Source organism: Scyliorhinus torazame, chromosome 17 (genome assembly GCF_047496885.1).
Source record: "Scyliorhinus torazame isolate Kashiwa2021f chromosome 17, sScyTor2.1, whole genome shotgun sequence".
Lineage (NCBI taxonomy): Eukaryota > Metazoa > Chordata > Chondrichthyes > Carcharhiniformes > Scyliorhinidae > Scyliorhinus > Scyliorhinus torazame.
Window position 1 is genome coordinate 84,276,168 of NC_092723.1, and position 72,089 is coordinate 84,348,256.

The 72,089-nt window shown below is 51.9% G+C and overlaps 1 long non-coding RNA gene across 1 annotated transcript; it reads left to right on the top strand.

Moving 5' to 3' along the window:
- Positions 1-12,189: 12,189 nt before the first annotated feature.
- On the top strand, positions 12,190-43,198 carry LOC140393549 (uncharacterized). The gene is made up of 3 exons (XR_011935657.1): positions 12,190-12,423; positions 12,802-12,925; positions 42,346-43,198. It is a non-coding gene; the product is annotated as an uncharacterized lncRNA (long non-coding RNA).
- Positions 43,199-72,089: the final 28,891 nt, after the last annotated feature.

A 72,089-nucleotide genomic window follows, 5' to 3' on the forward strand; every position in this document is an offset into this window, starting at 1 on the left:
GTGCTGCCCAAACATCCCCACTTCTGACGGCATCGTAGCACAGTGGTTAGCACAGTTACTTCACAGCTCCAGGGTCCCAGGCTCGATTCCCGGCTTAGGTCAATGTCTGTGTGGAGCCTGCACATCCTCCCGTGTCTGCGTGGGTGCCGTCCGGGTACTCCTCCCACAGTCCAAAGATGTGCAGGTTAGGTGGATTGGCCATGCTAAATTACCCTTAGTGTCCAAGAAGGTTAGGTGGGGTTACTGGGTTTTGAGGATAGGTTGGAGGTGTGTGTTTAAGTAGAGATCTCTTTCCAAGACCAGGTGCAGACTCGATTGGCCGAATGGCCTCCTTCTGCACTGTAAATTCCAAGATGGAAGGCAGGTCATTGATGAAGCAGCTGAAGATGGTTGGGCCGAGGACACTACCCTGAGGAACTCCTGCAGTGATATCCTGGAGCTGAGATGATTGACCTCCAACCACCACAACCATCTTCCTTTGTGCCAGGAAAGACTCCAACCAGCGGAGAGTTTCCCCCCTGATTCCAGTTTAGTTGGGACTCCTTAATGCTATACTTGGTCAAATTCTGCCGATGTCAAGGACAGCCACTCTCACCTCACCTCTGGCATTCAGCGCTTTTATCCATGTTTGAACCAAGGCTGCAATGTGGTCAGGAGCTGAGTGACTCTGGATGAACCCAAACTGACCGTCCGTGAGCAGGTTATTGCCGGTTAAGTGCCGCTTCAGGACATTCTGGGGGGAGAGGGTGATCAACGAGTGGTCGTGGTGCACATCGGTGCGAATGACATCGGTGAAAAAAGGGAAGAGGTGGTGAAAGCAGAAGTTAGGGGGCGCGATTCCCCCAGCCCCCCGCCAGGCCGGAGAATCGCTGCAACCGCGCCACGCCGCCCCGACGCCGGCGCGCGATTCTCCGAGGTGCGGACAATCGTCGCCATTTGCGCCTGCGGGTTTGGCGCGGCGTCGGTCGCGGGCCGCTGTACGAGGCCGGGCCGCAGAGTTCCACGGGCCCTGTCCACATCTGGTCGTTGCCGTCGGGAACTCTGCGCGAAGGGTCGGGTGCCGACCTGTGGGGAGGGGGGCTCCGATGGGATCTGGCTCATGATCGGGACCCACCGATTGGCGGGACGGCCTCTTTCCCCCCCCCTCCCCCCCGGGCCTACTTTGTTGCGCGTGCGGCCACTGCGCATGTGTGGATTGGCGCCGTCCCCTGTGCGCGCCAGGATGTGAGGCTGGAGCTGCGTCAATTGCTTCAGCGCCGTGCCGGCCCCCTGGGGGGGCCAAAATCGCTAGTACCCGCGCCTGTTTCGCACCGTCGTGAAACGCGGAGAATTGTGCCCAGGGAGTTAGGAAGAAAGGTAAGAAGTCGAACCTCAAAGATAGTGATCTCAGGATTACTACCAGTGCCACAAGCTAGTCAGAGTAGAAATAGGAGGGTGTATCGGATGAATACATGCCTGAAGAGATGGTGTGAGGGGGAGGGTTTCAGTTTCCGGTCTGGGGGAGGTACGATCTGTACAAACTTGATGGGTTACAGCTGGGCAGGACCGGGACTGACGCCCGGGACTGGGACTGGGACACTTGCTAGAGCAGTTGGGGAGGGTTGAAACTAATATGGAAGGGGGCTGACAACCTATGTACAGATTCAGAGCAGAGGGAATCAAGAACACAGGGAAAAAACAGAAAGGAGAAGAAGAAAAGAGATGGGCAGAGAAATCAAGGGCCTGTATCAGATAATCATAGAATCATCATAGAATTTACAGTGCAGAAGGAGGCCATTCGGCCCATCGAGTCTGCACCAGCTCTTGGAAAGAGCACCCCACCCAAGGTCCACACCTCCACCCTATCCCCACAACCCAGTAACCCCACCCAACACTAAGGGCAATTTTGGACACTATGGGCAATTTAGCATGGCCAATCCACCTAACCCACACATCTTTGGACTGTGGGAGGAAACCGGAGCACCCGGAGGAAACCCACGCACACACGGGGAGGATGTGCAGACTCCGCACAGACAGTGACCCAAGCCGGAATCGAACCTGGGACCCTGGAGCTGTGAAGCATTTGTGCTATCCACAATGCTACCATGCTGCCCCATAATGACACTGAAAAACATAGTAGGGACGGGACAAGGAATATTAAAAGGTCTAACCTTAAGGTTTTTGCCTGGACGTGTGGAGCATTCAAAATAAAAATGGATGAATTAGTTGTGCAGATAGATGGATCGGCATGTAATATAATTAGGATTATGGAGACCTGGCTCCAAGGTGATCAAGAATGGGAGCTAAACAGTCAGTATTTAGGAAGAACAGACAGAATGGAAAAGGTGGTGGAGTTGCATTTTTGATTAAAGAAGATATTGATACAATATTGAGGAAAGGTATGAATACAGATGATGTGGAATCTGTCTGGGTCGAGTTAGGAAACATCAAGGGGCAAAAAAAACATCCATAGGGGTGGTATACAGACCACCAAGCTGCAGTGGTAATGTTGGGAATAGCATTAGACAGGAAATCAGAGATGCTTATGATAAAGGAACATCTGTGATTCTGGGTTACTTTAATCTGCAGCTCGTTTAGGTGTCTCAAATTAGTCACAATACAATAGAGGAGGAATTTCTGGAGTGTATACAGGGTGATTTTCTGGACCAGGACAGTGAGGAACCAACAAGGGAATCGGCCATTTTGTACTGGGTGTCATGCAATGAGAAAGGATTAGTTGGCAATGTATTGTGTGAGAACGCTTGGGGTTGAGTGACCATAATATGGTCGAATTCTTATCAAGGTGAATAGTGAGGTAGTTGATTCTGAGACCAGGGTCCTGAACCTCAATAAAGGTAACTATGGTGGTATGAGGCATGAGCTGGCTACGGACGGGGAAACATTACTGAAAGGAAAGACAGTGGACAGGCAATGGCAGGTATTCAAGGAATGAATAGGTAAACTCTAAAAGTTGGTGATTCCTATTTGAATAGCAAGAGTAGAAAGGGAAATTAGAGATAATATTAGATTCAACGAAAAAACACACAAATTAGCAAGAAAAAGCAATAGACCTGAGGATTGGGGACAGTTTAAAATTCTGCAAAGGCAGACCAAGGGACTGATTAAGAAGGGGAAAATACAATTTGAAAGTAAACTAAAGGGGAACATAAAAAACCGACTGTAAACGTTTCAATTGTTATGTAATGACAAATAGTTGATCAAAAGCTAATGTAGGCCCTTTACAGTCAGAAACAGGGAAATTCATAACAGAGAACAAAGAAATGGCTGAGGAACTAAATTTGTACTTTTTTTCTGTCTTCACGAAGGAAGACATGAATAATGTCCCGGAAGTTATAAGAAAGACAAGTTTTAGTGAGGATTTGAAGGAAATTAGTATTTGTAAAGAAATGGGGCTGAATTCTCTATTCTGGAGACCCCGTCGTGAAAATGTTGGAGTTTCATGATGGCGTGATCGGGTCCACAGCTGTGGCGATTCAACCACTCCCAAGGGGCTAGGACGGACGGATCATGAAACTCAACACACTGTTAACGGACCGGCGTCCGATTGGCCGGTTCCTTGATTAACACGATGTCACAGTTGCACATAACCCATTCTCCCCCTCCCACACAGAAGAGTCGCAGCCAACATGGCCGCAAGGAGGGCGGGCGTCACATTTCCGGGACGCCGAACTGGAGACCCTCATTGACTCCGTGGAGGAGAGGAGGCTGGTGCTGTACCCCAGGCCGGGACGGAGATCATGAGGCGGGATCACTCGCCGTGCCTGGGCGGTGGTGGGGGCCGCCGTCGGCGCTGTCGCGGTGGTGGCCCGGACTGGAGACCAGTGCAGGAAGAAACTGCACGACCTCCTCAGGTTTGCGTTTTCCTCCCCCCCCAGGACATTGCCGCGCACAACCGCCGGGAGCGGGAGAAGACCGGAGGGGGACCACCAGATCTATAATCCCCACACCGTGCCTGAGCAGAGGGCACTAGACATTGTCGGTGGGTCGGAAAAAAGGGAAGTTGCCGACACGGAGGTCTGCGGTGCACCACAAAGTGAGAGTCCCTGTCTGGTTCCGGGTCCCCACGGCAAATGTGTGCCCACCCAACCCTCCTTACCCCACACCCCAAACCCCCACACCCCAAACCCCAACCCCCCTCACCCCACACCCCAACCCCCCTCACCCCACACCCCAAACCCCCTCACCCCACACCCCAACCCCCCTCACCCCAACCCCCCTCACCCCACACCCCAACCCCCCTCACCCCATACCCCAACCCCCCTCACCCCACACCCCAAACCCCCTCACCCCACACCCCAACCCCCCTCACCCCATACCCCAACCCCCCTCACCACACACCCCAAACCCCCACACCACACACCCCAAACCCCCTCACCCCACACCCCAATCCCCCTCACCCCACACCCCAACACCCCTCACCCCACACCCCAACCCCCCTCACCCCATACCCCAACCCCCCTCACCACACAGCCCAAACCTCCTCACCCCACACCGCAACCGCCCTTACCCCAGCCCTCACCAACTCACACCTCACACCCACCCCACTGTCTAACCATACATGCCGCTTTGCGTCTTGCAGGACCATCTGAGGCCTTCCGCCCTCAGCCAGTGCCAGAGCCGTTGCCCTCAGACAGCCGAGCACCGACGGGGAGAGCAGCCGGAACACCAGCCCTCTGCCCGAGGCGACCCAGGACACCAAGGAGTTCGGGTCCGAGGAGGTCACTGACTTTCCGTCACAGCCGTCTCCTACACTGTCCACCATCTCGGAGACTATCACCTTGGTTGGGCAAATTAGTAAAGAGGCTTCTGGGACACTCACTGGTGTGTACCACACAGTCGATCCGGGAAAGCAGGTGGAGGTAGGAGCAGCCGAGAGGCCGGACGGTCGGAGGGCAGTCCGGCCCCAGGAACCAGTTGGAAGATCCAGTCTCACCCATAGTACAGGTACCGTCAGAGACTGGAGGAGGGGATGACGGCAGCTTCCAGAACTGCTGCGGCAGGTGGAGGAGTCCATTTGTGTGCAGGAGCAGGGGGTAGTGCCAGTCATACTTGCCACCTAGGCCGAAACCGCACGGGTGGCATCCGCGGTGGAGGCAATGGGGGTGACAGTGTCGGACATGAAACAGCATGTGCAAGGCCTGGGGCATTCTGTGCAGGTGGGGGCCGAGGCCCAGGACAGGGCTACCCTCACACAGGCAGCCATGTGCCGGAGCCAGCTGGAGATTGCAGCAGCGCTCCTCAGGGTAGCCGAGTCACAGCGGGCCATTGCTGACAGCATTGGGCAGGTGATGGTCCAGTCAGAGCAGGCCATTGCTGAGAGCATCAGCGGCATTGCCCAGCTGCTGGCCGGCATTGCACAGGCACAGAGTGAGGTGATCCTGTCCCAGCGGGAGATGACCCACTCGCTGTGCTCCATGGCCGCGAACATTCAGACCCTTCTCTATACCAGAGCAGGCATCCAGGACTGGCAGCGCCAGGTGGCGGGGGGGCCTCGGGGGATGGCTCCGCTCGCACTCCTGTCCCATGGAGAAGCCCGGGGGCATTCGGGCACCCCAAGGCAGGAGGAGGTGCTGGGGCCTGTGCTGGTGACTCCTGCAAGGGAGGTCCCGAAACACCGCAGCACCCAGGACTCCCCCCTTCTGTCCCTGGTGGATCTGGTGGGCAAAGGGCAGAACAGGGCGGGAACACACCAGCCGGGATGTCCGAGGAGCAGCTGGGCCCATCCAGGTTGCCCAGGAGACTTGCGCCAACGGGGACCCTTGTCGCAGGGCAGGAGTCACAGCAGGCCACCTCCACTACTGCTGTACTGTCTGGGAAACCACAAAGGCGTAGCGGTAGGGCCCGTAAGGCCAGAAGGTTAGACACCAGTTAAGTTGGCACGGGTGCAGGGCACAGTTGAGCAATAGAGACTAGGGCACAGACTGTATATAATCAATTGTTTGGAATAAACACATGTTCGCACCGTTAAAACCAGCCTTGGTTCTCTCTTTGATGGGTGTGGGGTTGGGGCCACTAGGAATGAGGGGTGGTGGACGAGTGAGGCTCATTGGCTGGACCGTACAGCTGCCCCCCACCCCTCCCCCGACTGTCCCCAACACCCCCTCCCCAGCTATTCGACAGGACCATGTGATGGACTGGCTAGGTCATATGCAGTGACCAGCCAGGTGGAAGTTGCTACTGTGGCATGAGTCAGACATTGTCTAATGATGTTGAGCATGGAGCTCATCGCAGGCAGGCTGCCATCATCCTGTTGCCTGGGCATCCTGGTGGGCCCGGTCCACTGGATACTGGATGTACTGGTCCACAAGGACATGCAGGGCGTCCGTCATGGCATGGATGCACCTGTGCGCCGATGTTTGCGAGATGCTGGACATGTCCCCACTCGACGACCGGAAAGACCCCGTCATGTAGAAGTTGAAGGCCACCGTCACCTTGACAGCCACCGATAGTGGGTATCCTCCCCCATTCCCATGCGGTGCCAGGTGTGCCATCATGTGGCAGACGTGTCTCACTGTCTCTCTGCTCAACCGCAGGCTCCTCCTGCATGCCCGGTCCAGGAGGTCCTCAAAGGACATGCGGTCGCAGTCGACGCGTGGCTTCATCCGGCGCCTCCTTGGCACCACCTCCTCCTCCTCCTCGTCCTGTTGGGCGGCCGGCCCTCCAGCCTGAATGGCTGCCACCTGCCCCTCTGCAGGCTGCTGCTCTGCTGGAGCCTCCACCTCCTGTCTGAGCCGACCCCGCTCACGCTGCCATAGGGCTGCATGCAGGGCAGAAGTGGGCACCACCCACACGGCCGTTTTCTCTGGGATTAATGGGATTGAAAGTGGACAAATCTCCAGGGCCTGATAACCTTCATCCCAGAGTACTTAAGGAAGTAGCCTTGGAAATAGCAGATCATTTGGTGGTCATTTTCCAAAGTTCTTTGGACTCTGGAATGGTTCCCATAGGTTGGAAGGTCGTGAACTTAACCCCGCCATTCAAAAGGGAGGTAGAGAGAAAACAGGGAACGATAGACTATTGAGCCTAATGTCGGTAGTGGGGAAGTTGCTGGAGCCCATTATCCAGGATTTCATTGCACAGCGTTTGAAAGGCAGCAGTATAATCAGACAAAGTCAGTATGGATTTACAAAAGGAAAATCATGCTTGCCAAATCTACTCGACTTTTTTGAGGTTGTAATGAGTAGAGTTGACTAGGGAGAACCGGTGGATGTGATTTATTTTGACTTTCAGAAGGCTTTGGACTAGGACGCACGTAACAGATGAATATGTAAAGTTAAAGCGTATGAGATTACAGATAATGTCTTGAGATGGATGAAAGCTGATTAGCAGACAGAAAGCAAAATGGTGGATAAATGGGTCTTTTTCTGATTGGCAGGCAGTGACTAGTGGGGTACTGTAGGGATCTGTGACCACCAACTGTTCACATTCTACATCAATGATTTGGACGAGGGAACTAAATATAGCCGAAGGGCCTCCGACGGCCGGCGTGAGTTGGCTCATGTGCAGGAGCGCCAGCGCGTGCTGCCGTCATCCCAACGCATGTGCAGGAGCGCCAGCGTGTGCTGCCGTCATCCCAGCACATGTTCAGGAGCGCCAGCGTGTGCTGCCGTCATCCCAGCGCATGTGCAGGAGCGCCAGCGTGTGCTGCCGTCATCCCAGCGCATGTGCAGGAGCGCCAGCGTGTGCTGCGTCATCCCAGCGCATGTGCAGGGAGGTTCTTCTCCGCGCCGGCCATGGCGGATCGTTACAGTGGCAGGTGCGGAGGGAAAGAGTGCCCTCCATGGCACAGGCCCGCCCGCGGATCGGTGGGACTGATCGCGGGCCAGGCCACTGTGGGGGCCCCCCCCGGGGCCAGATCCCCCCGCGCCCCACCGAGGTCCCACGGTACGGACCTGGTGTAATTAACGCCAGCGAGACCCGCCGAAAACAGGCAGCCAGTCGGACAATCGCGGTCCGGAGAATCACCGGGAGGGGGGCCACCGGCGCGGCACAATTCCCGCCCCCGCCGAAAAATCGACGCCGGAGAATCCGGCAGCCGGCGCGGGGGTCGGAGAATCCCATCCTAAGTGTTGATGCTGGGGCAGGATTCGCAGAGTTCTACGACACCAATTCAATGATCGGCACCGGCGCCACGTGGAACACAATCAATTTAATGAGAAACGATGCGGGATTCGCGATTGACATTCAGGAGGCCGACAAGCCTCACTATCCACATTTCACTATCCACACACACCATCCCAGCCAACAAGGTGGCAGCGAGGAGACCAACACCCCATTTTATGGACGCTGAACTCGGGAACCTGCTGGAAGCTGTGGAGGAGAGGCGGGTGACTCGGTACCCCAGTGCGGGAAGGAGGCTGCCAGCTGCCGCCGTTCGCCTTGCCTGAGCACAGATGACAGAGGCTGACAGTGCCGTGAACAACAGCATCTGGACCGGCCAGCAGTGCCATAAGAAATTGCACAACTTCCTCGGGGTGGCCAGGGTGAGTAGGCAGCACTGTGCCCCTGGCACCAACCCCCATTCCACCCACCCGTTACCTCACCCCCACCCTCAGGACATCCGAACCCTCCCCTGCACCACTTACCAGCACCCATACCAGCCGCAATGGCTGGGTGCCCTGGCCACTGAAGCTAGCCCTCCCCTGGGCAGCATGCATCAGACTGTCTAACACTGCGTTTCCTGTCCCCCCCACCCCACCCCCAGGAGAAAGTCGCCCATAACCGCCGGGAGGGGGAAAAGATTGGAGGGGAACCACCGGACCACCGGACCTATGGCCCTTCACCATGGCAGAGCAGTGGGCCCTGGATATGGTCGACAGGCCCGAGGAAAGGGCTGTTGCCGGGGTGTAGGTCGGCGTCAGGCAAGGAAGTGAATGCCCCTTCTGGGCGCATTGCCCGGGCGCAGACACAGAAGGAGGTGGCCCAGTCCCAGACAGAGGTGGTGCATTCACTGGCTGATGTGGCACAGACCCAGAAGTTGGTGGAACAGTGGTAGTGTGATATGGCGCAGTCCCGGGTGGAGGTAGTCGACTCCCCCCTGTTGCGGTTGCGGTCCCACCTGACATGTGTGTCAATGTCCTTCCACCCCCACACCACCCTCACCCCCACACCACCTTCACCCCCCCCCCCCACGCTCCACCACCACACCAATATCCCCCCTCCCAAACACACCCCTCTCCTCACAGCCTCCAACACCCCCACTCCTCACCACCCCCCCCCAACCTGGCCCGCGGTCTAATCATGTGTCTTGTCTTGCAGGACCTGCTGGTAATGGGGTGGGCCTTTCTGGTGAGCTCGCCCCTAGCCACAGCCAGAGTCCCAGGTGCCGACCAGCGACGAGGAAACCGTCACAGATGCGAGCCATCTACCCGAGGCCCAGGACACACTGGAGTTCGAGTCTGAGGATGACATGGATTTCCGTCACATCTGTCTCCAAGACTCTTCACCATCAAAGAGACACTCACCTCGGTTGGGCACTTTAGTGAAGAGGTTACAGGGGCACTCTCTGATGCGCACAACACACAACTGGTGGAGGTAGGAACGCCCGAGGGGCCGGATGGTCGGCTGGCGAGCCAACCCCAGGGTCTAGCTGCCATAAGACAGGTTTTGGGCTTCTGGAACGGCCAGTCCCATCGATTGTGGAGATTCAGTCGCAGAGCCAGGGCCTGCATGAGGGGTTTTCGGCGAGCATCCAGCACCTGCAGGCTCAGGTGGGTAGTCCAACCATGTGCAGGATGGTGCCAGCCATTGTGCCACCCAGGCCAACAAATATGGATGGTGTCCATGGTGGAGTCCTTGGGGAGCAGGGGGGATGCGAGGGTTTCAGCTGTGGATCAGCATGTCCAAGGCCTGGGACAATCTGTGCAGGTGGTGACCGAGGCCCAGGACCGGGCTGCCCTCCTGCAGGTAGAGCAGCGGCGTTCCTGAGTGTGATCCAGTCACAGCGGGCCATGGGTGAGTGCGTCGGCGGCATTGCCCGGGCGCAGACACAGAAGGAGGTGGCCCAGTCCCAGACAGAGGTGGTGCATTCACTGGCTGATGTGGCACAGACCCAGAAGTTGGTGGAACAGTCGTAGCGTGACGTGGCGCAGTCCCAGATGGAGGTAGTCGACTCCCTGTGCTCCATGGCCGCGTGCATGCAGACCTTGGCCGAGGCGGCAGCAGGCTTCCAGGTCTGGCAGCGCCATGTAATGGGACAGCCTCAGGTGATAGCTCCACTCACACCCATGTCCCCTAGGTAGCCTGGAGGCCATCGGGCATCCCATGGGTAGAGGAGGTAATGGAGCCCGTGCCGATGACTCCCGCAGGGGAGGTGTCGGAATAATGCACCACTTCAGGCCCCCCCCCCCTCAGCCTCTTGTCCCTGGCACATCTGGTGTGAAGTGGACAGTTCAGGGCGACACCACGCCACCTGGTCCATCAAGGCCCAGTAGCCCCAAAAGCCGCCCGCAAAGGGGAACCAGATCATAGGGCAGGGATGACAGCAGGCTGCCTCCACTCCTGATGTACCATCTGGGGATCCACTTAGACGTAGTGTTAGGACCGTAAGGCCAGAAAAGAAGACTCCAGTTAGGTTGGCACGGGTGCAGGGCACAGTTTAGTTATCAGGGCTGGGCATGTATCGATATATATGTTGTCACATTAAACACCTGTGCACAATGTTACAACCTGACTTGGTGCTCTGTCAGATGGGTGTGAGGGGTGGGCTGGCCGCACAGGGGGCACGGGATAGGTGAGAATAGGAGAATAGGCAGACATTGGGGGTGGCTTTGGCTCGGGGACCACAGTTCAGTCAGCGCTCACCGCTCCGGTGTCCCACCCCCATCTCGTCACCCCAGGGATCCAATGGAACCGTGTGATGGGATGGCCAGCTCGCATGAAGGGATCACCCTGGTGGACGGTGGAAAGTGTTACCGTGGGCAGGAGTGGGACATTGTCAAATGATGCTGTGCACCAGAGCTCATTGCAGAGTGGGTCATCGTCATCCTCCTGCCGCGGACCAATCCCACTGATACTGCCAACCCAGGGCCAACACCCTGTAGTGAGGCAGGTCTGTATCACGGAGGGGGTTGCAGGGGAGTGGTTGGATGGGGGGGTGGGTGGGTGGTGTGATGCGCAGTGTCCGTTCCACTGGTCAGTCTCTCCCTTGTCACAGAATCAGAATGACAGAATACGACAGTACAGAAGAGGCCCTTCGGCCCCTGTGGTCTGCACCAACACTCGAAAGGCCCTGACCTGCCCAGCTAATTCCACTTTCCAGCACTTGGCCCATGACCTTGAATGTTATAACATGCCAGGTGCTCATCCAGGTACTTTTTAAAGGATGTGAGGTATCCCACCTCTACCACCCTCCCAGGCAGTGCAATCCAGACCGTCACCACCTAAATCCACCCGAAATCCCCCACCCCTCACTTTGAACTTGTGTCCCCTCGCAATTGACCCTTAAACTAAGAGGAATAACTGCTCCTTATCGATCCTGTCCATGCCCCTCATAATCTTGTACACCTCAAAATGGGGCTGTTTAGCACAGGGCTAAATCGCTGGCTTTGAAAGCAGACCAACGCAGGCCAGCAGCACGGTTCGATTCCCGTAACAGCCTCCCCGAACAGGTGCCGGAATGTGGCGACTAGGGGCGTTTCACAGTAACTTCATTTGAAGCCTACTTGTGACAATCAGCGATTTTCATTTCATTTCATACCCCTCCGTCTTCTCTGCTCCAGAGAAAACAACCCAAGCCTATGCAACCTCTCTTTATAACTTCAATCTTCAATCCCAGGCAACATTGTGGTGAATCTTCTCTGCACCCCCTCCAGTGCAATCACATCTTTCCTATAAAGTGGTGACCAGAATTGCACACAGTACTCCAGCTGTGGGCTCACCAAAGTTCTATACAGCTCCAACATGACTTCGCTGCTTTTGTAATCTTTGCCCCAATTGTTAAAAGCAAGTGGCCCATTTGCCTTTTTCACCACCCTATTAACCTGCCCTTTGCCTCCTAGTCGGTGAACCTGGAGGCGATAACCCCTGTCGTGCAGGAGCCAACCCCTGCTGAATGAAGGAATTGGAGCACAGACAGGGCTGTGAAGTGTTGGCACCTGACCAAGAATGTGGGAAGTCGAGTTGTCTGATTGGCCCTTTGGATCTGAGTTCAGATTGTGTTACATGACTTATTCAAACCCAGAGTGTGGGAAACACAAAAGGTTGCTGATCTAAGTGCATCCAGATTTTAGCCTGGATTTTACTGAGCTGAGGAGAAAATGCAGAGTATTTATTCATCGATTTCAGACAATCCAAGAAGGAGCCAACCAAGCAAATTACGAGAAGATACTTTAGCCAGCACAAGAAACCCAGGGTTTCCACTAAAAGAAGTATGAACGGTTCACATCTGGGAGAGACACAGCAAAGAATGTGAGACTGCTTCAGGTATGCATGTTATGTTGACTTTAAACTTCCTAGTTTCAGAGCTTTGTGACAGTAATGTTTACAGTCTGAATACTTTTCAAATGTTTACCACCTAGCAGAGATTGTGCTGCCACAAGTTGTTTATAATCAAGTTTGATTGCAGGTTGAAGAAAATAATCGTTGGCCAGAGAATATAAACGTTACTAACAAAATGTGCTCTCCAGTAATTGTGCGGACACTTTAACAGTTTGTGTCAGGTTAGAGTCGGTCAATGTTTAGAGTAGAAATCCAACAATTAAATTGTCACATTTCACTATTAACTGCCTTCACATCACACAGACTATTATTCAGATTCTCAATTTTGTTCTTTCTGATCACAATTTGCCTCATTTGTTGCAGTTTGGTAGGTGTAACAAAAGCACTTTAGCCAATCATCTCCCTTTGAAGAGCTCAAATCTGTTATGCTGCTGACAATGTGGCAACTAACTTGTGCAGAACAAGGGCCTAATCTTGGATATGAAATGTAAGTGTGGAACTATATTTATATCAGCCAAATTCCAGTTTGTCAGTTTAAATCTCTTCAAATGTCTGTTTTGCACCCATTTCAGACACCTGAGAAGGGAGCTGTGTTATTTCAGATTTGACTCCACCCATTTTCCAGCATTTTCAATGTTAATTTCAGAGCTGTCTGAGTTGTTTCAATGTGTCATTGTTTGAATTCGTCCTGAATGTGTGTCAGTGGTATGTCTTCATTGTCTCCTTACTCTCTTTAATTGCTTCAATGCTTCTTTGCATTGCCTGATTATCTGACGCAACTGTCTGCATGTTTACAGCACAGATACACAACAGTTTTGTCTGGATTGTAATGTATCCAAATATCACTTGAAGTTGCGCTGGTTATGTGAGGCTGTAAATTAGCATGAATTAATTTGCATCATTATAAATGCAGAATTTACCATGAACCAACACAATTGGACAGAGGAATAGAAATGAATCCTCCTCTTCCCATCAGAAAGTGTTCCTTGATATATTTTGTGAGTGGTAACCTGGTGAATATTTGTTCATTCACTTAAATACATGTATTGGAAAAATAAACATTTTTAATAAAGATGCCCAATTATTCAGGAGTAAACTAATTTAATGATTCTTGTCAAATTCAGAGGAAATACAGTAAAAATTCTACCGAGCCATTTAATATTCATTGATGTGCACTGACCAGTTTCTTCTTAATTAAATTACTCTTTAAAAAAAAAAAAATTTTAATTAAAGTTTTCACAAAATATCAACAACAAAATGTAAAAGGGACCCAATAGAATTAAATACAAAACAAAACAAAACAACCCCGTGCCCCCTCCCCCTATACATCAATAATAAATTAACACCCGCCGAAACACATAGCAAATATATACACCCCCTCAGATCCCCCAGTGTAGACAAACGCAAATTAAATAAAACGCCCCCCCCCCTCCCCCGCCGGGTTGCCGCTGCTGCTGACCATTGTCTACCGTTCTGCCAGGAAGTCTAAGAACGGTTGCCACCGCCTGAAAAACCCTTGCACCGATCCCCTTAAGGCGAATTTCACCCTCTCCAATTTAATAAACCCCGCCATATCGTTGATCCAGGGTTCCACGCTTGGGGGCCTCGCATCCTTCCACTGAAGAAAAATCCTTCGCCGGGCTACCAGGGACGCAAAGGCCAGAATACCGGCCACTTCCGCCTCCTGCACTCCCGGCTCCCGTGCAACCCCAAATATTGCGAGCCCCCAGCCCGGTTTGACCCTGGATCCTACCACCCTCGACACCGTCCTCGCTACGACCTTCCAAAATTCCTCCAGCCCTGGGCATGCCCAGAACATATGGGTGTGGTTTGCTGGGCTCCCTGAGCACCTAACACACCTGTCCACACCCCCAAAAAACCGGCTCATCCTTGTCCCGGTTATGTGTGCCCTGTGCAGCACCTTAAAGTGTATGAGGCTGAGCCTCGCGCATGAAGAGGAAGAGTTCACCCTCCCAAGGTCATCTGCCCATGTCCCCTCCTTGATCTCCTCCCCCAACTCCTCCTCCCACTTAACTTTCAGCTCCTCCACCGAGGCCTCCTCCTCCTGCATCACCTGGTATGCTGCCGAGATCTTCCCCTCTCCAACCCACACCCCCGAGAGCACCCTGTCCTGTACCGTGCGTGGTGGCAGCAGCGGGAATTCCACCACTTGCCACCTGGCAAACGCCCTTACCTGTAGATACCTAAAGGTTTTTCCCGGTGGGAGCCCGTACTTCTCCTCCAGCTCACCCAGGTTCGCGAACTTCCCATCCACAAACAGGTCCCCCAACCTTCTTATCCCTGCCCCGTGCACCCTGAAAACCCTCCATCTACTCTCCCTGGGATGAACCGGTAGTTCCCTCGTATCGGGGTCCACACTGAGGCCCCCACTTCCACCCTGTGCCACCTCCATTGTCCCCAAATTTTGAGGGCAGTCGCCACCACCGGGCTCGTGGTATACCTCATTGGAGGGAGCGGCAGCGGTGCCGTTGCCAGCGCCTCCAGACACGTACCCTCACAAGACGCCATCTCCAGCCTCTTCCATGCCGCACCCTCCCCCTCCATCACCCACTTGTGCACCATCGCCGCATTGGCGGCCCAGTAGTACCCACAGAGGTTGGGCAGAGCCAGCCCCCCACCCATCCCTACTCCGCTCCAGGAACACCCTTCTCACCCTCGGAGTCCCTCGCGCCCACCATACCCCGTTATGCTCCTGTTGACTCGCCTAAAGAAGGCCTTCGGGATAAGAATGGGGAGGCACTGGAACAGGAACAAAAACCTTGGGAGCACCGTCATCTTGACTGACTGCACCCTACCCGCCAGGGACAGCGGCAACGCGTCCCACCTCTTAAACACCTCCTCCATTTGATCCGCCAGCCTCGTGAAATTAAGTCTATGCAGGGCCCCCCATCTCCTGGCCACCTGGACCCCCAAATACCTGAAGCTCCTCTCCGCCCTTTTTAGTGGGAGCTCGCCAATCGCCCTCTCCTGGTCCACTGGGTGAACAACGAGCAACTCGCTCTCCCCCATATTGAGCTTGTACCCTGAGAAATCCCCGAACTCCCTGAGAATCCTCATCACCTCCGGCATTCCCCCCACCGGGTCCGCTACATATAACAGCATGTCGTCCGCATAGAGCGACACCCTATGCTCCTCCCCATCCCGCACCAGCCCCCTCCAGTTCCTCAACTCCCTCAGTGCCATAGCCAGGGGTTCAATCGCCAGTGCGAAGAGCAGGGGGGACAGGGGACACCCCTGCCTCGTCCCTCGATGCAACCAAAAGTACTCAGACCTCCTCTTGTTCGTGGCGACACTCGCCACCGGGACCTCGTACAACAGCTTAACCCACCTGGCGAACCCCTCCCCAAACCCGAACCTCTTCAGCAGCTCCCACAAGTACCCCCACTCTACCCTATCGAAGGCCTTCTCTGCGTCCATTGCCACCACTATCTCCGCCTCCCCCTCCCTCGCCGGCATAATGTTCAGGAGCCTCCGCACATTCGCGTTCAACAGCCTCCCCTTCACGAACCCCGTCTGGTCTTCGTGGATGAACTGCGGCACCCAATCCTCAATTCTCGTGGCTAAGACCTTCGCCAAAACCTTGGCATCTACATTTAACAACGAAATTGGCCTGTAAGACCCACACTGCAGGGGATCCATGTCCCGCTTCAGGATCAAGGAGATCAGTGCCTGGAACATCGTCGGGGGAAAAGCCCCCCCCCCTCCCTTGCCTCATTGAAGGTCCTAACCAACAACGGGCCCAACAGGTCCACATATTTTTTGTAGAATTCGACCGGGATACCGTCCGGCCCCAGTGCCTTCCCCCCTGCATGCTGCCTATCCCTTTTGCCAACTACTCCAGCCCAATCGGGGCGCCTAATCCCACCACCAGTCCCTCCTCCACCTTCGGGAACCTCAGTTGGTCCAGAAAGCGGCCCATCCCTCCCTCCTCCAGTAGGGGCTCGGACCGATACAGTTCCTCACAAAAGTCCCTGAAGACCCCATTGATGCCAACCTCACTCCGCACCACACTCCCTCCCCTGTCCTTAACTCCCCCGATCTCTCTCGCTGCGTCCCGCTTCCGAAGCTGATGCACCAGCATCCAACTTGCCTTTCCCGATTTTCATAAATCGCCCCCTGGGCCTTCCTCCACTGCGCCTCTACCTTCCTGGTGATCAACAGGTCAAATTTGGCCTGGAGGCTATGCCTCTCCCTCAACAGTCCCTCCTCCGGCACCTCCGCGTACCTCCTGTCTACCCTCACCATCTCTCCCACCAGCCTCTCCCTCTCCCTCTGCTCTCTCCTCTCCTTGTGGACCCTAATGGAGGTCAGCTCTCCCCTAACCACCGCCTTCAGCACCTCCCAGACCATCCCCACTCGGACCTCCCCGTGATCGTTGGCCTCCAGGTATCTCTCTCTTAATTAAATTACTCTTAAATGTGATTTTAAAATTGTCTAAAACACGGCACATGTCCACTCCACACATCAATCTGGTATTGCAATGCTTCCAGGAATGGTGTTCTTTGGGGTGGGAAGTTACAAGTTAAAAGAACAAAATCCTTTTCCAACTTCCTGATTGTGTTTCCTTTCCTGTGTAGACAGCGACAGTGGTGTAGTGGTATTGTCACGGGGCTAGTAATCCAGAAAGCTAGGGTACTGCTCTGGGGATCAGGGTTCACTTCAATTCAACATATATCTGCAACTAAAAGTCTAATGATGACCATTGTCATAAAATGCAAACCCATCTGGTACAGGGAAGGTTTCCTTCCCTGGTCTGGCCTACATGTGACTCTAGGCACACAGCAAAGTTGACTCTTAAATGCCCTTCCAAGGATACTGCAGGTAAAAGCAGCACTGGAGTGAGTTTAGAAATGTGTGAAACAGGTACATAAACATAAAAAGTAGATTTATACCAGAGTTGTTTTTTGACATTGAAGTTCTCCAAAAGTGGGGTTTGCACTGTTCCTGGAGATACTGCAATACAGAGTTGATGTGTGGAGTGGACGGAGCAAGTCCCTCTTCCATCTCCCGGCTCCAAAAATCAATTTAATGTATGGTCCCAGACTGCTAACAGATGTAATTTTAAAAAAATGTTATCCTTAAAGTTACAAAGTCAATGCGCAGAGTGGACAGGACAAACCCTTAATCCATCTCATTGCTTGCTCAAAAAAAACCAATTCAAATTGAATCCAATTCATGCTCTCAACAAGGGAGACATACAAGATCCAAGCTGACAGAAAAAGGCATTGCCCCTCATCTTGGGCTCGACCTGACGCTTGACCTTTGCGTAAAGACCGAGTAGCGATGAAAATAGTTTTTTTCAAAAATATGCTTTATTCATAAAGTCTTTGAAGAAAAAAATTACAAAAAAATATCAAATTGTTACAATAGTAAAGTACAATATTGGACACATTTATGCCAGAGGTTCAGCTGCACTGTGAGGTGCTTCAATTCATTGATGAGAATATTACAAATATTTCAATATTTTCAGTACTATTCTGCCCAAACTATTTGCGTTGGTCATATTGCATCTGCGGTGCTTTAATACAGTTACATACAGTTAATTTTGATCACACTGACCAAGGGTTTTGACCCACAGACCAGCCCCTCAGCGTATATTTGCTGAAATGTCTTACACCAGGGTGTCGCGACCTATGTGTGGATCGCGCGCAGGTGTTGGGAGGGACACGTAATGGTGCCCGGTGGATCCGCACCTCTGCTGCTTCCGCCAACCTCAGTGTTTTGCCTTCTGCCACCCCCGTCAACTCTGGGGCCCGCTTCCCGCACCACCGGAGGACCTGTCAAACGTGAGTTATTGCCAGACTGACCCATCCCTCCCACTGACTACATGGCCATGCTCCCACAGGTCCTCTCGAAGGAGGTGACAATCTGTATGTCTGGCACCCCGCTGCCAGTCTAGGCCCTCTCCCGGAAACTGTGTGAGAGCCTCTCCTGCGCAGACACAGAGAGGGCATCATTAGCCACGCGCGTGGTTCACAATGGTGGGAGGGAGGCTGTGAGGGTAGGGTTGAAGGGAGAGTGGGTGAACGAATGGTCGGGGGGCCACATGGAGTGTTGGGGGTGCGGGGGGTTGGATGCGCACGTGGGGAAAGGTCTCAGGACGGGGGCGGCATTGGTGTCAACTCACATGTGCTCCCCGGTGTGTGGGTCATTGACCTTCTTACGGCACTGGAGACCAGTCTTCCAGGTCACACTCCCCGAGTTTACGGCCAACACCAATTTTGCTGTCGCTAAAGAAGGATAAGTACCCGGTGGAGTGTGGGTTATATCGGTCAATATCTCTGCGAAAGGTAAGGGTAGCACGGTGGCCCAGTGGTTAGCACTGCTGCCTACGGCGCGGTGGACCCGGGTTCGATCCCTCTCTGTGTGGAGTTTGCACTTTCTGTGTGGAGTCACTGTCTGTGTGGAGTTTGCACTTTCTCCCCATGTCTGTGTGGGTTTCACCCCCACAACCCAAAAATGTGCAGAGTAGGTGGATTGCCCGCACTAAATTGCCCCTTAATTGGAAAAAAATAATTGGGTACTCTAAATTTAAAACAAAATCTCTGCGAAAGGTGGATGCCAAGATTCTTGCCAAGGTATTGGTGCTTAAGTTGGAAGAGTGTCTTCCGCAGGTGATTGGGTAGGACCGGACAGGATTTGTAAAGGGTAGGCAGTTGTCCTCGAATGTGTGGTGTTTGTTAAAAAGGTGCTCTCCCCATCTGAAACGGTGGGGGGAGGTCCGGTGGTGCTGCTGGCACTGGATGCGGAGAAGATCGAGTAGAGTGGAGTTACTTGTTTGCAGTGTTGGAGTGGTTTGGAGTTGGGCCTAAGCTTATGGCGTGGGTGCCTACGGTGTGGTGAATTTGGGATATTTTCAGTCCACAGGGAATGGAGACAGGGGTGTCCCACGTCCCCCCTCTTGTTTGCATTGGCAATAGAGCCCTTGGCCATTGCGCTGAGGTGTTTGGACGAGTGGAAGAGAATAGTGAGGGGGGATGGTGGAGCACAAGGTGTTCTTGTATGTCGACCATTTGTTGCATATTTTGGCTCTTCCAAATCTGTTGTATTATTATTGGGCAGCGAATGCCAAGAAGGTGTGAGGTTGGGGTAGGCAGCCGGCGGCAACGTGAGTGAGGATGGAGACAGGCTCTTGCAGGGTTTGGGTTTGTGGGCACTGGCAATGGCGATTTATGGGTGGATTTTGGGGAAGGATATGGTGTCGCTGGAGGGGGTTAAGGCTAAATGGGAGGAAGACGTCCGGTGGCGACCATGTGCGGGTAGGTCGCGTTTTTGGCAGCTCCCGGGCCCTTTCAAGGAGCTTTGACGGCCCCTTTTCAGCACAAATCGGCAGGCAAATGGTGCTAGAAGCTCCCCACAGCAGTATATGGAAGGGACCAGGAGCAGGACGGCCAAACAAACGACCAGCGCGAAGCGGCAGGAACGGGCGCAGGAACAGAAAATGGCGGCCGGCTTGGATCAGGCAGCGTGGGCCCAGTGGGCGCGGGAACAGCAGGAGTTCCTTAGAAGCTGCTTTGCTGACCTGAAAACGGAGATGCTGGCCCCAATGAAGGCCTCAATGGAGAAAATGGTTGAGACCCAGAAAATGCAGGAGAAGGCGATCAAGGAGATTGAGAAGAAGGTCTCGGTTAACGAAGATGAGATCCTGGGCCTGGCCGTCAGGGTGAAGGCAGACGACACCCTAAACAAGAGTTGGCAGGAGAGGCTGGAAGACCTTGAAAACAGGTCCAGGAGGCAGAACCTGCGCATTCTGGGCCTACCTGAGGGTGCAGAGGAGTCGGACGCGAGTGCATTCGTGACCACGTTATTGGGGTCCCTGAAGGGGCCAGAAGCATTCCCTCGGCCTCTGGAACTGGATGGGGCGCACAGAGTCCTTGCAAGGAAGCCCAAAAGGAATGAACCGCCGAGGGCCATGGTGGTACGGTTCCACCGCTTTTCAGATAAGGAACGAGCCCTGCGATGGGCTAAAAAGGAGTGGAGCAGCAGGTGGGAGAACAGCGTAGTCCGCATCTACCAGGACCTGGGAGCAGAACTGGCCAAGAGGCGCGCTGGATTCAACCGTGCTAAGGCGGCCCTCCGCAGCAAAGGGGTGAAGTTTGGGCTGTTGCATCCAACGAGGCTGTGGGTCACGTATCAAGATCGCCACCATTATTTGGATGAGGCGTGGAATTTCATCAAGCAAGGAAGGTTGGACTCGAACTAAAGGACAGCCACACTGGGATGTTGCTCTGGTGGGGATGGTAATTGCCGAGTAGCCAGAGGCAGCGACATTATGTTGTTTTCTCTTATTTTTGTTTGTTCCCTGTTTCTTTGGCTTTTGTAGAAATCGGCCGCAGGGGGTGGAGGGGGGCCCTACACGTAGGGCTGCTCTCCTGGCAACTGGAGCCATTTCTTTGGCGGGGCCGGGTTTGCGCCCGGGGTTTGCTGTTTGTTGCGCTGGGGGGAGGGGGCGGAAAATGTTCTTTGGGAGCCGTTGAAGCTGATAAGTTGGGCTTTCCATAGGGAGGGAAGGGCCCTCAAAATCAGGCATCTGAGTAATTGGAGACAGAGGCGGGAGCGGCCGGTGTCAGCATGGGTCAGCTGACTCACGGAAGCGTAATGAGGGGAGAGCCAGTGTCAAGTGGTTGCTTGACTTGGGGGTTTGGGATCATGGGGTTGCTGGGGGGTGGGGGGTGGGATGGGATGCTGCTTGGCTGACAGAAAAGGTGCCACTTGGGGGAACAGAGGGAGAGTCGGGGGGGGGGGCCTCCAATGGATGGGCTCGAGTAAACGGGGGACGCGGGCTTGTGGCTGGTCGAAAAAGGGAGATGGCTAATCAGCAGGGGTGGGGGGAGGGGTCAGCCCCCCCATCCAGGCTGATCACGTGGAATGTGCGGGGCCTGAATGGGCCGGTCAAGAGGGCTCACATGTTCTCGCACCTAAAGGGGTTAAAGGTAGACGTAACCATGCTACAGGAGACGCACCTAAAACTTGCGGACCAAACAAGATTGAGAAAAGGTGGTGTCGTGTTGTGTGTTCTACTACATAGATGAACCAACACGGTGGCGAATGGTACAACTCAGTTTTATTGCTAACTATATATACATTGGTTAACTGGTTTCTGTGGTTCGTTCATTACCCTTGAATCTGTGGACCTAACCCTAACACTAACTAGGAGAAGCACTCAGCACATGGTGAATGTCTGAGTCGCTTGCTGTGAGCTCTGTGCCCTGAGCTGTCTCAACAAAGAACAAAGAGCAAAGAAATGTACAGCACAGGAACAGGCCCTTCGGCCCTCCAAGCCCGTGCCGACCATGCTGCCCGACTAAACTACAATCTTTTACACTTCCTGGGTCCGTATCCTTCTATTCCCATCCTATTCATATATTTGTCAAGATGCCCCTTAAATGTCCCTATCGTCCCTGCTTCCACTACCTCCTCCGGTAGCGAGTTCTACGCACCCACTACCCTCTGCGAAAAAAACTTGCCTTGTACATCTACTCTAAACCTTGCCCCTCTCACCTTAAACCTATGCCCCCTAGTAATTGACCCCTCTACCCTGGGGAAAAGCCTCTGACTATCCACTCTGTCTATGCCCCTCATAATTTTGTATACCTCTATCAGGTCTCCCCTCAACCTCCTTCGTTCCAGTGAGAACAAACCGAGTTTATTCAACCGCTCCTCATAGCTAATGCCCTCCATACCAGGCAGCATTCTGGTAAATCTCTTCTGCACCCTCTCTAAAGCCTCCACATCCTTCTGGTAGTGTGGCAACCAGAATTGAACACTATACTCCAAGTGTGGCCTAACTAAGGTTCTATACAGCTGCAACATGACTTGCCAATTCTTATACTCAATGCCCCGGCCAATGAAGGCAAGCATGCCGTATGCCTTCTTGACTACCTTCTCCACCTGTGTTGCCCCTTTCAATGACCTGTGGACCTGTACTCCTAGATCTCTTTGACTTTCAATACTCTTGAGGGTTCTACCATTCACTGTATATTCCCTACCTGCATTAGACCTTCCAAAATGCATTACCTCACATTTGTCCGGATTAAACTCCATCTGCCATCTCTCCGCCCAAGTCTCCAGACAATCTAAATCCTGCTGTATCCTCCGACAGTCCTCATCGCTATCTGCAATTCCACCAACCTTTGTGTCGTCTGCAAACTTACTAATCAGACCAGTTACATTTTCCTCCAAATCATTTATATATACTACAAAGAGCAAAGGTACCAGCACTGATCCCTGTGGAACACCACTGGTCACAGCCCTCCAATTAGAAAAGCATCCCTCCATTGCTACTCTCTGCCTTCTATGGCCTAGCCAGTTCTGTATCCACCTTGCCAGCTCACCCCTGATCCCGTGTGACTTCACCTTTTGTACTAGTCTACCATGAGGGACCTTGTCAAAGGCCTTACTGAAGTCCATATAGACAACATCTACTGCCCTACCTGCATCAATCATCTTAGTGACCTCCTCGAAAAACTCTATCAAGTTAGTGAGACACGACCTCCCCTTCACAAAACCGTGCTGCCTCTCACTAATACGTCCATTTGCTTCCAAATGGGAGTAGATCCTGTCTCGAAGAATTCTCTCCAGTAATTTCCCTGCCACTGAAGTAAGGCTCACCGGCCTGTAGTTCCCGGGATTATCCTTGCTACCCTTCTTAAACAGAGGAACAACATTGGCTATTCTCCAGTCCTCCGGGACATCCCCTGAAGACAGCGAGGATCCAAAGATTTCTGTCAAGGCCTCAGCAATTTCCTCTCCAGCCTCCTTCAGTATTCTGGGGTAGATCCCATCAGGCCCTGGGGACTTATCTACCTTAATATTTTTTAAGACACCGAACACCTCGTCTTTTTGGATCACAATGTGACCCAGGCTATCTACACCCCCTTCTCCAGACTCAACATCTACCAATTCCTTCTCTTTGGTGAATACTGATGCAAAGTATTCATTTAATACCTCGCCCATTTCCTCTGGCTCCACACATAGATTCCCTTGCCTATCCTTCAGTGGGCCAACCCTTTCCCTGGCCACCCTCTTGCTTTTTATGTACGTGTAAAAAGCCTTGGGATTTTCCTTAACCCTATTTGCCAATGACTTTTCGTGACCCCTTCTAGCCCTCCTGACTCCTTGCTTAAGTTCCTTCCTACTTTCCTTCTATTCCACGCAGGCTTTGTCTGTTCCCAGCCTTTTAGCCCTGACAAATGCCTCCTTTTTCTTTTTGACGAGGCCTACAATATCACTCGTCATCCAAGGTTTCCGAAAATTGCCGTATTTATCTTTCTTCCTCACAGGAACATGCCGGTCCTGTATTCCTTTCAACTGCGACTTGAAAGCCTCCCACATGTCAGATGTTGATTTGCCCTCAAACATCCGCCCCCAATCTATGTTCTTCAGTTCCCGCCTAATATTGTTATAATTAGCCTTCCCCCAATTTAGCACATTCATCCTCGGACCACTCTTATCCTTGTCCACCAGTACTTTAAAACTTACTGAATTGTGGTCACTGTTACCGAAATGCTCCCCTACTGAAACATCTACCACCTGGCCGGGCTCATTCCCCAATACCAGGTCCAGTACCGCCCCTTCCCTAGTTGGACTGTCTACATATTGTTTTAAGAAGCCCTCCTGGATGCTCCTTACAAACTCCGCCCCGTCTAAGCCCCTGGCACTAAGTGAGTCCCAGTCAATATTGGGGAAGTTGAAGTCTCCCATCACCACAACCCTGTTGTTTTTACTCTTTTCCAAAATCTGTCTACCTATCTGCTCCTCTATCTCCTGCTGGCTGTTGGGAGGCCTGTAGTATACCCCCAACATTGTGACTGCACCCTTCTTATTCCTGATCTCTACCCATATAGCCTCACTGCCCTCTGAGGTGTCCTCTCGCAGTACAGCTGTGATATTCTCCCGAACAAGTAGCGCAACTCCACCTTCCCCTTTTACATCCCCCTCTATCCCGCCTGAAACATCTAAATCCTGGAACGTTTAGCTGCCAATCCTGCCCTTCCCTCAACCAGGTCTCTGTAATGGCAACAACATCATAGTTCCAAGTACTAATCCAAGCTGTAAGTTCATCTGCCTTACCCGTAATACTTCTTGCATTAAAACATATGCACTTCAGGCCACCAGACCCGCTGTGTTCAGCAACTTCTCCCTGTCTGCTCTGCCTCAGAGCCACACTGTCCCTATTCCCTAGTTCTCCCTCAATGCTCTCACCTTCTGACCTATTGCTCCCGTGCCCACCCCCCTGCCATACTAGTTTAAACCCTCCCGTGTGACACTAGCAAACCTCGCGGCCAGGATATTTATGCCTCTCCGGTTTAGATGCAACCCGTCCTTCTTATACAGGTCACACCTGCCCCGGAAGAGCTCCCAGTGGTCCAGATAATGGAAACCCTCCCTCCTACACCAGCTGTTTAGCCACGTGTTTAGCTGCTCTATCTTCCTATTTCTAGCCTCACTGGCACGTGGCACAGGGAGTAATCCCGAGATTACAACCCTCGAGGTCCTGTCTTTTAACTTTCTGCTTAGCTCCCTGAACTCCTGCTGCAGGACCTCATGCCCCTTCCTGCCTATGTCGTTAGTACCAATATGTACAACGACCTCTGCCTGTTTGCCCTCCCCCTTCAGGATGCCCTCTACCCGTTCGGAGACATCCTGGACCCTGGCACCAGGGAGGCAACATACCATCCTGGAGTCTCTTTCATGTCTACAGAAGCTCCTATCTGTGCCCCTGACGATAGAGTCCCCTATTACTATTACTCTTCTGCGCTTTGACCCTCCCTTCTGAACATCAGAGCCAGCCGTGGTGCCACTGCTCTGGCTGCTGCTGTTTTCCCCTGATAGGCTATCCCCCCCGACAGTGTCCAAAGGGGTATACCGGTTCGAGAGGGGGACAACCACAGGGGATTCCTGCACTGACTGCCTGCCCTTTCTGGTGGTCACCCATTTCTCTGCCTGCACCTTGGGTGTGACCACATTTACATAACTGCGATCTATGACGCTTTCCGCCACCTGCATGCTCCTAAGTGCATCCAATTGCTGCTCCAACCGAACCATGCGGTCTGTGAGGAGCTCCAGTTGGGTGCACTTTCTGCAGATGAAGCCATCCGGGACGCTGGAAGCCTCCTGGACCTGCCATATCTCACAGTCAGAGCACAGCACCCCTCTAACTGACATTGCGTCAATTAATTAATATTAAAATTAAAATTTGTCTTTTTTTTAAATATATTTTTTAAAATTTCAAAGTTACTGTCAACTATCTGTTTCCTAGCACTAGATTTCTAATAGAAATGCGATAGCTAACTATAGTACTCTCCGATCTCTGGCTTAGATATCCCTCTAAATTATAATTAAGTTATTATGTTTAATTAGTTACCAAATACTAGCCACTCTGGCCACAGCTTTTCTGTGATGTCACTTCAGTTTCCCCCCGACACACACAATTTGAAAAAAGGTATAAAAGTAAAAATAAGTAAAAATCACTTACTTACCTTCTTACCTTCTGAGTGTCTTAGATGTTCTCAGGTTCTCTCGCTGACAGAGACTGCTCCTCCACCTCCGAACCTTGACCTGCACAATGCTAATAATATAATAATAATATAATATGGCACTTACCTTACACCAATGGGTTTTATTATTAGGTTAGAGGAGGAGGGCGGGTGGGAGACACTACACGTGTAGTGTCTCGGGTTTCCTCTCCACCAGAATTTATTGGTTGGAGGGGGGGGACTTCCCACAGGTCCGCGGGTCGAACTTCCGGTTCCCGCCTTATATAAAAACAAATAAAACAGAAAAGAAGAACAGACACGGGACCAGGTAAGGGTTTTTAAATTCACTACTCACCTCCCAGAAGGCCCCTGCGCACCGCTGCCGCCGAAATCCGAAGGGCTGCTCCTGTAAAGGTAAGGCTTTTAAAGTAAGTACTCACCTCCCAGAAGGCCCCTGTGCACCGCTGCCGCCGAAATCCAAAGGGCTGCTCCTGTAAAGGTAAGAGTTTTTAAATTCACTACTCACCTCCCAGAAGGCCCCTGCGCACCGCTGCCGCCGAAATTCCTGCTGGAATGCGCGGGAAGTGTTGTGTTCCCTGTTTTATAGTGTGTATGCTCTTGTCTGTGATTGGCTGTGGTGTTGTGTGTGTTGATTGGTCCGTTGATCGGCCCGTCAGTATGTATGTATGACCATGATGTTTACCTGAACATCATGACATCCCCCCTTTTTTTACAAGAACATGTGCCTATGTGGTGATAAATAGAGATATGTACTGAGTGCAGCTGAATGTGTGTGCGCAATATGTACAGCATATACATGAGGCTAAACTATATACATGGGACGATGTCAAGTGTAACATGGCAACAAGGTTGTACCATAAGCAAACACGTGGAAATTTTAAACGGCAGAAACGAACTCCTGTAACGACAAGAAAAAAGAGAAACAGATTAACACAGTGGTATAAAACGTCAATGAGTTCAATGCCCAAACAGGCTCATAAGTCCAGCCTAGTAGGTGGGCGACGAATTCGGGTTGACCGTCAGGGTGGCACACCATTCATCACCCGGATTGATACTGTTCACTGGCATCGGCTGGTGGGTCCTGCTTGGAGATATCTGGTTCCTATCGATGACTGCAACACGGAAGGCGCCCCGATCGGCTGTGTCACTGTTTTGGAAGTCATCTGGGAATGACTCATATTCCGGAGGCTGAATGGTCCGCACGTCCCTGCGAGGCTGTCGGAATTGGGGAACGTTGGCCGGTTGAGGTGCTCAACACAAGGCAGTGTAGTGGCCCATCTTGCCATCTGTTCTTTGCCGGACATTGCTGCTTTAAGTGCGCGGCTCCGCAGTTGCCGCACGTCGTGAAGTCATGGCGTTCGTTACGCCACCGCGCATGCGCAGTTCGGTCTTGCGTTGAGCACGCCTGCGCATCGCGTCCCTCTGTGTCGACTTATTTTTTGGCGCGCACAAACGCGGGAGGGCGTGAAAATCGCGCGAAATGGCCGCCCTCGTCCGGGCCGCGGGCCGGGAGGCACCCGATCGCCTGGACCCGCTCGGCCTCGTAGGAGCCCTGCCTTGCCGATTCGGCCACGTAGGACCCCTGCTGTGCCGATTCGGCTGCTTTAAATTGGGAGTAGCGGCTGGTAGCGTTTTCGTGAAGGATGCAGGCTTCGATAGCGGAGGCTAGGGTGAGGCCTTTTATTTTGAGGAGCTGCTGGCGTAGGGTGCCCGAGGTGCCTCCAAAAACAATCTGGTCCCGGGTCATTGAGTCGGAGGTGGCGTCGTAACCGCAGGACTGCGCGAGGATACGAAGGTGTGTAATGAAAGATTGAAAGGGCTCATCCTTACCCTGCAGGTGCTGCTGAAAGTGATACCTCTCGAAACTCTCATTTACCTCGACGCTGAAGTTGGTCGAGTTTGAGAAGGACCGTCTTGTACTTGGTCGTGTCCTCACCTTCAGCGAATACCAGGGAGTTGTAGACATGGATGGCGTGTTGTCCTGCCGTGGAGAGGAGGAGGGCGATTTCCCTGGTGTCCGAAGCGCCTTCCCAGGCAGAACTGGAAGCGCTGTTTGAACAGCTTCCAATTGAAGCCGAGGTTTCCAGCGATCTGGAGTGGCTGCGGCGTGCTGACGGTGTCCTTGGCGCAGGATGGCAGATTCGTTAGGAGGCATAGGTAGGTCTCACAGTTACCGGGTTCCACAATCCTGGTACCATGTTGTGTTGGGTGTTCTGCTACATAGGTGAACCAACACGGTGGCGAATGGTACAACTCAGTTTTATTGCTAACTATATATACATTGGTTAACTGGTTACTGTGGTTCGTTCATTACCCTTGTATCTGTGGACTAACCCTAACACTAACTAGGAGAAGCACTCAGCACATGGTGAATGTCTGAGTCGCTTGCTGTGAACTCTGTGTCCTGAGCTGTCTCCTGCTGGAATGCGCGGGAAGTGTCGTGTTCCCTGTTTTATAGTGTGTATGCTCTTGTCTGTGATTGGCTGTGGCGTTGTGTGTGTTGACTGGCCCGTTGATCTGTCCGTCAGTATGTATGTATGTATGTATGTGCCATGATGTTTACCTGAATATCATGACAGGTGGGGGGCCAGGTGTTCCATTCGGGGCTGGATTCAAAGACCAGAGGAGTAGCAATCCTGGTCAACAAACGGTTTGCTTTTGAGGCAGGGAATATTGCTGCTGACAAGAGGGGGGCAGATACATAATGGTCAGTGGGAAACTGCAGGGGACTCAGGTGGTGCTAGTGAACGTTTACACCCCGAACTGGGATGACGTGGAATCTATGAGACGCACGCTGGGTAAAATTCCAGACTTAGACTCACACAATCTGATTATGGGGGGTGACTTTAACACAGTTATAGACCCTGTACTGGACCGGTCAAACCCCAGGTCGGGCCACTTCCGGTGGCGCTTGCGAGCGGAGTGGATGCGTCGGGAAGAGGCTCCCACCAGTCCGTGATTTTTCAGACTTTTTCGGGAGTTTCCCCATGGTTCTGTCTTCCCGGGTTTCTTCGGCCATTGGGGTCTGAGGGATGGGCGGCGGGTCAGTCTGGTTTGGAGCCGGTGAGGAGCCCCGCGGGAGTGTCCAGCGGCCGGAGCGGGAGGCATCGGCCCAGATGTCGGATGCGTGGGCGGAGCTTGACACGAGCGAGGCAATCGAGGTGGCAGGCCTGAGTCCAGAATGCGATGTAGAGGGGGACTAGAGCACACTGGGTGGCTCCCACTGAAAATGGAACTTTGAAGAGTTTGAAGTCCGGTCCCTGGGGGAAGAGATTTCTTGAATTTGGAATTTTTGGGAAAACATTCGCGAAAATAATTATTTAGTAATTTTCGGATTGAAGAAAGAGAGAAGAAATAATAAGTTGTTAGAGGATGCGAACAGCAGCTAGGAAGAAGGAAGGAAACCTGGGTTCGCCATTAAATGAGAAGACCAGCAAAAGCGCTGACAAGATGGCGGATGCCGGACCGCATGGCGGGGCCGCACTACTTACCGTGGAAAAGATGACCGAGGTGATGGCGGTGGAGCTGGAAAAGCAGTTTGCGAGGCACATGGAGGCTTTGAGGAAGGAGACGCATTGAAATCATTGGTGGAGGAGGCAATCGCCCCGGTGAGGGTAGCTGTGGCAAAGACATCGGCCGAGGTGAGAGAGCAGGGCGAGAAGATGAAGGAAGTGGAGGAAGCCGTGTCGCAGCACAGCGACCAGCTCACCTCGATGGGGGATGAGCTGCGGAGAGTGGTGGAGGTCAACAGAGGACTCCGAGCAAAGCTCGAGGACTTGGAGAACCGCTCGAGACGGCACAATCTGAGAATTGTGAGCTTGCCCGAAGGGACAGAGGGCCCAAGGCCAACAGAGTACTTTGCAAAGAAGTTGGCGGAGCTGATGAGGGAGGGTGAGAACCCCTCCCTGTACGAGCTGGACCGAGCTCATCGGTCATTAAGGCCGAAGCCCAAGGTGAATGAGCCGCCAAGAGCAGTAATTATCTGCTTCCATAAGTACTGCATGAAGGAGAAGATGTTAAGCTGGGCAATGCAGAAGCGGGAGGTGCAGTGGGACGGTGCTGGAGTTCAGATCTATCAGGACTTGACGGTTGAGTTGGCAAAGAGACGACGGCGTTCGGGCGGGTGAAGGCGGCACTGTACAAAAAGGGGGTGCGATTTGGGATGGTGTACCCGGCGAAGCTGACGGTAATGTATAATGCCAAAGACTTTTATTTTGAGACAGCGGAAGCGGCTGAGGCGTTCGTGAGGGCAGAAAGCTTGGGACAGACGTGACGAGCGGAACTGGAACTGGAAGGACTGTGTTTGGGCAGCTGGAAAATGTATAAATGCTACAACTTTCATTTTACTGATGTGTATTGTAATCTACTTCTCTTTGCATTGCAGCAGAGTTCAAGTTAATGGTTGGGTTGATTGCCGTTCTGTGTTGCGACGGTTAAATCTTATGTTAGTGTATTGTATGGGTTGGATTGTTGGTTTTGTTTTTTCTTTCTCTGGGACTGGGTGGAAGCGGATGATATACCTTGGCGGGGGGGAGACACCCACGCTAGCTAACTAAAGTCAGCTAGTGAACGGAGGTGAGGTGAGAGGAGGGCTGCGGACGTTGGAGCCTGGATAGCATGCTTCAATGGGACTATGAGGCGAGCGAGAGCGGGGGAAGGGATTGATGCTGGGAGATGTGTTTTCAAGGGGAAATGTAGGGGGGGTTCTTGGGAGGGGGGGAAGGGGTTCGATGTTAATAATGGATAGGGGCGGGTCAGGCTCATGGGGCAGGGCCCGGTGGTATGATGATGGTGGAGACGAAGGGTTGGGGGGTTGAGAGACCCCCAGTCAGGATAGTCACGTGGAACGTGAGAGGGCTAGGAGGTCCGGTCAGGAGGTCAAGGGTGCTTGCGCATCTTAAAAGTTTGAAAGCCGGTGTGGCAATGCTGCAGGAGACTCACTTGAGGTTAAAGGACCAGGTGAGACTTAAAAAGGACTGGGTTAGTCAAGTGTTTCACTCTGGGTTTGACGGAAGGGCTCGAGGGGTAGCGGTGCTGGTCAGCAAAAGGGTACGCTTCCAGATGGAGATGGAGATGGTGGTGGCAGATCAGGGGGGTCGATATGTGATTGTGACAGGGGCGCCGGAGGGGAGATTAGTGGCGCTGTTAAGTGTCTACGGTCCCCATTGGGACGATGTGGGATTCGCGAAGAAGGTATTTGGGGCCATCCCCGACTTGGACAGGAACAAACTGATTTTGGGGGGGACTGGAACTTGGTGCAGGAGCCAAGGTTGGACAGATCACGGCCGCGCTCGCTGGTCCCATCAGAGGGGGCGAAGGCGCTGGCTGGGCTAATGGTGGAAATGGGGTGGGGGGTGGACCCTTGGAGGTTCCTGCACCCAAGGGAATGAGAGTACATATTTTTCTCAGTAGTCCATAAGGTATACTCGCGGATCGACTTCTTTGTGGTGGGGAAGGCTTTGCTGGCTGCTGTTAAGGGTTCAGAATACTCGGCAATTGCAGTGTCAGATCATGCTCCGCATTGGGTGGATATGGTACTGGAGAAGGGGGTAGCGCAGAGGCCGGGGGGGAAACTAGTTGTGGGGCTTTTGGGGAACCAAGTGTTCTGTGAGAAAATTGAAAAGGTAATTAAGGAATATGTAGGTTTCAACTGTACGGGTGAGGTGTCGAAGGCAGTTGTCTGGGAGGCTCTAAAGGCGGTGGTGAGGGGTGAGGTAATTTTGTTTAAGGCCAAGGTGGAGAAAGAGGAGAGGTTAGAGCGGCAGAGGGTAATAGATGAGATGTTGGAGGTAGATAGGAGTTATGCAGAAGATGGGGACCCAGCGAAGCGGGAAAAGAGGAAGGAACTACAGGCGAGCTTCGACCGACTGTCAACCAGGAAGGTGGTGCGCCAACTGAGACGAGCAAGGGCTGCAGTTTATGAACATGGAGATAAGGGCTTATGTTAGCAGGTCAGCTCCGGAGGGAAGCAGCGGCAAGGGAAATTGTGCAGGTGAGGGATAGGGCAGGAAAGTTGGTGGTGGCTCCGGAGCTGATTCACAAGGTTTTTGAGGAGTTTTATGAGAGGTTGTACAGGTCAGAGCCACCCGGGGGAGACCGTGAGACGCAGGAATTTCTAGTTGAGTTGGAGTACCCGAGGCTAGGGGAGGGGGACAGGGCTACATTAGAAGGAGCAATAGTGGAGCAGGAGATAAAGGATGCGATTGGGAGGATGCAGTCGGGGAAGGTGGCAGGGCCGGATGGGTTTCCGGTGGAATATTATAAAAAATTCAAGGATAAGCTGGCACCTCTGATGGTGGGGATGTTTGAAAAGGCGATAGGGAAGGGGGTGTTGCCACAAATCTTGGGGCAGGCATCGATTTCACTGTTGCTAAAAAAAGATAAGGATCTGACGGAGTGTGGGTCGTATAGGCCCATATCACTTCTGAATGTGGAAGCAAAAGTATTGGCGAAAGTACTGGCGGGTAGGCTGGAGGAGTGCCTCCCGAAGGTGATAGGGGAGGATCAGACGGGATTCGTGAGAGGGAGGCAGCTTTTTTCGAACATTAGGAAGGTTTTGAACGTCGATGTTAATAATGGATAGGGGCGGGTCAGGCTTATAGGGCAGAGCCCGGTGGTATGATGATGATGGATAAGAAGGGTGAGAGACCCCCCCAGTCAGGATAGTCAGACCCCCCCCCTCCGACCGCCCCCCCCCCCCCCCCCCCCCCCAAGAACCCACCCTTCATTTCCCCTGGATAGCTCCAGCTCCCCTGGAGCTATCCAGGCTCCAACATCCGCAGCCCTCCTCTCGCCTCACCTCATGGCACCGGCGGAAGTTAAGGAAACAGAGGTGGTTGTGGTATTGGACGTCGAGAAGGCATTTGACTGGGTAGAATGGGGGTACCTGATGGCAGTTCTTGAGCGGCTTGGGATTGGACCAAGATTAGTGAACTGGGTAAAGCTATTATATAAGGAGCCGAAGGCGAGTGTCCGCACAAGCATCAGCTCAAGATACTTTTCTCTCCACTGTGGGACGAGGCAGGGATGTCCTATGTCCCCCCTGCTGTTTGCACTTGCACTTTTACGCCTGCTGTTTGCACTTGCGATTGAGCCGTTGGCCATCGCATTAAGAAGTTTGGGAGCATGGAAAAGAATAGCGCGGGGAGATAGAGCATTGGGTGTCCTTATATGCCGACGACTTGCTGTTATATGTGTCGGAACCGAGTGTGTCGATAGGGGGAATATTGGAGCTACTGCGGGTATTTGGGTTTTTCTCGGGGTACAAGCTGAACCTAGACAAGAGTGAGTATTTTGTGGTGTCTCGGCCGGGGGTGGGGGGGCTGCCATTCCGTAGGGCAGGGACTCACTTTAGGTATCTGGGGGTGCACGTTGCCCAGGAGTGGGTACAATGGGCGGAATTCTCCCCCCCCCCCCACGCCGGGTAGGAGAATCGCCCGGGCGCCGCGCCAGTCCCGCCACGCCGTCATGACGCCCGCACCCGATTCTCCCACCTCCCCCCCCCAAACCGGCGCGGCGTGAATCACTGCTGGCCGCTGGGAGAATCGCCGCTTGCCGTTGGTAATGGGCGAGCGGCGATTCTCCGGCCCGGATGGGCCGAGCGGCCTGCCCAACACGACAGGTTCCCGCCGGCACCATCCACACCTGGTCGCTGCCGGCGGGAACAGTGCGGGAACGCTGGGGGGGTGGCCTGTGGGGGGCGGGCGAGGGGGGTTCCTGCACAGGGGGGGGCTCAAAAGGGGTTTGGCCCGCGATCGGTGCCCACCGATCGGCGGGCTGGCCTCTCTGAAGGAGGACCTCCTTTCCTCCGCTGCCCCGCAAGATCGATCCTCCATCTTCTTGCGGGGAGGCCGGCAACCGCGCATGCGCGGGTGACGTCATTAACGCGATGCCGGTCGCGTCATTTACACGCCGCCGCTTTTACGCGGCGCCAAAGCCCGGCGCGCGTAAATGACGTGACGCTGCTCCTATCCCCCCGGGGGCGGGAGAATAGGGGGCTGGGAACGGCCTCCGACGCCGGAGTGAAACATTCCGGTTTTAGTCTTAAGTCTTAGTTTTAGACTTAGTTTTAGACTTAGGCTCCCGATGGGAGAATTGCGCCCAACAGCTCTAGTTTGGTAGGGAGAGCGAAAGTTGATCTGGCAAGGTGGGATGGTCTCCCTCTATCACTGGCGGGTCGGTTACAGGCGGATAAAATGAATGTGTTTCCGCGGTTTCTGTTTATTTTTCAATACCTACTGATATTCCTGCCAAAGGCTTTTTTCAGGGAGATTGAGGGAAGGATTACCTCATTCATATGGGGAGGGAAGGTGGCCAGAGTGAGAAAGGTACTGCTACAGAGGGGAAGGCAGACAGGGGGTTTGGGTCTTCCGAACCTGATGTACTACTACTGGGCGGCGGATGTGGAGAAGGTGCGGAGCTGGGTCAGACGGGTTGATTCCCAATGGATCAGAGTGGAGGAGAGTTTGTGCTGTAGCCACCTAAAATGGCTGATTCCCTATTAATTTGGCCAAAACCCGATTTAAAATGGCTAACCGAAAAGGCTGATGGGAAAAGCAGCCAACAGGACACAAACGGACAGCTGCAGACAGAATAGCGTATTCGGCTCTGGGGAAGTCGGCCCAGATCGATAGTCAAGACTATTAGCAGCACATCAACCCAGACATCTGCAGTTTAATCAGCTATCCCCAGGAACAATTGCAACAGATCAGCAATTGAATACCGGGCCAGACCTGTCGGCGCCTGCAGTGGCCGAAACAAAGACAGGTGAACGACCACCCCCCGATCGAGGAATCGCCCCGTTATTGGACATATCGAACCCAGTGATTGGGAACAATTCCAATCACTTGGGACTCAGGGTCAAGGGCCGCCCCGAGAGGCGGGAAGCCCCGGGCCCTATAAAGTGAGGGGCCAAGTTCAGATCTCGCTCTCTCTCCCTTCTTCACCTGCTCGCAGCCTTCGCAAGAACCTTCAGCAAAGAACCGTAAGTTTGACTCCAGCGATTGCTACCCGATAGAGATTCCTAGCCATCGACCCGTATCAGCCTTTTTGAATCCCGCAGGCCAGATCCAATTCGATAAGCCATTCATTTCCCTGACCTGGTGGGCCCTTCCTAAAGTTAAGTATTGGCCAGTAGTGGTAGGTTTCGATATAGATAGTAGGATTATTGTGTAAGCATTAATTGTTGTATATAATAAATGACCGTTGATTTCAATCTTACTAAGCGGTGTGCTGACTTATTAATCATAACTTGAGCTTGAACCACGTGGCGGTATCAGAAAGATACCTGGCGACTCGTGAGCAAAGGTGACATAATCAGAGCTAATAAACTAAGGCTAAAAAGAGCAACATAATTGGTGACTCCGGTGGGACCCGACATAGAAGTGGAACACCACTCCGGGAGAACCCCAGAAATTTTAATAGAATCCAATTGGAAACAAAAAAAACAAAAAAAACCACAAGTGTTCAAGCGGTTCTGGATAATAATTCACAATTCGGACGTGTGTGTATGCATGCGTAACCAACAGGGTTATAAGGTAAAACTGATAGATTTTTGTTGCGTCAAAACTGTCGGAAGTCTGTATTTTCGGAAATTAGCACAAGCCGTACCCGTATCTACGACACCACCTTAGCCCCCTGTTCCAAATTTGAATGTAGCGAGCAGATAAGAGAGATGGCCATGCAGGCAATGCAATGCCTCATGAACCCCGAAGAATTTGCGGTCGCACCGATCAGCAACATTAAAGTGGGACAGTGTCCCATTTGGGAAGTGGAAATTTGCAAATTTCTGCAGGGCAAAGGATGGCCCGTGTGGAGCGGTTTCTGTAATAATGACGACTCAGGTCCCGGAAGTATAGGGCATACTTGATGGGAGAACATGAGTGAAATTCATAAGAAAAGCTTAGCGAAAGCGCGCAAGCCGATGGCAATCGTGTCCCGCATGGCAAAATTGCGAGGCACAGAGGAGGTCGTCAGGACTCTCCGAAAAGAAATAGAAGGCATACATCGTATGAGTAAAATCGATGTATGCGAGATGGAAAAAGCGAACCTGGAATTGAAAAGACAGTTAGAAGACGAAGAGGTGGCTGACACCAAACGGTCACCAGTCTTGTCTGGCGCATTTAAGCAGTTTTCAATCCCAGTATGAGAAGGCTTATCAGGACACGCAGCGTGCCGTCCTGGTTAAGAAAGAGACAGAGAAGCAGGTGGAGACGCTATAGAAGCAATGTAGTGATCTCAAGGCAGCCTTGAGAGTGCTCCACGCTGCAACCACGGAACAAAGGCAGAGTACCTTAGACCATGCAAAGTGCCGAAAGCAAATTGCAGACCTGCAATCAATGCTTTCTGTCCAAAAGGGATTCCAAGACACCTTTGGGGAAAGTTTAGAACAGGAAGCCGGCCCTGATTGAGAAGAACTGCAAGAGACAGCGCAGAGATATGTTCAGGGAACATGTGCGCAGGGAAAGCCCCAAAGGAGGAGAGCACCCCCACACAGCAGGTTATACAGGCTCCCATGAATCCTGCAACAACCCACCGTACCGCCACAGCAGACGAGGCGGAAGTCTTATATTCCCCCCCCCTCACAGTGACCCAATTACGGGACGCGTGTGCTAAAATCGCACCGTTCCTCCCCGCTTCAGACCCACACCATTTCTTTGAAACCGTCAAACACCAGGCGACCTTGTACGGCCTGGATGAGAAAGAGCAGGTAAAGCTCACGGTCCTCAGCTTAGACCCATCGGTCGCAGCAGCCCTTCCCGACCCACAGAATGTAGGAGGAGGCACCCTTGCAGAAATGCATACCGCGATCCTGGATGTGATCGGGTATAACCGGGGCGACCCCGTAGACGGTCTAACTAAGTGCAGACAGAAAAAGTCTGAACACCCCACAGCGTTCGCAGGACGCTTGTGGATTCACTTTGAAGCCGTTTTCGGAAACGTAGACCGTGCCCATTTGTCCGCAGACAATATGGCCAAGTGGACCCGCACCCTTATCTCTCATGCCACGGAAGCAGGACAGAATGCCTGTAGTAATTATGACCCCTCGGAGGAGGCTCATAATGAGAAGTGGGTGGTCAAAAGATTGTCCCGTGTTTGGGAACAAGCGGCTCACAGTAAACCCGCAGCTAGAACCCCCGAGGAAAACCAAGCCGCCGCAGACGTGCAGGCAGTAAGAACCACTCTCCACAACCCCGCCTGGGTAAACGAGGGAAAGAGCAGCCCCCCAGCAAAACCGCAAGAATGATACAATTGCGGACAATTGGGACATTTTGCCAAAGAATGCAAGGCCCCTAAAAAACCACAGAGAGCCCAACAGACAGGCACTCTCAATAAGAAAAAGGCAGAGCCCATACATAGCGTTAGCGCCCAGTCCGATCAGACAGACTTGACCGGAACGGACTGACGGTGTACAGGCTCCCCCAGCTGGGTCTGCGATACCCTGTGGGATAGGTCAGGACGACCCGTAGTCGCAGCAAAGGTTAGGGGACAGCCAATCGAGCTTCTCTGGGACACAGGAGGGTCCCGCACAACCTCAAATTCCTCCACCCTTGGTAAGGACACGTGGCCCACCACATCCACTATCACCCTCAGCGGCTTCACAGGCCACTCACAACAGGGACATATCACAACCCCTGTACCCATCCAAATCGGCACCATTAATACAAAACACCCCGTAGTGTTAGTCGACCTGCCCCCAACAGCAGAGCACATTTTGGGGATCGACTTCATGAATTCTCACCACCTCTCTTTCGATCCAGTCAACCAGTGTGTCTGGAAGATGGCGAAATCCGCTAGAGCCCCTGCAACGCTCAATATTGGGGATTACTGGTTAGGGCAGTCCTGCAAAAGAACAGGGCAGCATTCGTAGGGCACGAACAGGGCACCCACAAACACGACTGTGGACGGATGACCAGTTCCATACAAATAACAGGACCGGACCCTAGACCCCAAAAGCAGTACGGATTCCCCCTAGAAGCAGAGGGAGAAATCCTCAAGGTGATAGAAAGTTTATTAGAGCAGGGCGTCCTAAGATCGGTAGCTTCAACTAATAATGCCCCGATTTGGCCAGTAAGGAAGCCCGACGGATCATGGCGCTTGACCATAGATTATCGGGAACTCAATAAAGTCACCCCCGTAGCAGCCCCCACCGTTGCAACAAGTCCCGAGACCATGCTCAAACAGGGACTCCATGCCCGATATTTCACGGTTTTGGACATCAGTAATGGGTTCTGGTCCATTCCATTGGCAAAGGCGTGCCAGTATAAATTTGCCTTCACTTTCAGAGCGCAGCAGTATACGTGGACATGCCTGCCACAAGGCTTCCACAACTCCCCCTCCATTTTCCACCGACAGCTGGCAAATGGACTAGCGAAATTTTCTCACCCCGAATGTCTGGTACAGTATGTAGATGACCTACTACTGCAGACAGACACAAAGGAAGAGCACATTGAACTTCTGTCCGAACTCCTGGAATTATTACATTCCATTGGCTGTAACCTCAACCCCAAAAAGGCCCAGATATTGGAAGAAAAGGTGATATATTTGGGTACTATCATCACACACGGCAAACGCGAGATCGAGCACAAAAGGATTGACTCGATTGCTAAATTGCCCCTTCCCCAGAACGTTTCAGCCCTCCGGTCGTTTTTAGGACTGGTTGGCTACTGCCGAAACCACATTGACGGTTTCGCCAGCAAGGCAGCACCCCTCTCAGACCTCCTAAAGAAAGGAGCCCCCTGGGAATGGCTTCCGCAGCATACGGATGCTGTGGAATCATTAAAACAGGCGCTCATAGCCGCCCCCACACTACAAGTTCCCGACACGCTTTCCCCTTACGCAATAGAGGTAGCAACCACAGACCGCACCCTTTCAGCCGTGCTCCTACAGGAACGGCACGACCAGCTAAGACCCGTGACTTATGCCTCCCGAATTTTAGATGCTGTGGAGCAGGGATTCTCCGCCTGTGAGAGGCACCTGCTCGCAGTTTTCTGGGCAGTCCAGTACTTCTCATACATTACCGGACTGAACCCCATCACCATTTTGACCGAGCACACCCCCACCCAACCTTTACTAGACGGACGACTTAAAGACGGTACCGTCAGCCAAATCCGCGCTGCTAGGTGGACTCTTCTCTTACAAGGACGGGACATCACAGTAAAACGGACAAAGACTCACACATACTTAGCGGACAATCTACAGTACCCGGGAACCCCCCATGAGTGTGAAATCATCTCGCCCCACCATAATACCCTTTATAGCCAAAACACCCCCCAGAAAACTAGCCACTCCATCTCAGAACCCCCCTCACCCGGACACGTGTGACCCCATCAGGACTTATGTGGATGCATCTTCCACAGTCCTGGATGGGCAACGCATAACAGGTTGTGGGATTTATGTGGAGGACGCGGACGCGCCCTCGAGGAAATCGCATGAAAATTACCCGGACACTTTGGCGCGCAGGCAGCAGAGCTTGCGGCCATCGCTTACATTGCAGAGCACCCAGATTCCTTCCCCAGCCCAGCAGACATATATTCAGACAGTCTATACGTGTGCAACAGCCTCACTGAATTTCTGCCCCTCAGGGAAACAAGAGGATTTGTTTCCGCGGATGGGAAACCCCTCCCCTCAGCCCCATTACTCCGCCATATTTTGGAAAAAGCCAAGAACCGGACCTTTGGCATTATTAAAGTCCGCAGCCACCATCGTTCCTCCCCCCCTGGAAATGTAAAAGCCGACGCGATGGCTAAGGCAGGATCCAGGCATGGGTACTTTTGGAAGCCCCCCGAGTGCGCCCCAGTGAGTGCGCCAGTGAGTGCAGTTCAGGTCGCGCAGACTAGGATCCTTACTGGCCAAATCGGGGCATTATTAGTAGAGGCCCAGAAGCAGGATAGCGCTCTCACTGAAATCGTGAAAGGGAAGTTTCCAGCCTCATACGAGAGGTACAGAAATACAATAACCACACATGACGGTGTGGTGCTAAAGGGCACCCTTTATGTAGTTCCTGAGCAGGATAGGAACCAAATAATCTGTTTATTCCATGATGGTCATGGACACCAGGGAATCGAACCCACCGCAGCCCACCTCAAACAGCTTTGTTGGTGGCCTAATCTCAAAGAGGATGTATCCCATTACATTGAGAATTGCCTCATCTGCGCTCAGAACAACCCAGATAGATATGCCAAAAAGGCACATCTCAGCCACACCCGACCCGTTAATGTCCCCTGGACTAACCTCCAGATCGATTTTATAGGTCCATTGCCCCCTTGTAGGAATGGCTATAAATATGTTCTGGTGGTCATAGACACTTTACAAAGTGGGTGGAAGCATTTCCTGCCCGCACCAACACCGCGAAAACCACAGCCAAAATCCTAACCCACCACATTTTTACAAGATGGGGACTCCCCCGCAGTATTGAATCGGACCAAGGTTCTCACTTTACGGGACGGGTCATGCAGAACGTCCTCACGATATTTGGCATAACCCAAAAATTTCACATTGCGTACCACCCTCAATCGAGTGGTATAGTGGAGCGCATGAATTGGACCCTAAAAACCACCCTTAGAAAAATGGTCCAGCAGAACAACACCACTTGGGATTCGGTCCTCCTCTTTGCGCTGATGTTTTTGCGTAACACTGTTTCCACCTCCACAGGTTTCACCCCACACACCCTCATGACCGGACGCCCCATGAAAGGGACAGAGTACTTGTTGGGTTTAGACCTGACCAGCTCTGAAGTTACGGCCCTCACCCACGAGAAAGCCGTTGAACAATTACTTGTAAATGTTAAAACGGCTCAGTTAGCAGCCGCTGTTAAATTGGGCATTAAAAAGAAACAGAGCAAGGCCTGTTTTGATAAGGCAGTACATGCAACGGAGTATAATATAGGACAACAAGTGATGTTGTCTGTGTATAACCCCAGCACATTTCTGTCTCCGAAATACTCGGGTCCGTACTCCATTACGGATAAAGTAAGCCCGTCGGTATATAAAATAAAATACCAAAATGGTAAGACTGCGTGGTTTCACATAAACCAGCTAAAGGCTTATGGAGCACAGTCAAACCACGCCCACCACGTCATGCTTGACGCAGCAGACCAAACCCCGCCCACAGCCAACGTGACCACACCAACCCCCTCCACGTCCAGCCCAGACACAGACTCGCCCCCGACTCCACCCACAAACTTTACACTCCGCCCCGGAACGCCCACAGACTGCAGCAGCAGAGACAGCGACTGTGACTCTGACGACAGCCACAGCACGCCTCCCTACTATCCTGGTCCCACACCCAGCAACTCCGAGTTCGACTCCAGTGACCCCTTCCTCATCACTTTCTTAAACAAACCACACCACCGACCACCAAACCACACGGACGACCCCGACTTTATCCCCACTCAACTTGACGAACGCCATTGGCACCGCGACAACTCCTGCAGACTCGTCCACAACGACGAGAGCAACCCCAACTCATACCACGCAGCCCTCTCAACATTAATTCACTCCAGAATTTGGCACCCGGGAGAAGGGGACGACCCCGACTCTGACCCCCAATCCGCCAACCCCTTTGCGTCCCTGTTCGCAACAGAGAACTGAGGTGTCCACATGATGATTTAAAGGAGACACTTGGGAAAAAGTGTTGTCCTTCCTGATGGAACCTGCAGGATGTTTTGCGTTGTTTGTATGTTTGTTTAAATGTTGTTCGTCCAACAGGAGAATTTTCTCACCGCCACACACCCATTCACCTGAACTTTTAGCTCTTTCCAACGGACACCCACCGCAGCCAGACGCTTGTTCAGTGGTACCAACTTATCTGCAGATACCTGGTCAATAGACCAGACGCTTGTTCAGAGGAAATAGCTTTTCAGCTGATACTTGTTCGGGTATCAGACGCTCAATCGTAGCTGCTCTTGTGATTCGAGGTTAGAATCACTGTAGCAACCCCACCACGATGACTACATTTTTGCCCGTTCTTGTCGGTTGCTCAGGCAGTGGAGAAACGGCGTGAGACCCGCCCTGCCTGGTCAAACACGCTCGGGTAGGGGAGATACGGCAATGGTAGCCGTCCTACCCGGGGACTCCATCCAAATCTTACCCGTCGCGGCCCATACGCACCTCATTCGACCTTTTCCTTTCAAAAACAGTTTTATTTATTTAGGCAACCTTTGGGTTGCTGCCAAATGCTATTTACATCCTCGAACATTTGGATGATAAATCAGCACTGGTCCACCATTGGGAAGTGTGCCGTGTCCAAACATTTGTTTTGAAAAAAAAAAAGAGGTAGTCACATATAGTGACCAATTCTCAGGGAATAATTGGCCCCCGCAGGACAGACACACTAACACACCGGATATTATACCAAGGTAGTTACAGATACTATGCTTGTTTTACAGAACTCCAGAAGCTCCAGGACCGGAGAAAACAGAGAACACAAAGAAAGAAAAAGAAAGAGGACAGCCATGAGGACTTCTTTCATCGTGATCAAGATTTTTATACTGGACATTTGGTTGCGCGGGAACGCGGACCCCATTACTTCAAACCTCCCTGCCGTTAATGTTTCACTGCCCCGCAGTATCGAGGGCCCAGTCACCAGCCACGCTGCATTATCCTGGTGTGCCAAGTTCATAACTTGGTACTCCCTGTCGTACGTTATTGAAGCACTATTAGCGTTGGCCATACTCTGCTGTGCAGTACAGACTATGCGCCTCCGCAAGTGGAGAAGGAGAGCGTACCGCGCTCAAACCCCGGTATATCGGATCCAATCTCCTATGTTCGGGTATGACCAGACCCCAGACCCCCGCGACCTATAACACAAAAATAAAGAACAAGCACTTGCGTTTTCCTGTAAATAAAAAGATGTACAAAACTTTCATGAAAAAAAAAATGTATGATCCTGAGCTTGACTGCCAAGCCAGGAAAGAATATATGGAATGTTATGATTGTTGTTGTATGTTTTAGAGAGATAGGATGATGCAATGCTTGATGAGTGTATTTAGGTAAAATTAGAGGTTCCAAGTTTTTATTTTTTAGATACATGCCCCAGACTGACATAGCGCCCTCAAGAATTGTTTAGGTAAGTTTTTGTGCATAGCTAGGGTCAGAGTAGTGGCCATGTAGGAGGTATCCCCCCCAGGTCAGGGAACGGAAAGGACAACATTTATGTGATCCTTCACGCTTCGCGTTAGGATCACCAGGAGGGACTGATTCCCTATTAATTTGGCTGATTCCCTATTAATTTGGCCAAAACCCGATTTAAAATGGCTAACCGAAAAGGCTGATGGGAAAAGCAGCCAACAGGACACAAACGGACAGCTGCAGACAGAATAGCGTATTCTGCTCTGGGGAAGTCGGCCCAGATCGATACTCAAGACTATTAGCAGCACATCAACCCAGACATCTGCAGTTTAATCGGCTATCCCCGGGAACAATTGCAGCAAATTAGCAATTGAATGCCGGGCCAGACCTGTCGGCGCCTGCAGTGGCCGAAACAAAGACAGGTGAACGACCACCCCCTGGCGGCTAAAGAACTGAGGGGATTCATGGAACAGGTGGGGAGCGTAGACCCGTGGAGATTCGCCCGACCGAGGGCCAAAGAGTTCTCTTTCTTGTCCCACGTCCACAAAGTCTACTCCCGTATAGATTTATTTGTGATGAGCAGGGCGTTGATCCCTCAGGTGGAGGGGACAGAATACTCGGCCATTGCAGTCTCCCATCATGCTCCACTCTGGGTAGATTTGCGTCTTGGGGAGGAGAGAGGTCAGCCCCCACTATGGAGGCTAGATGTGGGGCTGCTGGCAGACGACGAGGTCTGTGGGCGGATAAGGAGGAACATCAAGGATTACCTGGAAACTAATGATACGGGGGAGGTGGCGCCGTCCACGTTGCGGGAGGCCCTGAAGGCAGTTATCAGAGGGGAGTTCATCTCTATCAGGTCCCATAGAGAGAAGAAAGAAAGAACGGAGGGAGAGAGGCTAGTTGGGGAGATACTCAGAGTAGACAGGAGCTACGCGGAGACCCCCGAGACGGGGCTACTGAAAGAGCGCCGGAGGCTGCAGGCGGAAATCGACCTGCTGACCACTGGGAAGGCGGTAGCACAGCTAAGGAAGGCCAAAGGGGCTGTCTACGAATACGGGGAGAAAGCAAGTAGAATGCTGGCGCACCAACTCCGCAAGAGGGAGGCGGCCAGGGAAATTGGGGAAATACGGGATAAGGAGGGCAACACGGTCATAGACCCAGAGGGGGTGAACCAAGTCTTCAGGGCGTTTTACGGTAAATTGTATGAATCAGAGCCCCCGCCGGGGGGGGGAAGGGGATGAAGCAATTCATGGACCAACTGAGGTTCCCAAAGGTGGAAGAGGATCTGATGGCGGGACTTTGGGCCCCGATAGAGCTGGAGGAGATGGTAAAGGGTTTTGGGGACATGCAGTCGGGCAAAGCCCCAGGGCCGGACGGCTACCCTGTAGAATTCTACAAGAAATTTTCGGAACTGCTGTGCCCACTCCTACTAAGGACTTTTAATGAGGCCAAAGAGAGAAGGATCCTCCCCCCAACAATGTCACAGGCTTCGATTTCACTCATCCTCAAACGAGAGAAAGACCTGCTTCAGTGTGGACCTTATAGACCGATATCGCTCCTGAACCTGGACGCAAAACTGCTGGCCAATTTCTTAGCTGCTAGGATTGAGGACTGTGTCCCTGGGGTGATAGGGGAGGATCAGACAGGCTTCGTCAAGGGCAGTCAATTGAACTCCAATGTACGGAGGAGGCTCCTAAGCATCAACATGATCCCCCCAGAGGGAGGGGAGGCGGAAGTGGTGGCGGCAATGGACGCGGAGAAAGCCTTTGACCGGGTGGAATGGGAGTACCTGTGGGAAGCGCTAAGAAGGTTCGGATTCGGTGAGGGGTTCATAGGTTGGGTCCAGCTACTCTACCAGGCCTCCGTGGCAAGCGTGTGCACGAACAGGGTGAGGTCGGAATACTTTAGGTTCCACCGGGGGACGGGGCAGGAGTGCCCCCTCTCCCCATTATTATTCGCCCTTGCGATAGAGCTGCTGGCTATAGCGCCGCGGACTTCCAAGAACTGGCGGGGGTTGGATTGGGGGGCGGGGGGGGGGGGCGGGGAGGAGCATCGGGTCTCGTGTTATGCGGATTATCTGTTCTTGTACATTTCAGACTCACTAGAGGGGATAGGGGAGGTCATGCAGATTCTGAGGGACTTTGGCAATTTCTCAGGGTACAAACTAAACAAGAAGAAAAGCAAGATGTTCGTGATCCAAGCTAAGGGGCAAGAAAAGGGACTGGGAGAGCTTCCGCTGAAGTTGGTCTAGAAGAGCTTTCGGTACTGAGGGATACAGGTGGCTCGAAAGTGGGATTGCCCTCCACAAGCTTAATCTATCTCGGCTCGTAGAACAGATGGAGGGGGACTTCAAAAGGTGGGACATGCTCCTGCTATCTCTAGCGAGGAGGGTGCAGACCGTTAAGATGACGGTCCTCCCCAGATTTCGGTTCGTCCTCCAGTGCCTCCCCATCTTCATCCCCAAGTCCTTCTTTAAGCGGGTGAACAAGATCATCTCGGGATTCGTATGGGCAAATAAGACCCCGCGAGTTAAGAGACTGTACCTAGAGCGCAGTCCGGGGATGGGGGGGGGGGGGGTTGAGCTGGCGCTGCCGAACCTTTGCAGCTACTATTGGGCGGCTAACATAGCCATGATTAGGAAATGGGTATTGGGGGAGGGGTCAACATGGGAGCGGTTCGAGGCAGCCTCATGTAAAAGTACCAGCCTATGGGCACTTGTAACGGCACCTCTGCCGTTCTCGCAGGCCCGCTACTCCTCTCGTCTGGTTGTGGTGGCGGCATTAAAGATCTGGGGTCAGTGGAGAAGGCACAGGGGGGGTGGAGGGAGCCTCAGTCTGGACCCGATACGCAACAATCACAGATTTGTCCCGGGCAAGATAGACGGAGAGTTTCAAAGCTGGCATAGGGCAGGCATCAAAAGGATGGGGAACCTGTTCATAGGCGGGACCTTTCCCAGCCTGAAAACGCTGGAGGAGAAATTCAGTTTGCCCCCTGGAAATGCTTTCAGATACCTTCAGGTACGCGCTTTTCTGAAAAACAGGTGGTATCATTTTCGCTATTACACCCACGCAGGATACAAGATAGGGTGGTCTCCGGCACCTGGTAGGGGAGGGGAAGGTTTCGGACATCTACTGGGAACTTCAGGAGGCGGAGGAAGCCCCAGTAGAGGAGCTTAAGGGCAAATGGGAGGAGGAGCTAGGTGGGGAGCTGGATGCGGGCCTGTGGGCGGACGCCCTAAATAGGGTCAACTCCTCTTCATCATGTGCCAGGCTTAGCTTAATCCAGTTTAAGGTGGTCCACTAGGCGCACATGATGGCAACCAGGATGAGCATGCTCTTTGGGGTTGAGGATAAATGTGCGTGGTGTGCAGGAAGCCCTGCAGATCAAGTCCATATGTTCTGGGCATGACCGGCTCCTAAGGGATTCTGGCAGGGCTTTGCTGAGGCAATGTCCAAGATCTTAGACACGCGGGTGGTGCCGGGTCGAGAGATAGCGATCTTTGGTGTGTCAGACGATCCGGGAGTTCAGGAAGCGAAAGAGGCCGACGTGTTGGCCTTTGCCTCCTTGGTGACCAGGAGACGGATCCTTTTAAAGTGGAGAGACTCGAAGCCCCCGAGTGTAGAGACCTGGCTTGGTGACATGGCTGGGTTTCTCAGTCTCGAGAAAATAAAGTTTTCCGTGAGAGGGTCCCCGGCGGGGTTCTCTCGGAGGTGGCAGCCTTTCTAGGAGAGCAGTAAAGGTCAGCAGCAGCAGCATCCCGGTGGGGGGGGGGGTCGTTACGTTGTATTGTTCTTTTCTTTGTATATGCGGTTAACATTTATTTTGTTCTGTTAATTGTTGCGTGTGGTTATGCAAAAACTTATGTTTTTGACAAAAATTTGAATAAAAATAATTTTACAAAACAGGCTAAATGGGATGAGAAGCTTGGGGTGGCTCTGGAAGAGAGGTTCATAGAATCATAGAATTTACAGTGCAGAAGGAGGCCATTTGGCCCTTCGATCCTGCATCGACCTTTACAAAGAGCACCCTACTGAAGCCCACGTATCTACCCTAACCCGTAACCCAATAATCCCCACTTAACATTTTTTGGACACTAAGGGCAATTAAGCATGGCCAATCCACCTAACCCGCACATCTTTGGACTGTGAGAGGAAACCGGAGCACCCAGAGGAAACTCATGCAGGCACGAGGAGAACGTGCAGACTCTGCACAGACAGAGTGACCCAGTCAGGAATCGAACCTGGGACCCTGGAGCTGTGAAGCAACTGTGCTAACCACTATGCTACCGTGCTGCCCACGGTTGTGGCGTGAGGTATTGCGGAAGGTGAATGCATCAACCTCCTGTGCAAGGCTGGGGTTAATACAGTTAAAGATGGTGCACAGAGCACACCTGACAAGGTCAAGGATGAGCTGGTTGTTTGAGGGGATGGAGGACATTTGCGAGCGGTGTGGGAGAGGCCCAGCAATCATGTACATATGTTCCGGTCCTGCCCGAAGTTGGAGAAATGTTGGACGTCATTTTTCAGCACCATGACGGCGACCTGACACATACACTTGGAGCCCAGTCCCCTGGGGACCATATTTGCGGTGTCGGTGATGCAGGCGGGAGCGGAGGCAGATGTCTTTGCCTTCGCCTCGCTGATTGATCGCAGGTGGGTCCTGTTGGGTTGGAGGTCAGCTTCTCCGCCCTGTGCCTCTGTGTGGCTTGGGGACCTGAAAACATTTCTGTATTTGAATAAGTTAAGTTTCCTTTGAGGGGGACGATCGATGGGTTCCACAAGAGACGGGGCCTATTCCACCCTTTAAAGAGTTGGTTACCGTCAGTTGCTAAGGGGAGGTGGCGATTGGGGATGGTGGAGGTTGGTGGGGGGGATTTCTTAGCGTTATTGGGGTGTTGGCTGATGAAATGTCGGGGAAGCTCTGTTGTTCTTGTTGTTTTTGCATGGTTTTGGTTGATGCATAACATGGTCTGGCAATTACCATGGGGGATTTTAATCTACATGTCGATTGGTCAAACCAGGTCAGTCAGGGCAGCCTTGAGGAGGAGTTCATAGAATGTATCTGCAATAGTTTCCTTGAACAGTACGTAATGGAACCCATGAGGGAGCAAGCTATCCTAAATGTGGTCCTGTGTAATGAAATAGGAATAGTTAATGATCTCATAGTCGGGGATCCTCTCGGAAGGTGCAATCATAGCATGCTTGAATTTAAAATACAAATGGAGTGTGAGAAGGTAACATCCAATACCAGTGTCTTCTGCTCAAAGAAAGGAGACTACAATGGGATGAGGGAGGAGTTGGTTAGGAAAAGGGATATCAGCCATGGATATCTAAGGAAAGAAAGAAGGGTTACTGGGTTATGGGGATAGGGTGGAGGAGTTGACCTTGGGTAGGGTGCTCTTTCCAAGAGCTGGTGCAGACTCGATGGGCCGAATGGCCCCCTTCTGCACTGTAAATTCTATGATTCTATGATTATCTATGAATTGTCACCATGTGTGACTCACTCATTTTTTTTTTAAACCAACCATTTTGGAGACAAGACATCTGAAAAGAACATTCTGTTAAAGTGCAGCTTGTGGTCGATGTGTTGTGTAATAGCAGCAAATTTTGTTTCAACCAAGTGTGTTGAACATGTAAATAGCAGTTGGGGTTAGCGACCGAAGGGTCGCCGGAAACCAAAGTTGAGTGCAGAGACTGCGGCAAAGAGCATTCTTGAAACCACACACAAAAAAACACAGATCAGGGGAAACAAAGACCTGCCAGAGACAGTGAAGAGTTTTAAAAACTTTTCCAAATCAGTGATGGGAACATGGGGTTGCGTATGAGCCGCGTCAGGGCGAGAATGGGTGGGATCCCCGGGTAGGGCGGCGATCAGTGCCGTTGCTCCACTACCCGAGCTTGGCTGACCAAATACATAGGGGGTCCTCAGGCAGGGCGGGGATTAGTACCGTTACTCCACTGCCTGGGTGACCTTACACAAGCAGAAAGAGTTTGTAACATATGGACTCCGGGAATGTGCAGACGAATAATCATGACTGCACCAAGAAATTTTGCGGGAGGGTGACATTAAGTAAAACATCGGAGACCGTAAGAAGAAACTGTATCAAGAAATTCAAGAAATAAAGGCGGGCAGACTCCATCAGAAACTAGGACACCGTAAATCTCAATCGGTTCCTTTTTCTCATCATCTGGACACCCCAGGGTTCCATTTCAAAAAGGGTCGAAAAGGGGTTACCATAACGGGAGTCAGACCCTGAGTCATCACCATCGCCCGGTTTTCCAAACTCGTGTCTGGCGTTTTCGTGCCGTGGCTGCGTGGGTCGCCCTGGGTTCCAAATCATCATTCCTTGTCAACAGACAAGAGTTATCGTGGTGCCATTGTTTCTTGTCCTGTGGGGCGGTCGCGGCAAAGGGCAAATTTTTTTCGTCGGGCGGTGGCAGTGGCTCTAGTTGTGGCAATGAAAGTGGGTACGAGGGGCCAACCATATCTTGGTCGGGGTTCCTGGGGCTGGAGCGACTGGGGCCTGAGTGGTTGTGCCATTGGTCGTTAATTTCAAACAGGTCTGGATCACTGTCGCTATCGTCCGGGTCAAGTTTAAGGTGGAAAGTCTTTCCTGGTGGCGGGGTCAAGGTCAGGTCTGTGGACGTGCTGTCCTGGCTGGGGGAGGGTCGGGCTAGGTTGTCAGTGGGCGGGGCGTAATCGTCTGCTATTGCCAGGGAGACATGGTGTGAATGGCTACACTGGGTTCCATAAACCTTAAGCTGGTTTATATGAAACCATCCTGACTTTCCGTTTGGATACGTAATTTTATATACTATGGGGCTTCCTTTATCTGAAATTGAGTAGGGTCTTGCAAATGTAGGGGAGAGGAATGAACTGGGGTTATATTGGGAAACCATCACCTGCTGACCAACTGTATACTCTACTGGGTGTACCGTTTTATCAAAGCAGGCCTTACTCTGCTTTTTGCTAGCGCCTAGTCGGACAGCTGCAACGAGCAGGGCTGCCTTAACATTTTCCATTACCTGTTGGACCGCTTTTTCGTGGGTGAGGCGGTGACTGTGGGGCTGGCCAAATCAAGTCCTAATAAATATTCAGTTCCTTTCATGGGTTATCCGGTCATAAGGGTGTGGGGCTGAAACCTGTGGAACTTGATACTGTGTTCCTAATAAACATAAGTGCAAATGGAGAACACCATGGAGTGTTGTGCTGTTGCACCATTTTCCTGATCGTCGTTTTTAGGGTTCTGTTGATACGTTCCACAATGCTGCTGGATTGTGGGAGATAGGCAATATGGAATTTTTGTTTTATCACCAAAATTGTCAAAACGTTCTGCATTACTCTTCCTGCGAACCTTGGTCCAATTCAATGCTGCGGGGTAGTCACCAGCGTGTAAATATTTGCTGTGTTAAAATCTTGGCTGTTGCCTTAGTCGTGTTTGTCCTGGAGGGAAATGCTTCCACCCATTTTGTGAAGATGTCGATCACTACCAACACATAGTTAAAACCATTTCTCCAGGGGGGGAGGGGACCAATATAATCTAGCTGTAAATTCATCCATGGGCCATTAACAGGGCGGGTGTGTCTTAACTGACCTTTCCTGGCATATCTGTCTGAATTGTTCTGAGAACAAATTAAACAATTTTCAATGTAATGAGTGACATCTGCTTTTAAATCAATTTCCTGACGGATATCAGGGGATAGAAACCACCAGCACAAAGGTCTAAAGTGGGCAATGGTGGTTTCTATCCCCTGATGTCCATCAGGAAATTGACAAATAATCTGGTTCCTGTCCTGGGTGGGGACCACATAAATTCCATTCTTTAATACAATTCCGTCCTGTACCGTCAGTGCGCCCTTGAATTTGTCGTAGGGGGCTGGGAAGTTACCGTTTAAAATTTGTTGGCGAATGTTGTCTGCCTTTTGGGCCTGTGCTAAATCTTGGATATTCATCTGTGAGACCTGGACTGCGTGTACTGGGTACTGGGGCACTCTCGGGGGGTTGCCAAAAGTGACTGTGTCGTGATCCTGCCTTTGCTAGGGCATCTGCTTTTACGTTACCGGGTGGGGACGAAGGTTGATGCCTTCCAACCTTTATTATGCTATATTTGCGGTCTTTAGCTGTTTCCAAAATGTGCTTCAGTAATGGCGCTGAGGGTAGGGGTTTACGGCCGGCGGATATGAATCCTGTAGATTCCCACAGGGGCAGGAATTCCGTCAAACTGTTGCAGACATGTAAACTGTCCGAATATAAATCTGCGGGGATCGGGAAAGAATCTGAGTGCTGCACTATGTATGCGATAGCTGCTAACTCGGCTGCCTGCAATCCTAAATGTCCTGGTAATTTCAGTGGTATCTCCTCTAATGCACGTCCCTGCGTGTCTTCCACATATATACCACATCCTGTAATCCTTTTTCCATTATGAAAGGTGGAGGAGCCATCTATGTAAATTTTTAAAGATTTATCCGTGGGCTGGGTTCTCTGTGGTCCGATGCCTGCTTTTGTGGGTGGCGATTTAGGAACAAAGGGTCCTATGTTGTGCCTGGCTGCAAATTATCTGCTAAAAATGTGTGTGTCTTTGTCCTTTTTACTGTGATGTCCCTTCCTTGTAAGAGTAGGGTCCAGCGCGCTGCTCTAATCTGGCTAACTGAACCCTCCTTTAACCTACCATCCAACAGTAGTTGCGTTGGGTTGTGCTCGGTTAGAAGCGTTATGGGGTTGAGGCCTGTGATGTATGCGAGGTACTGAACAGCCCAAAAAACTGCAAGCAAGTGCCTTTCGCAGGCTGAAAATCCTTGCTCCACTGGGTCCAAAACTCGTCCTAAACGATCGTGCCGTTCTTGGAGTAGTACGGCCGATAGGGTTCGGTCGGTGGTCGCTACTTCTATGGCATATGGGGAGTGGGGGTCTGGTACCTGCAAAGCGGGGGCTGTACCTGTAGCACCATTGATCACACACGAGGCGAGATGTAGAGAACTTCAATCGAGGCTTTATTGAGCAGACTTGTTCAGACTTGTTCCCCAGCAGCTCAGTCACAGAATGCAGCTGCGGGAAGTAAACCGGGTTCTTATACCCCGCCTATCTGGGTGGAGCCCAGTAGGCGGCAGATCCAATCGGGACCCAGCATCTGTCCTCCAATAGCTCCTCGGCATTCATGGTGTACCGTATTACCCCCTAATACATACCACCACATTCTCCCCTTGTTAAAAACGAACCCGGCAGGGTGGTGGGTGGTATGGTGGTAGGGGTTTACAGGGTCGGTGCCTTAACCATTGAACAATATACAACAATGCCGCTTTTACTAGGCCACTGAATTATATACATCTTAAGTCGACTCGATGAGTCGAGATGGTGCTCTGGTTGCCCTCTCCGATCGTCTCAGCCCGGGTGGTGGTGGTGGTGGTGGTGCTGGCTCGGGTCCGGTCGACTGGGAGCATCGCGCTGTCCCTCTCTGTTTCCTTACTCCGGGGCGGGCCTGGGAGGAGAACCGATCCCCCGGGAAGGGGGTGGCTGTGGGGTGCACCGGCGGGAGTGAGGGGGTGGTGATTGGTGTTTGGGGGGGCGGGGAGGAGCTCCGGCGGGCGCCAGGTCCCGCAGAGAGACCGTGTCCTGTCGGGCGTCTGGGAATGCCACGTAGGCGTACTGCGGGTTGGCGTGGAGTAGATGTAACTTTTCCACCAGTGGGTCTGATTTGTGCGCCCGCACATGTTTCCGGAGCAGGATGGGTCCCGGGGCTGCCAGCCAGGTCGGAAGTGACGTTCCAGAAGCGGACTTCCTAGGGAAGACAAGGAGGCGCTCGTGAGGCGTTTGGTTCTTGGTGGTGCACAGCAGGGACCAGATAGAATGAAGGGCATCCGGGAGGACTTCCTGCCAGCGGGAAGTTGGGAGACTCCTAGACCGTTCCGTTCTCCCTCTCTACCTGCCCGTTCCCCCGGGGGTTGTAGTTGGTCGTCCTGCTCGAGGCTATGCCCTTGCTGAGCAGGAATTGACGCAGCTCGTCACTCATCAAGGAGGACCCCCTATCGCTATGGATATAGGCGGGGAAACCGAACAGGGTAAAGATGGTGCAGAGGGCTTTAATGACCGTGGCCGCGGTCATGTCGGGGATGGCGAAGGGGAAACGGGAGTATTGGATTGGATTGGATTGGATTGGCTTTGTTTATTGTCACGTGTACCGAGGTACAGTGAAAAGTATTTTTCTGCGAGCAGCTCAACAGATCATTAAGTACATGAGAAGAAAAGGGAATAAAAGAAAATACATAATAGGGCAACACAACATATACAATGTAACTACAAAAGCACTGGCATCGGATGAAGCATACAGGGTGTAGTGTTCCTGAGGTCAGTCCATAAGAGGGTCATTTAGTAGTCTGGTGACAGTGGAGAAGAAGCTGTTTCTGAGTCTGTTCGTGCGTGTTTTCAGACTTCTGTATCTCCTGCCCGATGGAAGAAGTTGGAAGAGTGAGTAAGCCGGGTGGGAGGCATCTTTGATTATACTGCCCGCTTTCCCCAGGCAGCGGGAGGTGTAGATGGAGTCAATGGATGGGAGGCAGGTTTGTGTGATGGACTGGGCGGTGTTCACTACTCTCTGAAGTTTCTTGCGGTCCTGGGCCGAGCAGTTGCCATACCAGGCTGTGATGCAGCCAGATAGGATGCTTTCTATGGTGCATCTGTAAAAGTTGGTAAGAGTCAATGTGGACATGCCGAATTTCCTTAGTTCCCTGAGGAAGTATTGGCGCTGTTGAGCTTTCTTTGTGGTAGCGTCGACGTGGGTGGACCAGGACAGATTTTTGGAGATGTGCACCCCGAGGAATTTGCTCGGCCCCGTTGATGCTGACAGGGGTGTGTACAGTACTTTGCTTCCTGAAGTCAATTACCAGCTCTTTAGTTTTGCTGGCATTGAGGGAGAGATTGTTGTCGCTACACCACTCCACTAGGTTCTCTATCTCCCTCCTGTATTCGGACTCATCGTTATTCGAGATCCGGCCCACTATGGTCGTATCGTCAGCAAACTTGTAGATGGAGTTGGAACCAAGTTTTGCCACGCAGTCGTGTGTGTGCAGGGAGTAGAGTAGGGGGCTAAGTACTCAGCCTTGCGGGGCGCCGGTGTTGAGGACTATTGTGGAGGAGGTGTTGTTGTTCATTCTTACTGATTGTGGTCTGTTGGTCAGAAAATCGAGGATCCAGTTGCAGAGTGGGGAGCCAAGTCCTAGGTTTTGGAGCTTTGATATGAGCTTGGCTGGGATTATGGTGTTGAAGGCGGAGCTGTAGTCAATAAATAGGAGTCTAATGTAGGAGTCCTTGTTTTCGAGAAGCTCTAGGGATGAGTGTAGGGCCAGGGAAATGGTGTCTGATGTGGACCGGTTGCAGTGGTATGCGAATTGCAGTGGATCAAGGCGTTCTGGGAGTATGGAGGTGATGCGCTTCATGATCAACCTCTCGAAGCACTTCATTACGACTGAAGTCAGGGCCACTGGTCGGTAGTCATTGAGGCACGTTGCCTGGTTCTTCTTTGGTACCGGTATGATGGTGGTCTTCTTGAAGCAGGTGGGGACTTCGGAGTGGAGTAGGGACAGGTTAAAGATGTCCGTGAATACCTCTGCCAGCTGGTCTGCGCAGGCTCTGAGTGCACGACCAGGGATCCCGTCTGGGCCCGTCGCTTCCGAGGGTTCACTTTCAGGAAGGCCAATCTGACTTCGGAAGCTGTGATGGTGGGTATGGGTGAATTATGGGCTGCTGGGGCACTCGCCAGCGGATTGTTGGTTACCTGCTCGAACCGAGCATAGAATGCATTCGTCAACGACGTTAAGAAAGTACGTGTTGCGATCGGTGGAGGGGAGGGGGCCTTTGAAATCCAGACTGAGGCGTTCAAAGGGACGGGAAGCCTTTATCAGGTGCGCTCGATCTGGCCTGAAAAAATGCGGTTTGCATTCTGCGCAGATTTGGCAGTTCCTGGTGACTGTTCGGACCTCCTCGACGGAGTAAGGGAGGATGCGGGCCTTTATAAAGTGGTAGAAGCGAGTGACCCCCGGGTGGCAGAGGTCCTCGTGGAGGGCTTGGAGGCAGTCCACTTGTGCGTTGGCACATGTGCCGTGAGATAGGGCATCGGACGGCTTGTTCAGCTTTCCGGGATGGTACAAGATCTCATAGTTGTAGGTGGAGAGTTCGATCCTCCACCGCAGGATCTTGTCGTTCTTTATCTTGCCCCGCTGTGCATTATCGAACATGAAGGCTACCGACTGTTGGTCAGTGAGGAGAGTGAATCTCCTACCGGCCATGTAATGCCTCCAATGTCGCACAGCTTCCACTATGGCTTGGGCCTCCTCTTCTACTGAGGAGTGGCGAATTTCTGAAGCGTGGAGGGTCTGGGAGAAAAAGGCCACGGGTCTGCCCGCTTGGTTGAGAGTGGCCGCCAGAGCTACGTCGGATGGGTCGCTCTCGACTTGGAAGGGGAGGGACTCGTCGATGGCGCGCATCGTGGCCTTTGCGATATCCGCTTTGATGCGGCTGAAGGCCTGGCGGGCTTCTGTCGACAGGGGAAAAGTAGTGGACTGGATTAGTGGGCGGGCCTTGTCTGCGTACTGGGGGACCCACTGGACATAATAAGAAAAGAAGCCCAGGCAGCGTTTCAGGGCTTTGGCACAGTGGGGGAGAGGGAACTCCATGAGGGGGCGCATGCGTTCAGGGTCAGGGCCTATCACTCCATTACGCACTACGTAGCCCAAGATGGCTAGACGGTCGGTGCTAACCGCGCATTTTTCCTCGTTGTAGGTGAGGTTGAGGGCGTTAGCGGTCTGGAGGAATTTGCGGAGGTTGGCGTCGTGGTCCTGCTGGTCGTGGCCGCAGATAGTGACGTTGTCGAGGTACGGGAACGTGGCCCGTAAACCGTGCTGGTCAACCATTCGGTCCATCTCCCGTTGGAAGACCGAGACTCCGTTCGTGACGCCGAATGGAACCCTTAAGAAGTGGTATAGCCGCCCGTCTGCTTCGAAGGCAGTGTACTTGCGGTCACCGGGGCGAAGGGGGAGCTGGTGGTAGGCGGACTTAAGGTCCACGGTGGAGAAGACCTTGTACTGTGCAATCCGATTGACCATGTCGGATATGCGGGGAAGAGGGTACGCATCTAGCTGCTTGTACCTGTTGATGGTCTGACTGTAGTCTACGACCATCCTCTGCTTCTCCCCTGTCTTCACTACTACCACCTGAGCTCTCAGGGACTATTGCTGGCCTGGATTATGCCTTCCTTCAGCAGCCGCTGGACTTCGGACCTGATAAGCGTCCGGTCCTGGGTGCTGTACCGTCTGCTCCTAGTGGCGACGGGTTTGCAATCCGGGGTGAGGTTTGCAAACAAGGAGGGCGGTTCGACCTTGAGTGTCGCGAGGCCGCAGATAGTCAGTGGGGGTATAGGGCCGCCAAATTTAAATGTTAAGCTCTGGAGGTTGCATTGGAAGTCCAACCCCAGGAGAGTGGGAGCGCAGAGATGGGGGAGGACATACAGCCGGTAATTTTTGAACTCTCTCCCCTGCACTGTTAGGTTTGCGATGCAGAACCCTTTGATTGCAACGGAGTGGGACCCCGCCGCCAGGAAATTTTTTTGGTGCTTGGCCGAATTACAAGGGAACAGCGTCTTACCATGTCCAGATGAATAAAACTCTCCGTGCTCCCCGAGTCAATCAGACACGGCGTCTCGTGCCCGTTCACCAGCACCTTTGTCGTTGTCGTCTGGAGCGTCCGGGGCCGCGACTGGTCGAGGGTCACCGATGCCAAACGTGGTTGGTGCATCAGATCATTGTCTTCAGGCAGTGTGGAGCCGTCCACGCTGGGGTCCTGGCCTGTCAGCCAAGATGGCGGCGTCCATGGATCGCACGCTGCCGGGGGTGGACAAAATGGCCGCTCCCATGGGTCGCACGCGGCCGGGGGTGGACAAAATGGCCACTCCCATGGACCGCATGCGGCCCGTGGGTAGGAAGATGGCGGCGTCCATCCCCCCCTCGTGGTGTCCGGGGTCCAAAATGGCGGCGCCCGTTGGACGCCCATGGGTCGCTGGGGGGGTTGAGCCCGTGGTCCCGTTTCTTCCCCGGAGATAGCGGCAACCCCACGGGACTGGCACACCGCTGCGTAGTTCCCCTTTTTGCCGCAGCTTTTACAGGTGGCCGAGCGGGCCGAGCAGCGCTGGCGGGGGTGTTTCGGCTGCCCGCAAAAGCAGCAGCGGGGCCCCCCGGGTGGTCTGCGATTCTGGCCGCGCACGCTTGCGGAGGGGTGGGGGGTGCCGGGGGGTCGGTCGCGGCGTGGGTCCACGGAGCCCAAGGGGCTGTAGTGCGGTCGGGGGCATAGGCGCGGGCGTTTTGGGAGGCCATGTCGAGGGAGGCTGCAAGGGCCCGTGCCTCTGTGAGTCCGAGAGAGTCTTTCTCTAGAAGTCTCTGGCGAATTTGCGACGATGCCAAACCTGCTACGTAAGCGCCTCTGATCAGGAGGTCCGTATGTTCATTCGCCGTTACCGCTGGGCAGTCGCAGTTTCTTCCCAGGATCATCAGCGCATTGAAGAATTTGTCCAGCGATTCCCCGGGGATTTGTCGTCTCGTCGCGAGCTGGTAGCGTGCGTAGACCTGATTGACGGGCCTAATGTAGGTCTGTTTCAGCAAGTTGACAGCCGCTGGGAATTCTTCCATGTCCTCGATGAGTGCGTAGATTTCAGGACTCACTCTGGAATGCAGGACCTGCATCTTCTGGTCTTCCGTTGGTCTGCCGGGGGCCGTTCGGAGGTACCCCTCAAAGCACGCCAGCCAGTGTTTAAACGCCGATGTTGCGTTAGCTGCTCGGGGGCCGATTCGCAGGCACTCCGGGGCGATCCGGAGCTCCATATTCCTTTTTAAGTCTGCTCAATAAATTGTAGCACCATCGATCACACACGAGGTGAGACGTAGAGAACTTCAATCGAGGCTTTATTGAGCAGACTTGTTCAGACTTGTTCCCCAGCAGCTCAGTCACAGAATGCAGCTGCGGGGAGTAAACCGGGTTCTTATACCCCGCCTATCTGGGTGGAGCCCAGTAGGCGGCAGATCCAATCGGGACCCAGCATCTGTCCTCCAATAGCTCCTCGGCATTCATGGTGTACCGTATTACCCCTAATACATACCACCACAGTACCTCGGACGTGTTTTAATGCGTCAATGGCACCCAATTGCTGTGGAAGCCATTCCCAAGGGGCGTTCTTTTTTAGGAGCTCGGAAAGTTGGGCTGCCTTGGTGGCAAAACCGTCAATATGGTTCCTGCAGTAACCAACTAGTCCTAAAAACGACTGGAGTGCAGTGACATTATGGGGCAAGGGAAATTTAACAATCGAATCAATTTGTTTTTGCTCCATCTCTCTCTTTCCGTGCGTGATGACTGCCTAAATAAAAAAAACTTTTCTTTTAGGGTTTGGGTTTTTTTCGGGTTGACTTTACACCCAATTGAGTGTAGGAGACCTAAGAGTTCAGAAAGAAGCAAAATGTGCTCTCCCTAGGTATCAGTTTGTAGGAGCAAGTCGTCCACATACTGAATGAGGCATCCGGGTCGGGAGAATTTGAATAATCCATTTGCCAATTGTAGGTGGGAAATGGAGGGGGTGTTGTGGAAACCTTGCGGAAGGCATGTCCACGTATATTGCTGGCCTTGGAACGTGAAGGCAAATTTATATTGGCAATTCTTTTCTAATGGGACTTCCGGTGGCGATCATGGAGGAGTAGGTCGCACATTAGATAGCTCCCGCCTGGAACGGACTTTCGGACCTTTTTTCCCGAATTTTCTCGGACTTTAGGGGATAAATCGGTGCATTGGACAATATTAAGAAAGATTCCCTCTCCGATGTATGGCGAATTGGACTAGAAGTGGCCGTGTGAAAAGACTCAGCCCGGATGGAGTGAAGCAGTCGGAGCTGGTACCGTAGCGCAGCATGGCGGAGGGCCAGGACCAGGGAGCGGCGGCTCAGTGGTCTAAGGAGCAGCAGATGAAGTTCTTTAAGGACTGTTTCGCTGAGCTGAAAAAGGAAACGTTGGACCCGATCAAGGCTGCAGTCGATCAAATGAAATGAAAATCACTTATTGTCACAAGTAGGCTTCAAATGAAGTTACTGTGAAAAGCCCCTAGTCGCCACATTCCGGCGCCTGTTCGGGGTGGCTGTTACGGGAATTGAACCGTGCTGCTGGCCTGCCTTGGTTCAGCGATTTAGTCCTGTGCTAAACAGCCCCATGGTATTGAATCAGGCGGCCCAAGGAAAAGCAATACAAGAAATTGAGCTGAAGTATTCTATTCCAGGAGGACTATCTAACTGTGCTGGAGCACAAGGTGGAGGTGTTGGATGAGCGCCACAAGAGAATACAGGAGAAGCTGGAGGACCTGGAGAACAGGTCCAGGAGGCAGAACTTAAGGATTGTTAGCCTCCCTGAAGGAATTGAGGGGTCGAACGCGGGAGCATATGTGGCGGGCATGTTGGATGTGCTGATGGAAGCCGGGGCGTTTTCTCGGCCCCTGGAAGTGGATGGAGCGCATAGAGCCCTCGCAAGTAAGCCTAAGGCGAATGACCCGCCGAGGGCCATGGTGGTGCGTTTCCACCGTTTTTCGGACAAAGAACACGTCTTGCGGTGGGTCAAGACAGTGCGGAGCAGCAGATGGGAGAACAGCGAGGTGCGCATCTATCAGACCTGGGTGCGGAGCTGTCCAAGAGACATGCTGAGTTCAATAGGGTGAAGGCAATCCTCTTCAAGAAGGGGGTGAAATTCGGGATGCTGTATCCAGCGCGGTTGTGTGTTACGCACGAAGACCGGCATTTTTACTTTGAGACACCGGACAATATATGGTCATTTATCAAGGAAAAGAAGTATCTTAAAGGACACTTAAGTCTCGAAGTTACGTGACGGTGGTTTGTAATCTTTGTAATTTTTGTATCGGTTCAAATAAGATTGTATGTAGTCTTGGGTTAAGTTTTGGGCTGATTATGTGGAATGTGCGGGGTTTCAATGGGCAGGTCAAAAGGGCTCGCGTTTTCACGCATTTAAAGGGGCTGCTGAAGGCAGACGTAGCAATGCTTCAGGAGACACATCTAAAGATTATTGACCGGACGAGATTGAGAAAGGGGTGGATTGGTCAGGTGTTCCACTCAGGGCTGGACTCAAAGACCAGGGGGCTAGCAATATTGATCAGTGAGCAGGTGGCATTTGAGGCTGAAAGAATTGTGGCTGATGAGGGGGTAGATATATAATGGTGAGTGGGAAGTTGGAGGTGGTACGGGTGGTGCTTGTGAACGTATATGCACCGCACTGAGATGATGTGGGATGTTCCCGGACTTTTTCCACAGTCGTGCTTGTGCTGGGCGAAGGATGCTTTGTCTGTCCTTAGGACCTCTCTAATTGTCCTATCTGTACTAATGGCTTGCGGATCAAACCAAGAGTCGCCTACTGAGCAGATTCTGTGTTCGTAGTCTCCAACTGTGAGTGTGGCGGGGGCTCTCGCTGTTCTGGCCATTTTCCAAACACACTTATTCACGGGGTCAAAGGAAAGGTTGTGTGTACTCATGAAGTCGATCCCTGAACTGGGCTCTGCTATCCGGGGCAAATCTACTGAAACAATGGGGTGCTTGGCATTAACGTTTCCGATTTGGATATCTACGAGGGCCGTAATATATCCCTGCTGGATATGTCCTGTAAATCCGCTAAAAGTGATAGTGTCTGCAGTGGGCCATTTATCTCGGTGAAACATTGTGGAGGAGTTTAAAGTGATGCAGGATCCTCCTGTGTCCCAAAGGAATGGGGTGTCCCCAGACTGTGCCTGTGACTACTGGTCTACCTGACTTGTCCCAGCGTGTGTCGCAGACCCAAGTTGGGGAGTCCGAACACAGTCAATCTGTGCTATTTATGGCCGAATTATCTGGACGGGCACTAATACTGTGTATAGGCCTGGCATTGTTCCTATGTGGGGCGTTCGCTTGCTGATTCCGTTGCTGGTTCGGGGGGGGGCATTGCATTCGTGGGCGTAACGTCTCTTTTGTCCGCAATTATAACACCCCTGTGCTCTGTGGTGCTGTCCATCATGTCTACCTTCATTTACCCATGCGGGGTCCTTATGTGTCCTTACTGGATTCATGTTTGCTTCTGCTCTCTCCTGTTCTGCCTTTTTATGTAGGGATTGTTCCCAAGCTGCAGAGAGTCTCTTCAGAACCCAGATGTGTGCGTCTGAGGGGTCATAATTCGCACAGGCTTTTTGACCTGCATCTGTGGCGTGGGAGACTAAAATACGGGTCCATTTAGTTGTGTTTTCGACATTCAAGTGTGCGCAGACTAAATCTCCAAATCCTGCTTTGAAGTGGATCCGAAGGCGACCTGCATATGCAGTCGGATGCTCTTCCTTCTTTTGTCTTCAGCGATTTAGACCTTCTACGGGGTCTCCTCTATTATACCCAATTGCATCTAAAATAGCTGCCTTCATGTCCTGGAGGCTTACTCCTCCTACATTCTGTGGATCGGGTAGTGCTCTGACTGTGAGATGTGGCAGGTCCGGGAGGCTTCCAGCGTCCCGGATGGCTTCATCTGCAGAAAGTGCACCCAACTGAAGCTCCTCACAGATCGCATGGTTCGGTTGGAGCAGCAATTGGATGCACTTAGGAGCATGCAGGTGGCGGAAAGCATCATAGATAGCAGTTATATAAATGTGGTCACACCCAAGGTGCAGGCAGAGAAATGGGTGACCACCAGAAAGGGCAGGCAGTCAGTGCAGGAATCCCCTGTGGTTGTCCCCCTCTCGAACAGGCATACCCCTTTGGATACTGTCGGGGGGGATAGCCTATCAGGGGAAAACAGCAGCAGCCAGGGCAGTGGCACCACGGCTGGCTCTGATGTTCAGAAGGGAGGGTCAAAGCGCAGAAGAGCAAAGTAATAGGGGACTCTATAGTCAGGGGCGCAGATAGGCGCTTCTGTGGACGTGAAAGAGACTCCAGGATGGTATGTTGCCTCCCTGGTGCCAGGGTCCAGGATGTCTCCGAAAGGGTAGAGGGCATCCTGAAGGGCGAGGGCAAATAGGCAGAGGTCTTTGTACATATTGGTACTAACGACATAGGCAGGAGTTCAGGGAGCTAGGCAGAAAGTTAAAAGACAGGACCTCTCGGGTTGTAATCTCGGGATTACTCCCTGTGCCATGTGCCAGTGAGGCTAGAAATAGGAAGATAGAGCAGCTAAATACGTGGCTAAACAGCTGGTGTAGGAGGGAGGGTTTCCATTATCTGGACCACTGGGAGCTCTTCCGGGGCAGGTGTGACCTATACAAGAAGGACAGGTTGCATCTAAACAGGAGAGGCATAAATATCCTGGCCGCAAGGTTTGCAAGTGTCACACGGGAGGGTTTAAACTAGTATGGCAGGGGGGTGGGCACGGGAGCAATAGGTCAGAAGGTGAGAGCATTGAGGGAGAACTAGGGAATAGGGACAGTGTGGCTCTGAGGCAGAGCAGACAGGGAGAAGTTGCTGAACACAGTAGGTCTGGTGGCCTGAAGTGCATATGTTTTAATGCAAGAAGTATTACGGGTAAGGCAGATGAACTTAGAGCTTGGATTAGTACTTGGAATTATGATGTTGTTGCCATTACAGAGACCTGGTTGAGGGAAGGGCAGGATTGGCAGCTAAACGTTCCAGGATTTAGATGTTTCAGGCAGGATAGAGTGGGATGTAAAAGGGGTGGCGGAGTTGCGCTACTGGTTAGGGAGGATATCACAGCTGTACTACGGGAGGACACCTCAGAGGGCAGTGAGGCTATATGGGTAGAGATCAGGAATAAGAAGGGTGCAGTCACAATGTTGGGGGTTTACTACAGACCTCCCAACGGCCAGCGGGAGATAGAGGAGCAGATAGGTAGACAGATTTTGGAAAAGAGTAAAAACAACAGGGTTGTGGTGATGGGAGACTTCAACTTCCCCAATATTGACTGGGACTCACTTAGTGCCAGGGGCTTAGACGAGGCGGAGTTTGTAAGGAGCATCCAGGAGGGCTTCTTAAAACAATATGTAGACAGTCCAACAAGGGAAGGGGCGGTACTGGACATGGTAGTGGGGAATGAGCCCGGCCAGGTGGTAGAAGTTTCAGTAGGAGAGCATTTCAGGAACAGTGACCACAATTCTGTAAGTTTTAAAGTGCTGGTAGACAATTTTAAGAGTGGTCCTAGGGTGAATGTGCTAAATTGGGGGAAGGCTAATTATAACAATATTAGGCTGGAACTGAAGAACCTAGATTGGGGGCGGGTGTTTGAGGGCAAATCAACATCTGACATGTGAGAGGCTTTCAAGTGTCAGTTTAAAGGAATTCAGGGCCGGCAGGTTCCTGTGAGGAAGAAAGATAAATACGGCAATTTTCGGGAACCTTGGATAACAAGAGATATTGTAGGCCTCGTCAAAAAGAAAAAGGAGGCATTTGTCAGGGCTAAAAGGCTGGGAACAGACAAAGCCTGTGTGGAATATAAGGGAAGTAGGAAGGAACTTAAGCAAGGAGTCAGGAGGGCTAGAAGGGGTCACGAAAAGTCATTAGCAAATAGGGTTAAGGAAAATCCCAAGGCTTTTTACACGTACATAAAAAGCAAGAGGGTAGCCAGGGAAAGGGTTGGCCCACTGAAGGATAGGCAAGGGAATCTATGTGTGGAGCCAGACGAAATGGGCGAGGTACTAAATGATAACTTTGCATCAGTTTTCACCAAAGAGAAGGAATTGGTAGATGTTGAGTCTGGAAAAGGGTGTGTAGATAGCCTGAGTCACATTGAGATCCAAAAAGACGAGGTGTTGGGCCTCTTAAAAAATATTAAGGTAGATAAGTCCCCAGGGCCTGATGGGATCTAACCCAGAATACTGAAGGAGGCTGGAGAGGAAATTGCTGAGGCCTTGACAGAAATCTTAGGATCCTCACTGTCTTCAGGTGATGTCCCGGAGGACTGGAGAATAGCCAATGTTGTTCCTCTGTTTAAGAAGGGTGGCAAGGATAATCCAGGGAACTACAGGCCGGTGAGCCTGACTTCACTGGTAGGGAAATTACTGGAGACAATTCTTCGAGACAGGATCTAGTCCCATTTGGAAGCAAATGGACGTATTAGTGAGAGGCAGCATGGTTTTGTGAAGGGGAGGTCATGTCTCACTAACTTGATATAGTTTTTCGAGGAGGTCACAAAGATGATTGATGCAGGTAGGGCAGTGGCTGTTGTCTATATGGACTTCAGTAAGGCCTTTGACAAGGTCCCTCATGGTAGACTAGTACAAAAGGTGAAGTCACACGGGATCAGGGTGAGCTGGCAAGGTGGATACAGAACTGGCTAGGTCATAGGAGGCAGAAAGTAGCAATGGAAGGATGCTTTTCTAATTGGAGGGCTGTGGCCAGTGGTGTTCCGCAGGGATCAGTGCTGGGACCTTTGCTGTTTGTAGTATATATAAATGATTTGGAGGAAAATGTAACTGGTCTGATTAGTAAATTTGCAGACGACACAAAGGTTAGTGGAATTGCGGATAGCGATGAGGACTGTCAGAGGATACAGCAGTATTTAGATTGTTTGGAGACTTGGGCGGAGAGATGGCAGATGGAGTTTAATCCGGACAAATGTGAGGTAATGCATTTTGGAAGGTCTAATGCAGGTAGGGAATATACAGTGAATGGTAGAACCCTCAAGAGTATTGAAAGTCAGAAAGATCTAGGTGTACAGGTCACTGAAAGGGGCAATACAGGTGGAGAAGGTAGTCAAGAAGGCATACGGCATGCTTGCCTTCATTGGCCGGGGCATTGAGTATAAGAATTGGCAAGTCATGTTGCAGCTGTCTAGAACATTAGTTAGGCCACACTTGGAGTATAGTGTTCAATTCTGGTCGCCACACTACCAGAAGGATGTGGAGGCTTTAGAGAGGGTGCAGAAGAGATTTACCAGACTGTTGCCTGGTATGGAGGGCATTAGCTGTGAGGAGCGGTTGAATAAACTCGGTTTGTTCTCACTGGAACGACGGAGGTTGAGGGGCGACCTGATAGAGGTCTACAAAATTATGAGGGGCATAGACAGAGTGGATAGTCAGAGGCTTTTCCCCAGGGTAGTCAATTACTCGGGGGCATAGGTTTAAGGTGAGAGGGGCAAGGTTTAGAGTAGATGTACGAGGCAAGTTTTTTACACAGAGGGTAGTGGATGCCTGGATCTCGCTACCGGAGGCGGTGGTGGAAGCAGGGACGATAGTGACATTTAAGGGGCATCTTGACAAATACATGAATAGGATGGGAATAGAGGGATACGGACCCAGGAAGTGTAGAAGATTGTAGTTTAGTCGGGCAGCATGGTTGGCACGGGCTTGGAGGGCCGAAGGGCCTGTTCCTGTGCTGTACATTTCTTTGTTCTTGTTCTAACGGATGGGTTCAGGCTCATCACTATAAGTTTCACTTCCTCCGGTTCGTCCAGACCGCACATGACTGTCTGTTGTCTTACTCGCTCAAAGGACTGGTGTGGGTCCACTTGTGAATTTTCGTTTCCCTTCAGTCCGGAGGAAATGATCAATTGAACACCAAGTTACTTTAACATATGTTTATTTCTCGGCCGGGGCCAAGACCACTGTATCTCTGAGAGTTACAACAGCAAGCCAAAGTCAATACATCTGACAGCAGTTTTTATACATTTTTGGTTCATTGCTGAGGGCAGCCCCCTCGCATTCTATCTGTGCTTTCAGCTCAATTATAATTCAGCCCCCCCCCAATTATAATTATCTTTAAAGCTGGCGCAACCATTCCCAAGGCCGTTACTGCAATTTGTCTGGTACAAAAACAAGTGATTACAGATTGCTACCAAAAAGCCTTTCTTGACATTCCAGCACACAAAGCTTTATCCAACATTTTGTTTCCCCATAAAGTTCCAATCCATCTTGAGCCAAACTCTCATTTATCCATCTTGAGCCAAACTCTCACGCTGTGGGTTGGAATGGTTCAATTTTGGTGCAGGCATCTCTCAATCTATTCTGATTTTCTGATAATCCCAGCCAAGCTCATATCAAAGCTCCAAAACCTAGGACTTGGCTCCCCACTCTGCAACTGGATCCTCGATTTTCTGACCAACAGACCACAATCAGTAAGAATGAACAACACCTCCTCCACAATAGTCCTCAACACCGGCGCCCCGCAAGGCTGCGTACTTAGCCCCCTACTCTACTCCCTGTACACACACGACTGCGTGGCAAAACTTGGTTCCAACTCCATCTACAGGTTTGCTGACGATACGACCAGAGTGGGCCTGATCTCGAACAACGATGAGTCCGAATACAGGAGGGAGATAGAGAACCTAGTGGAGTGGTGTAGCGACAACAATCTCTCCCTCAATGCCAGCAAAACTAAAGAGCTGGTAATTGACTTCAGGAAGCAAAGTACTGTACACACCCCTGTCAGCATCAACGGGGCCAAGGTGGAGATGGTTAGCAGTTTCAAATTCCTAGGGGTGCACATCTCCAAAAATCTGTCCTGGTCCACCCACGTCGACGCTACCACCAAGAAAGCACAACAGCGCCTATACTTCCTCAGGAAACTAAGGAAATTCGGCATGTCCACATTGACTCTTATCAACTTTTACAGATGCACCATAGAAAGCATCCTATAAGGCTGCATCACAGCCTGGTATGGCAACTGCTCGGCCCAGGACCGCAAGAAACTTCAGAGAGTCGTGAACACCGCCCAGTCCATCACACAAACCTGCCTCCCATCCATTGACTCCATCTACACCTCCCGCTGCCTGGGGAAAGCGGGCAGTATAATCAAAGATCCCTCCCACCCGGCTTACTCACTCTTCCAACTTCTTCCATCGGGCAGGAGATACAGAAGTCTGAAAACACGCACGAACAGACTCAAAAACAGCTTCTTCCCCACTGTCACCAGACTCCTAAATGACCCTCTTATGGACTGATTTCATTAACACTACACCCTGTATGCTTCATCCGATGCCAGTGCTTATGTAGTTACATTGTACATGTTGTGTTGCCCTATTATGTATTTTCTTTGATTCCCTTTTCTTCTCATGTACTTAATGATCTGTTGAGCTGCCCGCAGAAAAATACTTTTCACTGTACCTCGGTACACGTGACAATAAACAAATCCAATCCAATCCAATCCAATTTTCGGTATCTTCTACATAACTATTGGCAGTTTCATTGAGTTCCTGCCAATCGGGGCCATCTTCCTGGTCTAAATTTGGTCCAAAGTTGTCTCTGAAACCATTTTGCACTGAGAACAGTGACTGTAACCATGAAATTTGCTGCCTGCATTTGGCGTGGTCTAGCAAACTCTGCCTTTGTTCCGTTGTGGAACTGTGGAGTGCTCGTAAAGCTGCCTTTAAGTCTGTGCATTGCTTCTTTAACTGTTCTACTTGTTGTTCCGTCTCGTCTCTTACCAAGACTGCACGTTATGTATCTTGGTAGGCCTTATCATATTGTGTCTGAAAGCTGCTTAGGTGAACTAGACAAGATTGGTGTGCCTGTTTGACATCAGCCATCTCCTTGTCTTTTGCTGCTAGCTGCACTCGGAGTTGCTCATTAACCTTTTCATACTTGCTAACGTTTCCCTCACTCTTCTCCTCTTTCTCTACAAGCTGTCTGCGGAGCGTCCTCACGACCTCCTCTGTGCCTCGCAATTGTGCCAGACAGGACACGATTTGCCTTTGATTTGAACCAATAAAGGGGCGGGTGCCTTGATGGCTGGGCGTGTCCTGAGCGGTCATTGACCTTGGCCGTTTGGGCTTCCTGGGTGAAGGGTGTGGCGCCGATGTGTCTGGGATTGTAACTGATACCTGAGTACCAGTCCTTTGTCCTGGGGACATGGGTCATGAGAATGCAAATCGGCTAGGGGTTTCGAAACTGTCTGGTTCTCTGTCAGCAAATATACATTCCGGCTCTGAGTTTGCCTGAATCCTGTATTGGCCATATTTCCCTTGAGTCTTTGCGAGTATCCATGTTTACTTTGTAAGTGGCCATCCCAGATGGCTACACTGGTAACCCCGCAGCCATGTCTCCGTAATCCCAATTATATCGTACCCATTTATATCTATCTGCTCGATTATGTTAAAAACCGAATGAAAATATTTTAAACGCCCCAGCAACATTTCAACGATTAACTAATACAGTCGGTTCAGGATTACCCAATTGTGCGGTATACATCAACGATCTGGTAGTTTTCAGCCAGACATGGAAAGAACATTTAAAACATCTGAAGGAGTTATTCGATCGACTTCAGGAGGCGGGTTTGGTGATAAACCTAGCCAAAAGTGAATTTGGAAAAGCCCAAGTCACTTTCCTTGGCCATACAATCGGACAGGGTCGACTGGTCCCACAGGATGTGAAAACGAAAGTTATTGGGGAGTTTCCGATACCCTCGACACAAAGGGAAATAATGCGATTTCTTGGTATGAGTGGATTTTACCGGAAATTTGTACCAAATTTTAGCAGTGTGGTCGCTCCACTGACGGACTTGCTCAAGAAGCGTAACAACTTCCAGTGGACAGCGGAGTGACAACAGGCATTTGATGGCCTGAAGGCTGTGTTAACCACTGCTCCTGTGTTAGTCATCCCAGATTGTACTAACCCCTTCAAAGTGGCGGTTGATGCGAGTGATGTGGGTGTAGGTGTGCTGCTTCTACAAGATGACGACAAAGGGCTAGAGCCTTTGGTTATTTTTCAAAGAAATTGAATTCTCACCAGAAAAAGTATTTGACGATTGAGAAGGAGACTTTGAGTTTGGTGCTGGCTTTGCAACATTTTCACATTTATGTGACCAGCAATCCATCTGACACCAGTATATATACGGATCATCATCCTTTGATGTTTTTAGAGCGATTCCGGAATAACAATGCAAGGCTGTTTCGCCGGAGTTTATTGTTACAGCCATTTCATTTAAAAATAGTACATGCGGCAGGACGGGAAAATGTGGTAGCCAATGCTTTGTCACGAATGTGATCAATTGAGAAGGATTTCGGTTGGAGGAAGAAGAACAAAGGAAAATGGACTATATTATTATACCTGTTTGCATGTGTTGTTTTTTTTTAAAAAAACGAAAATGTATATTTACTGTGTGCATTTCTTAGTGGATTGTGCAAAAGTGAAAAATGAAACCATCTTGAAGTTGATGGGTTTTTGTTTCTTGGGGGAAGGTGTCATGTGAGAGTACCTTTAAGACATGGATGTTTAAGCAATGTACCTTTAAGAAAACAGTGATGTCAGAGAGTGGGTGGAGCTGAGGTCAGGTCAGCCATTTTGCAGTTTAGTTTTGTAGTTTGGAGAAAAAGAGCTGGGTGTGTGTCTGTGTTTTGCAGTGAGCTGGATCTCTGCCATGAAAGAATATCTCTGGATCATTTGGGTGATTTAAACTTATAATAGTGAAACCTTTAACCTGATGTGATTTTGTTTAAAGGTGTTAAGTCTCTTGGAAGTTTGAAGGAATATTTTAAGGAATTATTTACTGTTGCAATATTTTCTGAGTTATCTTTGAAGTAAGGGGTGTTAAGAGATCCAATGTTTATTTAAGATGTTAAGTTGAGTTCATGGAATGAACAGTGTTTTGTGTTTAAAAACCCACGTGTCCATAATTGTAATCCCACACCTAGGAAAAAGCCGTGTGCTAGGAAAAGCAACAAATACATTAAAGGGAGAGGTTGGTTACATTTTGGGGTTCTGAAAACGCCTCGCCCATAACACTGCACAGACAATGACCCAGCAGGGAATCGAACCTGGGACCCTGGCGCTGTGAAGCCACAGTGCTAGCCATGTGTGCTACTGTGGTTCCCAATAGGCAGTGGTAGAGGCGGGTACAATTTTATCCTTTAAAAAGCAGTTAGACAGTTATATGGGCAGGGTGGGTATCGAGGGATATGGGCCAAAGGCAGGCAAGTGGGACTAGCTTAGTGATAGAAACTGGGTGGCATGGAGCAGCTGGGTCGATGGGCCTGTTTCCATGCTGTAAACACCTATGACTCTATTTGCCAGTACCTCCCTGCATATAACACACGTGGGCTTTGCATCCTTAGTTGTTTTGCAGCAGGTGTGAGGCAGCAGCAGACTTCAGCGAGTCCAACGGCAAAAGCCAGGAACTTCCAGAGAGCTGAGTGTGCTGAGAGTGTCTCTGCTGTCAGAGAGAAGAAAATTATAGCTAAATTATACTCAGCTGGATAATTGCTGAGCTGACAAGATGGCTACAGCTGGGCACATGCTTTGCTTCTGGAAGTTTCTGCGTTCTTTCACTCTTGTGTAGGTGGAGGTCGCACGTTGGGTGGCTCTCGCCAGAGCTTTAGTTTTTTAGCCCTTTTCACCTAGCTTAGGGGGAAAATTTTATATCAACGGTCTCCAGTAAGGTTGTGGTAATTAGAGGATGTCATAGAACATAGAACATACAGTGCAGTAGGAGGCCATTCGGCCCATCAGGTCTGCACCGACCCACTTAAGCCCTCACTTCCACCCTATCCCCGTAACATATTAACCCCTCCTAACATAAAGGGCAATTTACCATGCCAATCCACCTAACCTGCACGTCTTTGGACTGTGGGAGGAAACCAGAACGCCCGGAGGAAACCCATGCAGACACGGGGAGAGCGTGCTGACTCCGCACAGACAGTGACCCAGTGGAGAATCGAATCTGGGACCCTGGCGCTGTGAACCCACAGTGCTATCCACTTGTGCCATCATCCATTTCCTTTGTAAACATAGAGACAAAGAAATCCTTTGAAACCATTCCCACAGACTCTGCATCTAGACGCTAGTTCCCCTTTTCATTTCTGAAAGGTCTCACTTTTTCATTAACTAACCTTTTATCATTAATATCCTTCCTGATTGTGGAGGACAACTTCTCCAGCTGGGTGGAGGCAAAACAACTTTATACAATTACCAGGGACAGTCATCAAAGCTCTGAAGGAGATTTTTGTGAGCCGCTGCACTCTGGACAAGATCATGGGCGGGATTCTCCCTGGGTCGGAGAATCGCCGTGGGGTGGCGTGAATCCCACCCCCGCCGGCTGCCGAATTCTGCGGCGCCGGGGATTTGGCGGGGCAGGAATTGCACCACGCTGCAGTCGGCGGCCGCTAGCAGCGGCTCCCCTGGTGATTCTCCGGCCCGCGATGGGCCGAGTGGCCGCCCGTTTTAGGCCGGTCCCGCCGGCGTAAATTACAACAGGTACTTACCAGCGGGACCTGGCTGCGCGGGTGGCCTCTGGGGTCCTGGGGGAGGCGCGGGGGGGATCTGTCCCTGGGAGGTGCCCCCACGGTGGCCTGGCCCGCAATCGGGGCCCACCAATCCGCTGCCGCTCCCCCGCATGCGCCAACCCGCGTCGGCAGGCGGAGGCCCTTCGGCTGCAGTTGGCGTGGCGCCAAGCCCCTTCCGCACCGGCCGGCACGGCGCAAACCACTCTGGCGGCAGCCTAGCCCCTGAAGGTGCGGAGGATTCTACACCTTTGGGGCGGCCCACGCTGGAGTGGTTCGCGCCACTTCTTCACGCAGGAGTTCCCCGCCCCACCAATTCCCGCAGAATCCCGCCCCATATCCAAGAGCAGCCTGCAATTCTCCACTCAATACGTTGCAAGCTTTGCAGCCACAGCCGGTATCTGTTTCCACGTCAGTTCCCCAAAATACCCTGCGCACGGCACATGCTGGCCCGCGAATTGGTGGGCCCCGATAACGGGCCAGGCCACCGTGGGGGCACCTCCTGGGGATAGAGCCCATCCGAGGACCCCGGAGGCCGCCCGCGCAGCTAGGTCAGTGGAGGTTAAGGTGACCTTCAGCATAGTACCACGGACGGGGTTCTGTCCTCGGCTGTTCGGTGGAACGGAGAGGCAGAAGCAAAAGTTGCCCCTGGTAGGGGTATACGCTATCCAGGGGGTGGTATGTTGGACCTGCGGGCGCTGAGCCCCTCGCCCACCCAATCAAGGGGCGACCCCCGCCTCCCCCAGCACACTGGCAACAGCCCCAATTCCTCGGAGCTGACCGCCAATTTTCCAAGATGACTACTCACCTCATACAATCCCCACAGCAGCCGTTGTGCCAGCTTCACATTTTTAAATAGGTGCTAAAGG